The sequence below is a fragment of the Pollachius pollachius genome (assembly GCF_949987615.1).
Source record: "Pollachius pollachius genome assembly, chromosome: 2".
Classification (NCBI taxonomy): domain Eukaryota; kingdom Metazoa; phylum Chordata; class Actinopteri; order Gadiformes; family Gadidae; genus Pollachius; species Pollachius pollachius.
The window spans coordinates 24254032-24307580 of NC_136935.1; the positions used below are offsets into that span (position 1 = coordinate 24254032).

Sequence of the window (53549 nt, forward strand, 5' to 3'; positions counted from 1 at the left end):
TTTGCTTATTGGAAAAATAAGCACTTGTGGCACACTAATCTGTATGTTGCACAGTTGGTTTGACATCTTGAAGTCAAAAGGTCAAGGAGCATAATAACTTTGTTTATTTATTTCATTTTAATTGTGAAAAATTGCAGAAAATATATATTTGAAAAACAAGCCTTGTGGCACATGTTTTTTTTTATTGTCCTTATTACACAGTTGGTTTGACATCTTGCGGTCAAAAGGTCAATGAGCATAATAAGTTTAAAATAAATTATGTAAAAAAAAAAAAAACGATGAAAAGATATATTTGAAAAATAAGCCGTGTGGCACATGAGGGACATTAATCTGTTTGTTGCACAGTTAGTTTGACATCATTCACTCAAATGGTTGAAGTGCATAATAGGTTTGTATTTTGAATGTTAAATGAATGTTGAATATTAAACTAACTTAATGCCCGTCTGTTTCTGGGGGCTTGGATCAGACCCACACGATGCGGCGTCGACCAATGGGGATTGACCTCGAGGCCTGTCCGGAAACAAAGAGCAGTGTCTTATCCAATCAGGGAAGACTTGGTTTAAACAGTATCGACCGGTTGCGAGTCCGTCTATTAGCCTGAGCTAGCAAAGCCCCATCTGACTCAGGTGCTTGTAGGAACTGAACCTGGTCCATGTAGGAACTAAACCGGATTCTAAGCTGTGGTCTCTTGCTGCTCTTTGATGGGAACTCAAGAAGGAGAAGAAGGTACTGACTTCAATACACGTTTAGCTTCATTGCTAGCTCATCTGCTTTGTTACTCTTGTAATCCACCGACCAGCTGAGGTTCAAGTGGCGTATCACTGAAGTACCGTACCACTGAAGTACCGTATAACTAAAGAAACGTATGACTGAAGTGACGTATTACCGAAGTACCGTGTTACCGAAGCAATGTATTAGAGTACCATGTTGAATGTTGTACCTATGGTTAGCCTCACTGGACCGTCGTACTGGTTTACTACTGTACGTAGTGGTAGTATTTATAACTGTACGTACTGGTATTGTTTACTACTTTACGTAATTGTAGTGTTTAGCTAGTGTACTGTTAGTGTTTACTACTGTACTGGTAGTGTTTACTTTTATAGCCTCCATTAAAGAAGCACTCTTCAGCCTTGCTGTAAAACACCGTGAAGGCAGATGGTATTCCACGGTGTTAACAGATGGTATTCCACGGTGTTAATGGCATCCTGGACCACGGGGTCCAGGATGCCATTCCTCTCACCCTGGATTTTACCAGAGAGGGAAGTTAATATCACTTTAGGATGTAGCTATTGCTGTGTTAGCCTATTGTTTCGTCTTCTAGTACTCATATCAATCCCTAATATTAAAGGAGAATTTAGATACAAATAGACCTTACAAAATCCTAAAACGACCATGATATTTTAATATATATTTTGAAATACTGGCGACAACAGCACTACAGCTTTTCTGTTATCTTTAAATATCCCTTCCAGAGGGGTATTCGATCGGTGCAAGAGTTTACTTCCGCTCACTCGAGTGTGTGGGTCTTTACTTCCGGCGAGATTCTTTTTCAATTACAATTACGATATTTGGCAGACGCTGTTATCCAAAGCGACTTACATCGGTTAATACACACATTGACACACCGACAATGTGTCCGAGCTCGTCAGGAGCAGTTAGGGTTAAGTGTCTTGCTCAGGGACACATGTGTCCCTGAGCAAGACACTTAAAGACACTTAAAATCAATGTTTCATTCAGTCTGTTCTGTTTCAATCAGTTCTCAATGTTCAATGTTCTTGTTCTGGTGTTATTGTTCATCTTTACAAATCTATACAAATCCTGAACTAATAGCAGGCTTTCAGGGCTCTCAAGTGTGTGTGTGTGTGTGGGGGGGGGGGGGGGGGGGGGGGGGGGTATATTAACATGTGGCTGCATACAAATGTGTCCACAGACATGGTGAATAATGTATGATAGCAAGCATTATTGGCCCTTAACACTAATATTCAGAAACAACACTCCCTCAAAAGGCCATTGGCTTAAGCAACACCAGTAGAGGCATATACTTTCCCCTGAACTTTTAAACGTTGCAAACGTGCAAAAACATAATTGTATATTTATGTGGCATTCAGTCCAATGCTTAAAATATATCTGTGACATTCAGTAGGCCAATGCTGTGGTAAAGTGTGTAAAGCATGACCAAGTGTTTATTTCTGTTCAACAGATGGAACTTTATCAATCCCCTGTAGGAGAAATGTGTTAATGTTTGTCCCTATAAAAAAATAATGGTTAAAAAATAAATACAAAACATGACGGTAACTAAGTAAGTCAAACTGTCCAATCTGAAGGCTCTACTTAACCACTCCCCCTACTCACTTCCACCAATGCAAAGCGAACAGAACTGAGTAGGGGAGGGCGTAGCCTAGCTAGTTTGTGAACGACCCAGAGAAACGCAAAACAAATTCAATATGAACATGTATGAGGCTTTAATAAAATCCCGGATGATTTTGAAGTGTCTCAAAAAGAGTGCATGTCCGGGCAAAAGAGGACGTCTGGTTACCCTACGTACGGGAAACCCATTCCCGTACGTAGGGAGAAATACGAAGTGTGGCGTGTTAGCGTGTGCATGGGTTGAATTGCGTGTGTCTCACGCCGAATGTGTGAGACTTGAGAGCCCTGGGTTTTATTGTTCATCTTTAAAAATCTATACAAATCCTGAACTAATATCAGGTTTTATTGTACATCTTTACAAATCTATACAAATCCTGGACTAATGTTAGTCTCAATTAGTAAGCCTGCATGTTGTGTTTTTACTGTTCAGATTTGCACAGCTAAGGAAGCACATTCTGATTTGGTCGTGTGGTCATCTTGACAAATCTATACAGAAACCCAAGTCATAATTGTTCAGTTTTACAAATCTCTACAAAACCTGAGCTAATGTCACCATGCTGTCCAACTCATGCACACACGCAGACAATAGATATAACAGTAGGGGTGCAACGGATCACAAAGCTCACGGTTCGGATCGGGTCACGGTTTTTGAGTCACGGATCGGATCATTTTCGCATCAACAACGAAAAAGATAACAAGACAAATGTGACTTAGCTTTCAATTGCTTTTTGTTTTATTTTCAACATTCAACAGTGAACAACAGGCTTGAAAATACTCTCTCGCTTGGAACTCAACATTCAACAGTGAATAACAGGCTGTACAAAATAAAGTGCATGAACAAACTAAAGTGCACAGAGAAGCACAGCGGACCTGGATTTATAACTTTAAATTATTTTTCAAAAAGATGAGGATGTCTGCATTGCCTGGGGAGAGTGTAGACCTTTTTGCAGTCACTATGTCCCCTGCAGTGGAAAATACTCTCTCGCTGGGAACTGAAGTGCCAGGCACAGCAAGGTAATGTCTAGCCATCATGGCAACATGAGGGTATTTGCCCTCGTTGGTCTTCCACCAATTCAGTGGATCACCATCAACCGGAATGCCACTTGCTGCTCGGTAGTATGCCACTTCCTCTTCAATGGCATCAAGAAAAGGCTTCTTGCCTGTGTCCTCCTTGCCTGCAAAGGTCTCCCCGAAAAGCGCCTCCATGGCTGACTTCTTTTGTGGAGGAGATGTCCCTGCGCCTCCTCCTGTCGGCTCAGTGGCTTGACCCTGGAAGAAACAATTATTTGATGTTAAAATCTTTTTTTTCAGTTTTCACAGAACTATTATTGCAGCAATAACATTATTATTATTAATTTCAATTAAAAGACGTACAATTCTTATAGCAAAATAACTAAGACTGAACTGCAGTATATTTAAGTGGCCTAAGTCACTCGTATTTTAAATTGTTTTTACCTCTTCATGTTCTTCAGTGTCCAACTTGCCCACAATCTTAGTGGTGAGATCGTTGTATGTTCTCTGGCGCAGGGCAGGATCTAGGTGAGACAGGTACTTGAACCTTGGGTCCAGTGCAGTCGATCTATGTAGATAGTTCTGTAGATCGGGGGGATCAGTGTATCTGCGGTTCAGGTCTGCTTTAATAGCAGCTTTGACATCCCGGCTGATGGTGCTGTCTCCCTCACATGGGTCCATGGATTGTATAATCTTTGTTTTTAGGGGTAGGACCATGGATACAGATGGAGCAGATTCAGTGCTTAATAGGGTTGTAACCATTTTGAGTGGTTTGAGCACCTGGAGGACCTCCTCTGCCACTTTCACATCATCATCAGACAAGGTGACAATGTCTCTGATATTTTTTTTCAGAGCCTTGTCAGTCAGTGCAGAGTATATAGCTGCCTGCTGCTCAAGATAGCGCTCCAACATGTCATACGTGGAGTTCCACCTTGTTGGGACATCCTGTATCAGCTTGTGAGTAGGCAGCTGTAGCATTTCCTGCTTTGTTTTAAGCACATGAGCTGCTGTTGTGCTGCGGTGGAAAAATGAAACCACCTTTCTGATCCTCCCAAGCAGTCTGTCCATCTTGTGTGATGCTATTCCCCTTTGGGATGCTAAATTAATCACGTGGGCAAAGCACCCGATCTGTGGCCCCAGTCCAGCTTCCTTCACTGCACTTACTTGGTTTTTGGCATTATCTGTGGTGACTGGGATGTTGTTTTTTGGCCTCTCTATTTTCCACTCTGCTACTGCTTCTGTCAGTACCTGCGCCAGATTTGTGCCGGTGTGGCTCTCGTAGAGTGGGCGTGTCTGCAGCACTGGGCTCTTTATCTCCCACTCCGGTGTTATGTAGTGCGCAGTCACCGTCACGTAACTTTCCGTGGCTCTAGAGGTCCACCCGTCTGTAGTGAGGGCAACGGAGGATGCCTTGGATAATTCATCCACAATAATCTTTTTTTGTTCCTCATAAAGTTCGGGAACGATCTTGGTTGTAAAGTGGGTGCGCGAGGGTATTTCGTACCGTGGCTCAAGCACCTTAATCATGTTTTTAAAGCCTTTATTCTCCACAACGGAGTATGGCCTCATGTCTGCCGCTATAAACACCCCAATTGATTTGGTGATGGCTTTTGCCCGGTCGGAGCTCGCAGGAAAGCACTGCTTAAATGCATCGGGGAGAAGCAGTTGCAGTGCATTTTTTCTTTTTCCTCCAGTTACTCCCGACACATCGGGATGATGTCTCCTCACGTGGCTGGCCATGCCCGAGGTGTTGTAACATTTAAACACGACTGCTAAGTCTGTGTGAATCTCAAAACCGAGAAACGAGCAAATGATTCACTGGGGTTTGCATTAAATTAAAAAAATATTTAAACACTAAACATTGGTCACTTGTCAGCCTCATCAGCTTATTCCCTTTAAAAAATATATAACTTATCAACATTAATTTTTTGTGTGCAACGTTAGCAACAGTATTTATCATATAACATTTGCATATACTTTCCCTGAACATAACACAAGACAATAAAAAAGGCTTGAACCCTGAAACATTCGAAACTGGCAGCTGCATCAGTTTGAGCATTTATTGTATAACACAATTAACCTTCACAATTATTTCAAACTTAGTTCCTTATTTGTCTGTTTTATATGAACACATTCAACTTATAATATACAATATACACAATAATACAATAGGTTGTTTTCAGATGATGTCACACCATCCGTGCGATTTTCAAGTGGAGGGCAGGAAGTGCTGAGCCAATGTAAGAGAGCGGCAACAATGCCTATGTTTTGCTCGGTGTATGTTTGTTCTAACCGATCCAACAGAGAGAGAGAAAAAAGCTATTTTCGCATCCCCAAAGTTGTAAACCATGAAGGGGATAATTTAAGAAATCTCACGAAGAAGCGCCACCAGGCATGGATTAAAAACCTTTGCCTGAAGTCCACTGAAGTGGAGTCTGGTAGTGCTCGTGTTTGCAGTGATCACTTTGTGAAAGGTAAGTTACATAGCTTGCAAACCTTAGCTTAAACCGTAAAAAATACAGAATGGGGTGATATCACCATATGGATATCACAGAATAAAGCCATCTAGCGACATCTGTGAAATATTATGTTATTATGTTAGTTTATAACTACAGGCTACAGAGTAGCTGCAACAGATAATAGCTGTGTTCGAAATCGTTCCCTATTCACTCACTCACTATTCCCTATATAGTGCACTATATAGGGATATAGTGCACTATATAGGGCACTATATAGTGCACTATATAGGGCACTATATAGTGCACTATATAGGGCACTATATAGTGCACTATATAGGGCACTATATAGTGCCCTATATAGTGCACTATATAGGGAACTAACAAACGAGAATTTGGACACTACGCTGAACATTTCTAAACGTCATTTGTGTCAGTAAATGTGCCGGGTATTTGTGTGACGCAGACAGATAGGCCCACATCATGTAAACAAACCGGTCACTCACGAGGAAAGCTGGAGGTTGTAATGATGTTGAATGTTACATTTCCATGTTCAAGGTTTTTTTAATTAATTTAGAATTTTGTTAAATTTTCTATTTTAAATCCCAAATAAATTGTTGACATTTCTAAACGAAAGCCGGAGACTCCATCATTAAATGTATTTGTTTTCGCGGTTATTCAGCTTCTCCTCCGGAAAAACACGACCGCATTGCATTGTGGTATACGGGAGTAACATGTAGGGAACATCATATGTACACTCACATTTTGGGTATTTTAAGTCCACTATATAGTGCATGAAATTAACCACTGCGAATTCGAACCCCACTACAAAATGGCGAGCACCCTATATAGTGCACTATATCCGTGATGGGGAACGATTTCGAACACAGCTAATGTCTCCGGTGTACCTTTTGCTAGCTAATGTTAGCTTCATGTGATATCGTCATCGCCCACCCTGTTCTGTATGGTTTGTCTTCTTTTTATGCCGGTGCTAGCTAGTTAACTACCAGGAGTTTTTTTAGCTATTGCTTTACACTTAATACAATAACGTTAGTACAAGCAGGCTAGGCTAATGTTTCTGGTCAGCTCTGCGCTTTCACTGGGTGTTTGTTCTGTAAAAGTCTTACAGTATGGATTTACATGCCACTATTTTGATAATTGTTTTATTCAGGCTGCCCAAGTGCTCTCAAGGATGTAGAGTCCACAGACTGGGCTCCTACAGTCAATCTTGGCTATGAAACAGGTAAACCAGTGACTGAGGCATCTCATACACACGTGGACAAAATTGTTGGTACCCCTCTGTTAATGAAAGAAAAACCACAATGGTCACTGAAATAACTTGAAACTGACAAAAGTAATAATAAATAAAAAATTACTGAAAATTAACCAATGAAAATCAGACATTGCTTTTGAATTGTGGTTCAACAGAATCATTTTAAAAAAAAAACTAATGAAACAGGCCTGGACAAAAATGATGATACCCCTAGAAAAGATTGAAAATAATTTGACCATAGGGAAATGTTAAACTAAGGTGTGTGCTCTAATTAGCATCACAGGTGTCTTCAAACTTGTAATCAGTCAGTCTGCCTATTTAAAGGGTGAAAAGTAGTCACTGTGCTGTTTGGTGACATGGTGTGTACCACACTGAACATGGACCACAGGAAGCGAAGGAGAGAGTTGTCTCAGGAGATTAGAAAGAAAATTATAGACAAGCGTGTAAAAGGTAAAGGCTATAAGACCATCTCCAAGCAGCTTGATGTTACTGTGACTACAGTTGCACATATTATTCAAAAGTTTAAGGTCCATGGGACTGTAGCCAACCTCCCTGGACGTGGCCGCAGGAGGAAAATTGATGACAAAATGAAGAGACGGATAATAAGAATGGTAACCAAGGAGCCCAGAACAACCTCCAAAGAAATTAAAGGTGAACTCCAAGGTCAAGGTACATCAGTGTCAGATCGCACCATCCGTCGTTGTTTGAGCCAAAGTGGACTTCATGGGAGACGACCAAGGAGGACACCGCTGTTGAAAGCAAATCATAAAAAAGCGAGACTGGAATATGCCAAAATGCATATTGACAAGCCACAAAGCTTCTGGGAGAATGTCCTATGGACAGATGAGACAAAACTGGAGCTTTTTGGCAAGGCACATCAGCTCTATGTTCACAGACGCAAAAATGAAGCATACCAAGAAAAGAACACTGTCCCTACTGTGAAACATGGAGGAGGCTCAGTTATGTTCTGGGGCTGCTTTGCTGCATCTGTCACAGGGTGTCTTGAATCTGTGCAGGGTTCAATGAAATCTCAAGACTATCAAGGCATTCTGGAGAGAAATGTGCTGCCTAGTGTCAGAAAGCTTGGTCTCAGTCGCAGGTCATGGGTCCTCCAACAAGATAATGACCCAAAACACACAGCTAAAAACACCCAAGAATGGCTAAGAGCAAGACATTGGACTATTCTGAAGTGGCCTTCTATGAGCCCTGATCTAAATCCTATTGAACATCTGTGGAAGGAGTTGAAACATGCCATCTGGAGAAGGCACCCTTCAAACCTGAGAGAACTGGAGCAGTTTGCTAATGAAGAGTGGGCCAAAATACCTGTTGACAGGTGCAAAAGTCTCATTGACAGTTACAAAAATCGTTTGATTGCAGTGATTGCCTCAAAAGGTTGTGCAACAAAATATTAAGTTAAGGGTACCATCATTTTTGTCCAGGTCTGTTTAATTAGTTTGTTTTTTAAAATGATTCTGTTGAACCACAATTCAAAAGCAATGTCTGATTTTCATTGGTTAATTTTCAGTGAATTTTTATTTATTATTACTTTTGTCAGTTTCAAGTTATTTCAGTGACCATTGTGGGTTTTTCTTTCATCAACAGAGGGGTACCAACAATTTTGTCCACGTGTGTAAAAGAGAGGAAAGAAGGCAGTCCAGAGAAGCTCAAGCTACCTGCACCAACATAGATGAGCTACCAGAACCAGAGTGCTTGAAAGGTGAACAATTTTAATACCTACGTTGCCAATGCTAGATTAATTATTTTGACACTTTTTTTTCTTTTTTACTTCAGAAGTGGCATTAAACTTGTTTAGAACTAACCTATTTCTCTCAACCTTTGCCAAGTATACTATGTAGATGCAGCTGCCTGCACCAACACAGCTGCATTGCTGGACCTTGGTGTGACGGAGAACCAAGAACCAGAACACATGAAAGGTAAATTAAATGTAAATGCCCAGGTTGGTGATGCTAGATTCATTATTTCAACGCATATTTACTTCAGTGGTATTTAACTTGTTTCGAACTAACCTAGTATTTATTCTATACATTAATGATATTTGTAAAGTGCCCAAGGTGGTAAATTATGTGCTGTTTGTAGATGGCACAAATGTGGTTTGTTCAGGTAATGATTTGAACAACTTCTGGATACAGTGGAAGTAGAACTGCAAACTCTAAAAAAATATTTATATTTAGTTGTGTGTATAGAGCATACAGTGGGGCAAAAAAGTATTTAGTCAGCCTCCAATTGTGCAAGTTCTCCCACTTAAAAAGATGAGAGAGGCCTGTAATTTTCATCATAGGTATACCTCAGCTATGAGAGACAAAATGAAAAAAAAAATCTAGAAAATCACATTGTCTGATTTTTAAAGAATTAATTTGCAAATTATGGTGGAAAATAAGTATTTGGTCAATAACCAAAGGTCATCTCAATACTTTGTTGCATGCCCTTTGTTGGCAATGACAGAGGTCAAACGTTTTCTGTAAGTCTTTACAAGGTTTTCACACACTGCTGCTGGTATTTTGGCCCATTCCTCCATGCAGATCTCCTCTAGAGCAGTGATGTTTTTGGGCCACACGGACTTTCAACTCCCTCCAAAGATTTTCTATTATTGGGAAAATGAAATTGAATGGGGTTGAGATCTGGAGACTGGCTAGGCCACTCCAGGACCTTGAAATGCTTCTTACGAAGCCACTCCTTCGTTGCCCGGGCGGTGTGTTTGGGGTCATTGTCATGCTGAAAGACCCAGCCACGTTTCATCTTCAGTGCCCTTGCTGATGGAAGGAGGTTTTCACTCAAAATCTCACGATACATGGCCCCATTCATTCTTTCCGTCATACAGATCAGACGTCCTGGTCCCTTGGCAGAAAAACAGCCCCAAAGCATGATGTTTCCACCCCCATGCTTCACTGTAGGTATGGTGTTCTTTGGATGCAACTCAGCATTCTTTCTCCTCCAAACACGACGAGTTGAGTTTTTACCAAAATGTTCTATTTTGGTTATCTGACCATATGACATTCTCCCAATCCTCTTCTGGATCATCCAAATGCTCTCTAGCAAACTTCAAACGGGCCCGGACATACACTGGCTTTAACAGGGGGACACGTCTGGCACTGCAGGATTTGAGTCCCTGGCGGCGTAGTGTGTTAGTGATGGTAGCCTTTGTTACTTTGGTCCCAGCTCTCTGGAGGTCATTCACTAGGTCCCCCCGTGTGGTTCTGGGATTTTTGTTCACCGTTCTTGTGATCATTTTCACCCCACAGGGTGAGATCTTGCGTGGAGCCCCAGATCGAGGGAGATTATCAGTGGTCTAGTATGTATTCCATTTCCTAATAATTGCTCCCACAGTTGATTTCTTCACACCAAGCTGCTTACCTATTGCAGATTCAGACTTCCCAGCCTGGTGCAGGTCTACAATTGTGTTTCTGGTGTCCTTTGACAGCTCTTTGGTCTTGGTCATAGTGGAGTTTGGAGTGTGACTGTTTGAGGTTGTGGACAGGTGTCTTTTATACTGATAAGGAGTTCAAACAGGTGCCATTAATACAGGTAGCAAGTGGAGGACAGAGGAGCCTCTTAAAGAAGAAGTTACAGGTCTGTGACAGCCAGAAATCTTGCTGGTTTGTAGGTGACCAAATACTTATTTTCCACCATAATTTGCAAATAAATTCTGAAAAAATCAGACAATGTGATTTTCTGGATTTTTTTTTTTCATTTTGTCTCTCATAGCTGAGGTTTACCAATGATGAAAATTACAGGCCTCTCTCGTCTTTTTAAGTGGAAGAACTTGCACAATTGGTGGCTGACTAAATACTTTTTTGCCCCACTGTATATATACAATTATTTTTTTATATTGCATTCTTACATCATATAACTGTAATGAATTGTAAATGTTAAACTGACCGAAATAAAGTAAACTATCTCTTTTAACCTTATCCCCTTTGGCAATTATTTTATGTAGATGCAGAATGTCAGACAGACCTGAGCATGAATGATCTTGACAAGATGGAAGATTCTATGAACCAAGCATCAGCGGAGCTGAGCGACCTCAGAATTAAGGCACTGGACAATTTACCCAAGAGGCCTTTCAGAAAAACCAAGACAAGACTAAGTTATACACAGGACTGCCACATTTCTTAGTTTTGATGCAAGTGTTTCAACTATGTGAGCCATACATCACCTGTAGCCCTTTGTCTGCACTCTCCACATTGGAATAGCTAATTTTGGCTTTACTTAGATTGAGATTCAATCTTTCATTCACAAGATTTGGCTTTCAGGTTCATGGTTTCCTGTTCCACCGCTTATAGAATTTGGCACAAGTTAATCAGCATCCTTCATGAAAGGCTGGAGTTCCTAATAGAATGGCCAGAGCGAGAGGTACTGCAAGCGACTATGCCAATTAGGGAGGGGTCAGAATATTCAATTTTTTTTATTTTTATTTATTATTTGATTATTCGTTCCCGAGGGTCAAAGTCGATTTTTAACATTTGGACCGTTAACATTTTTTCCCATTCAAATAAACAAGAATTAACGGACGGAACTAATGTTGGACAGGTGTCCAAGGGCATTATCCCGCTTATACCATGGTCACTTGCCATAGAAGTAAATGAAGACCATTCATTCATAGGGGGATTATTTGTTTATCAACACGGCGGATGCGCACGCAGAATGATCGCAAAAAGATTTGTTTAACCGGTTGCCATGGTTATCTCCATGTGGTTAATTTGCAATTGCGGTGTTAATTAGCGATGTTGTCAGCTTACTGTTACATTAAACTGTAATCAGAAAACGTGGTTATATTCTATAGACCAGGGGTCTCAAACTCAACTTACCTGGGTGCCGCTGGAGGTAGAGTCTGGGTCAGGTTGGGCCGCATTAAGTATTCCACAGAAAAAAGGAGCACAACTGACCCAATCTAAGTTAATGATCGGGCTATAATTAGATCACGTTGGCTATGTAATCGCTGACAACACGGGACATTTCATAGTGGTTGGTGGAAACCGGGACATTCTAGCGTCCATTGGCTTTTGTCAGGACTCGGGACACGCAACTCAAAATTGGGACTGTCCCGGCAAAAACAGGACATCCGGTCACCCTATCACAAGTGTTAAAAAAGCGTGGCAAGCTACTCAGCAAAAATGTGCGTTTGACAACAACGCGCGGGCCGCATGTCATGGGTAGATGTGTTGGAGCGACTTGATCGAGATGGAAAAACACTCAGGAGCAGACGAGGAGTGATGGATAGGATGTGATCTTTTATTCATCCCAATTTAAGGCCCTTAAGGCGATAAAAAATAGAACAAAAATTAACAAAAAAACAAAAAAATCTATATACAACATAAGGTTGACTCAGCGTACCAAATAGGCTTGAGAGTCACCAAAAATAACATAAGTCAAAACTTCAAGAAACCGGACCTTTAAACAAGTCAAGTACAGGAGAGCAATATTCAGGCATAAGTCCTTTCTCCATCAGCTCCCCCGAACCACTGTTGAACGTCGGCTTAAGTAGGCCTAACCCCCACTGCTAATTGGTGCATAATTTTCCCGTTGCGTCAGGGGTGTTTACAAGAGCAGTTACACAACAGCTTTAAAACAGCTTCCGTTCTACCCTCAATTAGCGAGAAACAATTAACATTGTAAACTGTGCACCATTGCTATATTTTGGCATAGCCAAAATGTACAAAGACAGCAATAAAAATAAATATAATAACTCGGGGTCACTTCCGGTTTACCCGGAAGATTTGACGTCGATATAAACCCTGGTGACGCGCGACCAACCCTCATATAAACATAAGACGAGACACTGTTAAGGCGGACATTTGCGCTGCGTTAACATGTAACTTATGAACTAAATAAACAGACCTGGAATTTGACTACGACAAACTTGTTTGAGTGGTTATTGCGACAAAACAGGTGACGTTAATGGTAAATGGAATCAAACAGAAAGTTGTAATGATGGTACTTGCAAGATTGTATTAAACTGTCGTAGTGCGTATGATAAATGACATGGTAGATGAATGGTTTTAAAACGGTATGAAGATAACGGAATACATAAACAACCAAGACAAACACACAGGCAATATTCGCACTCAGTCTCTTGTGTGTAGCGTATCACTACCGTGACGGTAGCTATTAGGGGTGTAACGAAACATCGATCTACATCGGCGAACGATCCAAATGCATCGATGCAACGCTCAAACATCGATGCATATCCCTGTATTATACGCTTTTATTTTGACAATCTCCTTGCGCGGGTGTTTGTGACACTATTTCCGGCCAAGCGCGCCAAGCCGTTCATGTGCGTTACTGGTTCACCTGTTAAACGAGGCAATCATGAGCGCAAAGAGCACATGTTTGAATGGGAGGGTGTCTAGTTTGGCTTCTAGCAGCAGCACGGCTAATCCTACTAACGGCCAAGATGATGCCGAGGCTATTGTATCCCCTATCGGATACAAGTCAGCGGTGTGGAAATATTTCGGATTTCTGAAAAAAGACGGGTCAACGAACAAAACGCATGCTATATGCAAAAAGTGCATCCAACATTAAATATTCGGGAAATACAACTAACCTGTCCGGGCACCTCAAAAAGAAACTCGGCATTGACCCCCATGAAGCACGCGGCAACGTCGTCGATGTGTCCGACGGCAGCTCGCCAGCCCTGAGCAGTTTTTTCCCACAAAAACTGAACCCCAACTCCAAAAGAGCAATGAGTATCACAGCTGCAATTTCACATTTCATTTGCAAAGACATGAGGCCGTACTGTGTTGTCGAGAACGCCGGCTTTCGTGAGCTACTTCATACTCTGGAGCCCAAATATACAATCCAATCCCGACAGTATTTCAGTGAAACTTGCATACCGAAGCTATACAATCAAGTTAAAGACAACGATAAACGTGAGTTGATGGAAGCAAAACGAGTCGCTCTGACTACAGATGGCTGGACGTCCTGTACAACAGAAGCGTACGTAACCGTGACCAGCCACCATATTGACGCTGACTGGCAGATAAAGAATTTTGTTCTTCAGACTCGTGTTTTGAAAGACTCTCAGACGGGTGCAAATCTTGCGGCAGTTTTGAGAGAGGCATGTGAAGAGTGGAATATTCGCGACAAAAATCCCGCACTTGTCACAGATAACGCCAGCAATATGACGGTAGCCGGAGCAGAGGCGAAAATGTCACCTCACATCAAGTGCTTCGGGCATACAATTAATTTGGCCACACAGAGAGGCCTGAAATGTGCGGGTGCAACTCGTCTTTTGGGCAGAGTGAGACGAATCGTCACGTTTTTTCACCGGAGCACGGTAGCAACAGCAGTTTTAAAAGAAAAGCAAAAGTTGCTTGGATCCCCATACACAAGCTTAAACAAGACGTGAGCACATACTGGAATAGCTCATTTCATATGCTCGAGCGATTTTTGGAGCAGCAGGAGGCTGTGTGTGCTTCACTCCTGGACAGAAAAATAAGGAAAGGTGTGAATGACATTCACACACTCAGTGAAAGTGACATCACTGCTGCAGAAGACATGGTAAAGCTCCTCAGACCAGTCAGAACCGCCACCACAATAATGTGTGAAGAGAAACAACCCACTTTGTCGGTCATCGCTCCACTCAGAGTAAAGTTGCTGGTGCATTACCTTATCACAGAAGAAGACTCTGCTTTACTAGGAGAGATGAAGGAAACTATGTCCAGGGAGCTATCACAGCGCTACCAGGATGTGCAGCAGGTCCTCCACATGGCATCTGCTTTGGATGCAAGATTCAAGACTCTGCCCTTTCTAAGTGAGGAGGAGAAAGAAGCGGCCTTCCAGAGCATCACATATGAGGCTTCAGAGCTGTGGGACCAGAAAGTAAGCTAATATTTTCTAATATAGTCTATTATAGTTATGTTTTGATGATACACATAAAAATATAAATATATTTAAAATATATTCATAAATCTTGCCTTTTCTTATTGTTAAAATGCTTTCCATTTAATTGTGTGTGTGTGATCATGACCATCTACAGGATGACACTCTGACAAATGTCGAGGAGAACATACCTCCTCCCTCATCTGCTGACCAAACTGATGATGAGCCTGACTTGGAGCCAACCCCTGAGACATCCCAGGCTCAAGAACAAGGTGTGTGTGTTTTTCCTGCATGTGGAAAGTGTTATTGACTAAGTGTATGAATGAGTTTATAGGGTTAAGTGTTTGAAGTGCAATAAAAATAGATTTCTTCTGAATTAATTTAGTCTTTTGTTCTGTGTCATTTTAGAATATTTTCCAGCTCCCAAAAAGTCGAAGGCATTTCAGGACCTCTTTGGCGATACGTTCGGCAATGCTGACCCAAGGCAAAAGACCTCCAGAGACCTGGTCCATGCAGAAGTTGCCAAGTATAAAGACACTGACCCTTTGACCCTGGAAGGTAATGTGTTGGAGTGGTGGAAAACACATCAGACTGAGTTTCCCCTCCTGGCAAACCTTGCCAAAACCTACCTGTGCATTCCTGGTACAAGTGTACCTTCAGAACGTGTTTTCAGCAATGCTGGAGACGTTGTCCGCTCTGAACGCAGTGTTTTGTCCGCAGAGCATGTTGACCAGTTGGTTTTTTTAAAGAAAAACCTCCCAAAGGACACTGGAGGACATATTTGATTATTATATTATTGATTGTTTTGGTGAAATTGTTACTAATACATTTGTTCTGAAAGAAATAAATTTGTTCTGAAAGCTATTACAGGCTCTTAAGTTAAGCTTGTTTTTTTTTTGAAGAAAAACCTCCCAAAGGACAGTGGGAGACCTATTTGATTGTATTATTTATTGTTATGGTGAAATGGTTACAAATACATTTGTTCTGAACGCGATTACAGGCTCTTAAGTTAAGCTCTTAAATGTATGGTTTTTGTTTAACATCTGGAAGAGCAAAGCAATAAAATGTTTAAATTATAATTGCGTTTTTTTTGTGAGTTGATGTGAATGTAACAGGTTGTGTTAAATGGGCATATGATATCGTCTCATCGATCGCACGCCACTGAATCGAAATCGTATCGCGGCAGACTTTTGATATCGGCAAATATTGTATCGTTGTCCAATGAATCGAATTGAATTTAATATTGTATCGTGATGAAACCAGAGATTTACACCCCTAGTAGCTATGCGCCCCGTCACACCGCACTAACATTAAACTTTGTCAAGTAAGGGGCCACTCAATTAGCCCCCGGGCCGCGAGTTTGAGACCCCTGCTATAGACCCTATAGTATCTTTGGTATAAAGGCTGGGACGAATTTATAAATAAATAAATATGTACACTTTATGTTGAAAGTATAGACCGTCGCGATTCCCATTGAAACGAATGGCGTGGTGATTATTCTTCAAAGCGAGAGCTGGTAAATTGTGACAAATGAATTAAACTAATCAGACAACGCGGTTATATGCTACAGACCCTAGAGTCTATAGCATATAACCGTGTTTTCGGATTACAGTTTAATGCATTTTTAACAATTTACCAGCTCTCGTTTTGAAGGCTGAACAGACAATTTGACTGGAACTACTTAGCAGGTAGTTGTTTTTTTGCGTTCTAGATACTGTGATTTCTTGCCGACGATCCATGGCTGCCTTTGTGAATGTCGGCACACATCGAATAATCAATTATTCGTTCATACCACCCACCGATTGTTCGACCATGAAAAATGTGAGTTATTCACATCCCTAATGCCAATGTCATTTAGGCATGCAGGCATGTAGGCATTTAGGTTGCCGTGATAGTTTACTGTTTTGAAGTGTTCATTGAACCCGTGAACACTTCAAAAGTGTTCACGGGTTCCGTACGGATCAACCCTCACAGTTCGGGACGCAAGTGATCCGCGGATCAGCTGATTAAAAAAAAAAAAAAAGTTGTGCGTTCGTGTGATCAGCACATGTTTAAAGGACAATTCCGGTATTTAGCACATTGAGTCCCCTTTCTGGTTTGTATAGGATGAAATATAGTGGTTGACACACCAAAATTTTCAGTGTTGTTCACTGTCTCAGGTATTTGGCTCATTTCGATTCGCCTGCTTCAGAATGGCTGGCTTTGGGCATTCACAAAGCTGTCCTTAAACGTTCGTTTTCAGAAATGTGCAACTCACCAAGTGGTTAGTAGTGTTCGTTGATGTTCCTAATCAAGTATCATAGCGAAAAACAGTGTCTGTCGTCTTTTATTTGGCGTTTCGTAATTCCCATTTAAACAGAGACCGGAACCGGAAATGGGCTGTTTATGTTTGGTTGTAGTCTTTTTGCTCTGTTCTCCGTATCAACAGTAGGGCTAGAACCGAGCGAAAAGACTACAACCAGTCCCCCTTTCTGTTTCCAGTCAACAAGCAATGAGTCTTCCAACAGAAATCAATTTACAATTTACGATTTACAAAATGCCAAATAAAACACAGCAGAAACTGTGTTTCGCTACCATACTCGATGGAAAAAAAAAAGAAGATGATGTCTGAATTGCCTTGGGAGAGTGTAGACTCTAAACTCTCCCCAAGCAATGCAGACATCCTGAATTTAAAGTTGTAAATCCAGGTCTGCTGTGCTTCCTTTGGACAGTTTTTAATTTATCGTATTTACTATCCATGAAGAAGGAATAATGCCTCAGATTGCACTTTATTTTGTTTAAATAATTTTTTATATATTTTTATTTTATGTGGACACAAGCAATTTTTTAAAATATTTACTATGCTTAAAGGAAGCAGGATTATTGCCTTATTTTTCACTTTATTTTGTTTTTAAAGTCAAATTTGTTGTTGTTCCGAAAATGATCCGATCCCGTGACTCAAAAACCGTGACACGATCCGAACCGTGTGTTTTGTGATCCGTTGCACCCCTAGGGGATAGTTTAGGATTTTACTGTGCTTCATTGAAGATGCCAGCTTTCATAAAAGGGAAGACGAGCTATCTGCATTCGAGGTAGAGGAAACAAGAAAATCTGCTAATGTTCGTATTCATGTAGAAAAGGTCATTGGATTAGTGCGAAGAAAATATCAAATTCTGCAGAGCAGGGCAATGCCCATTGAAAACATGTCAATAAAAGGAGGTGATCAGCTAGCGTTGATTGATACGATTGCTGTAATTTGCTGTGCATTAACAAATCTTTGTGACTGTTGTCTTTGTAAATATCTCTTGGGGCTGTCTTCCCCCTCATCCCTCAAAAGGGACAACCAGTTCACTGAGCCATTTCTATTGAATCCTGTCAGCCAGCACTTACTCGGCCGTTTATTCTATTGTATTCTGAAGTGTAAATATGCCATAAATATCTAATGTAATCTACCTTTTTGTATATACTTGTCCATTCATCTGTTCATTCTATTGTGTAAAGAATTGTCAAGGAAATTTATTTCCTTGACAATTCTTTACATTTCTTTACATTTTTTGTTTAAACATCCATGCTGTTTGCTGTGAACTTTGTCTCAGAAAACTTAAAACCCAATATTTTGTTCATGTTCACAAGGTCTTGTACCACTTGTGATGCATGTATTGATTCCTTGCTTTGCTGGCAGGAACAAATCGACCATGCTTTGAAATCTGACTCCTAATTCTGTGCTTCATTATTTGAAACGTTTCCTGAACTATCGAATTAGAATATTTCCCTAACAAGAATCCATAAATATTTTATGTAATACCTTTGTGAATATACTTTTATCCCCATAGATACAGTAATGGTGTGTGTTTTTGGAAGTGACAGGGGGAAACAAGTAGGGCTGGGATAAACGATTATTTTTTAAACGATTAATCTAGCGATTTTTTTTTTATTTTTTCGATGCATCGACTAATCTAACGTTTCATTTTTTCAGTCCGATTCGATTTCGATTCGATTATCTCCCCATTAATTGACTAATAGCAATTTATACATGTTGATTTACATATCTGAATGAAAAAAACAATAATTCCTTAACATTGCAATACATGATTGTTGCCTTAAAATTCCAAAATAAAAGTGCAAAGTAATGCATTCTTAGAGGTCAGAGGTAGCATTCAATAAAACCTTAAAGCCTTGAGGCCTTGAAAACACAAAGGCCTTCCGTCCTTCCTGAACCAACAGAATTGAACATTTATGAAAACACAGGCTTAGCTTACTGGAAAAAAAGTGCATATTTTAATTCCTTATTCACATAAAAATAACAAAATATAGTAAAACACTCTGCCACTCACCATTGTCTTAAACTCAAAATTCAAAAATAAAATTCTATTTAGAGTGTACAAGAGCAAAATAATGCATTCTGATGTCTAGCATTCAATATAAAAATAAAAAGGTCACCCAGCCACCCTTTCGTAGAGCTATTGAAAGAATACAGTAACTTTTGTAAACTTGGGGGCTTTAAGCTAATATAAAAAAAGTGCTTTTCCAACAAAAAATAAAAGTAAATATTCAGAATTCAACATTTGTGTTTTTTATGAACTTATGAACACAGGCCTAGCTTACTGAAAAAAGCATCTTCATTCATGCAAATAACTGTGTGTGTGTGTGTGTGTCATTCAAGACAAAATACAGTCATATATTGGAGTGAAGGAATGTAAGCATTTCCACATGCTCAGGAGTCAGGCTTGCCCTTTTTTTAGAAACAATGTTCCCAGCAACTGAGAAAAGCCTTTCAGATGGCGTTGATGTGGCAGGTATAGACAAATAAGATTTGGCTACTGCAGCCAGGGCGGGGAACCTTATGGCGTTATCCTTCCACCATGTAAGGGGGTTATTATCCCTTGGGACAGGAATTTCCCCAAAATACGACACCACCTCTTTCCTGACTGTCTCACTGTCCCCGTCACCATCCTCCTGGTCCATGTTTTTTTCGTCTTCCCCTCAAAATCTGTGCCCAACAAAGTGTCCAACAAAGAGCTGGACCTCTTCTTTGGTGGGGAGATTGCTGAGGCTTCCTGCCTCACAGCTGCCTGTAACAATTTCTGCTTCCTTCTGATATCAAGAGCAACAGTCTGTATTTGTACATGCAGTTTGAGTGCATCATCTGTTGGAAGGAACTTCAATTTCCGAAAACGGGGATCAAGTGCAGCAGCAATGAGAGACACATTTTTCCCACCCTCTTTAAATACAAACACCTGCCACCTTGACAATATCTCCTCTTCTGCTTTGGTCTGGAAAAAGGTCATGGCATTAGAATCAAATGATTTTTTTCGGGTGGATTTCAGGAGACCGTTCAGCAGGGGGGGGAGAACAGAGGCTGTGACATAAGATTGACCACTAAGGAAAACCGTGGCTTGCTCATAGGGCTTGAGCACATCTTCCAGTTCCTCCAGAAGAGTCCATTGATCGTTTTTCAGATCAAGATAGTGCTTTCCGCGCTGTGTGATTTCTGGATCTGGTAGCGTCGCAACCACTGGCCATCGCTGCTCTAAAACACGTTCAATCATGTAGTATGTACTGTTCCAACGGACTGCTACATCCTGTATCAGTTTATGTTCAACTGTGCCCATCTGTTTTTGTTTAAGCTTCAGCTTAGCGGTAGCTGGCTCACTTTTCTTTATGTGTTTTACAAGGCACCGTGTAGCTGAGAGTGCCTTGTCAATCACAGGGTTCTTCATTGCATTGTTGACTACCAGTTGTAGTGTATGCCCAGCACACCGATGGGATACCACCCCAAATCTCTCTTCCAAGATTCTGAGAGCTGCCACAATGTTTCTTGCATTGTCATGGACAATAGAAAGGACATTCTCAAACGAAATGTTAAATTTTTCTGCCACATTCTCCAGCCATAAGGCAATGTTTTCTGCTGTGTGGCGTTCTTCAACTGGCAGTGTCTTAAAATTGAAGGAGAGGAGCTCCCAATTGTCATCAATGAAATGACAAGTTACCCCTAAGTAGGCTTCTGTCACCAGACTGGTCCAGGCATCAGTGCTAAGAGAGGTTTTGGATGTGGCCATTTTAAGTTTGTTTTTAAGTTTCTCTACTGAAGTTTCATACTTCTTCTCGATCAGAGTAGTGAAATGGCGCCTACAAGGCAGAGTGTAACCTGCTTCAAAGGTAGTCAGCATTACTTTAAATCCCTCGCCCTCAACCACAGAAATCGGCCTCATGTCTTTACAAATCATTGATAAGACGATCTCAGTAAGTATGGCCGCCTCTTGGGGGGTGCAAGGGGTTGTATTTTTCTTGCGAAAGTAATTTTCCACACTATTCTTCTTATCCCTGAAAACATGAAGTACACACACACACATTAAAATAAATATAATAATAAACCAACAACAAAGAAACACAATTTACGATTTTTCTATATATCCACCTCAGCCTAGGCTATGCCCTTTGATTAAATATCAATATCAAGTAGGCCAATCAAATCCTATGTGTGTAACATAAAAATCCCTTGCGCAGTCATGGCATGACAGTGAACACAGTTACTATTACGCGCGCCATTATTTTGTTTAAAAAACCGTTTAAAACCAGCACTAGTCCTGGTAACTGTGCTCACTGACATGCCGTGACTTGCTTAAGCGTCATTTCACACGTTGAATACACGACTATATTACATGTTGTAATTAATTACACAAAACATACACTGTAGCCTAAAACTTTAGATTTCGACAACGTATTATAGCCTACTTCAACATCGAGTGCAAAGTAGGGAGTTGAAAAAAACTTACAATGCTCGGTCATCTGCAGCTGCTCCCGGGTGGCGCCTCTTCAGGTGCTGGTGCATTGCCGTGGTGCTAGAATGGAAAGCCATCTCCATTTTGCAAAGACGACATACCACGGAATCGTTTCCTTTTGAATTGAAGAATGCCCATACTTCCGATGAACGAGTGCGTGGCAGCTTGCACTTTTGAAATTCTGAGGAGCCACTCGCGTTACCACTTCGATCCGGCGCCGCCATCTTCGTTTTGGATTTTTCGAATCGACGTAATTTATGCGTCGACGTCATCGATTACGTCGACGCGTTGTCCCAGCCTTAGAAACAAGCCATGAGTATAAGGAAATGCATAATTTAATAAGTAAACTCCCAGTAAACAGGATGCACAGGAGGGAAAAAATGTTTATCATTATAAGTGTGTATGTTGCAGGTCCAAGGTATGCGAACGGGCAAACAGTTATTTCTGATAAAATAAAAGTAAAATAGGCAAACAGGACCACGGTGAGCTGTTGCTGCATTCACTTCTCGTAGCAGACTTTATTCTCTATTTTCATTTCTGAGACAGTCAAATAATTCCTTTTCTTTGTCAACAAAATGAATATCTTTCTTACACATGTGATCCTATCCTATCCGGGGGTCATTAACAGGCGGACCGCGGTCCGGGTCCGGACCCAGACGCCGTCCTATACGGACCCGGATCTATAGTAAAAAATTAAGTATTTTAAATGTTGACGGGGCGCGACCGGTGCAGCGTTTCTAGACTTTATGGTACTGATTTAGCGAATCAGGAAATCCACTGACCAATTGCATTCGAGTTAAGCCATCCCACGTGATGCTACTCAGCCAATCGAATCTGTGCATTCCCGGCGGAGGCTGCCCGTCTCACAGACAGTAAGCGATCATGCGAGAGATGAGAAGTGCGAGAATTACAGGGAAAAAAGTCAGATAAGAGTGAATAATACAGCGGGAGAAGGCAGATAAGACAGCGGGAGAAGAGTTAAAAAGACAGCGGGAGAAGAAAGAGAGACAGCGGGAGAAGAGTGAGAGACAGCTGGAGAAGAGTGAGAAATACAGCGGGAGAAGAGTGAGAAAGTCAGCGGGAGAAGAGTGAGAAAGACAGCGGGAGAAGAGTGAGAAAGACAGCGAGATAGACAGTGTGCCGGAGTAACTACACATGGCGCTCTCTAAGAAGAGAAAAGTGGACAGCGAAAACAGAGTTTTCAACCCAGAATGGACAGACTCATTCATGTTCATTCTTCCCACTGGAAACACAAAACCAGTCTGTCTCATATGCTCAGAGACAGTGGCACTCATAAAAAGTGGCAACGTGAAACGCCACTATTAGACAAAGCACAAAGTTTTTCACCAGACATACCCACTCAAGTCTAAATTGCGGTCACAAAAAATAAGCAGTCTCGGAGCCCAATATGAACAATCCACCCGGATCCTGACCCATTCATTCACTGCCCAACAACGTGCTAATGAATGTTCCCTCAGTCACTTGGATTTTGGGTCAACACAAAAAGCCATTTACTGATGGAGGGGTTGTCAAGGAGTGCATGAGTGCAGTAGCTGAAACCTTACTTGAGGGGAAACAATAAGAAGAGCTTTTTGACAAAATAAAGCAAATACCCATGTCAGCATCATCAGCCACAAAGAAAAGTGAAATGTTAACCCAGGATGTGCTAGCCCAGCTGGATGAAGCCATTCATAAGGTACCATGTGTAGGCTTAGCTGTAGATGAGTCCACTGATGTGTCTGACAATGCTCAGCTGTTAATTTATGTACGGTTCTTCAACCAAGAAAAGAAAGAGTTCTGTGAAGATGTGTTAGGTGTAACTCCCCTTAAGACCAGTACAAGAGGAGAGGACATCTACCTGGCCATTAAGGAGATGTTAACAAAGCGAGGAATAGGGCCAAAACAAGTGGTTTCAATATTTACAGATGGAGCCCCTTCCATGATAGGGAGAGAGAAAGGAGCTGTGGCAAGAATAAAAGAGGACAATCCTGAGCTCATCTCTTACCACTGTATAATACACCAATCTGTCCTGTGCTCCACCCTGTCAGATGAGCATGCTGAAGTGATGAACACAATGATGAACATGATAAATTTTCTCAGGGCATCCTCTTCCTATCAGCATCGTATGCTCAGGGAATTCCTCAGAGAAGTTGATGCAAGCACTGATGATCTGTTGCTGCACAACAACGTGAGATGGCTTAGCAAAGGCAGGGTGTTAGAGCGCTTTTGGTCCATCAGAAGGGAAGTAGCAGCTTTCTTGGAAGAGCTCAGAGGTCAGAAGGCAACAGAGTTTTCTCTCTTTTTAAAAGATCAGAAAAGGATGGATAATGTGGCCTTTTTGGTTGATATCACTTTCACACTTTAATCACACCTTAATGAACTTAATTTGAAGCTACAGGGCAAGGACAATACAATTTGTGAACTGATGACAGCTGTCCGCTCCTTTCAGAGGAAACTAGAGGTGTTCAAGGAAGACCTGCAGGGAGACTGTGCACACTTCCCAGCAGTGCAGGAGCAGGTTCAGGGACAGAGAGATGTGTCTTCTTTTGGTGACTTTGTCGATAAGCTGATTGTAAACTTCTCCAAACGTTTTGACAGCTTCCATTTTGGACAGCAGCTCACCTTGTTCATTCAGAACCCATTTCTAATAACATATGTCAGTGGGTTCTCAAAGGAAGTCACACAGCACTTAAAATGGGCAAATGCTGGGCCTCTCCAGATGCAACTGATTGATCTCCAAGCAGATGTGGCTGAAAGACCACTGCAGCTTTTTTTCATTGCAGCTTTCTCTGCAATGAACATAATTAAAACTAAATATCGATCCAGGCTCACCAATGAGCACCTGCACATGTGCATGAGAATGGCCCTGACATCATTCCAGCCTAGATTTAAACTCCTGGCAGGACAAGCAAGAGCTCAGTTCTCTCACTGAACAACAGAAAGTGGGGGGCGGGGGGTGCATAAAAGAGGGAAAGAAAGAGAAGCTAAAACTGTTCAATTGTGAGATGAGATATCTGTTTTTGAAATTGGTTGAGACTGTTAAAACTTTCAAAAAGAAAAAGGGGAAACTCAAGCTGCTGCTATACTTTATTTAATTTAAAAAAAAAAAAGTATATATTTTATCTTTATTTTAAGATAATTATTATATTTATGTTCACCATTTTGATTTTAAATGCAGCCCTTTTACTTGAAGAGATTAGTTTCAGTTGAGTCAGTTGAACCTCCTTAAATAATACATATCTTCAGTATTATCTGTATAATTGTATAAAAGTGACAAATATTGTCGAAATGTTTTTGAATTGTTCTTCCTATATTGATCTGTCAGTTGTTGATTACATGCAGACGTTGATACAACTACTAGGCTACTTCAATATATATCACACTGAATCATAACGCAAGTTAGACATAATGATCCGGACCTTTGCTTGAGGACATTTTCTCTAACTGGACCTATTTGAATTTTAGTTGAATACCCCTGCTATATAATATTAACTTGTGTATAAGCTTAAAACAGATGCAAATACATGGAAAATAACATACCCATTAACAGTAAATACAGTATAATGGCTAACGTTTACATCTAAACTAAGTACAAAGCACGTTTCACAATATAAACACAATGGCTAGACGGCCATACACTTATGTCTCTACACTTACAATTAATGGGTATAACACACAGAAATACAAGTCCATAGAGACTGAAAAAAAGTTGCTTCAAACTTGAAATAAATCAGCAAGTGCTGGAATACGTGTGATTATGATCACTGATAAAATTAATACATAAACACAAAATGTGTTGTGGGTTGATTAGCCGTTACAAGCCGTTTTGTAAATCTGTCCCTTATGACATCACAGGTGGCCGTGTCCACCTAGATGTGTGACGGATAGATGAGCAACGTTTGCTACAGTCCACTGGGTAGGCTGGTAGACTGATCTATCCAGCACACATCTAGGTGGACACGCCCACCTGTGATGTCATATGGGACAGATTTCCAAAACGGCTTGTAACAGCTAATCGGCCCACACCTTGTGGCATGTCATGGGACCTTTAAATTGAATATTGAACATGGTTTTGTAATCAGGGAAATAGTCTCGAGGTAACGTGTCAGACTTGCTTCCGGTCGTCCGGGGTTCAATCCACACGCAATTAGTTATTTATGAAGAATTTCTGGAGAAATTAAAGAACTTTTCATGCCTTTTATTTTCCATTTCTTTGAATATTCTAAATTGACTAACCATAGTATTTATCTCAACAGAGGTGAGTTTCTCTGAATGAAATGAATGAAATTCATGTGGCTGACAATTTCCCATGCAGCAGTGTCTTTGTCAAAGGCTTCACTGTCAATAACATTAATATTAACATCAACTGTACCATTGGTTTTTGAAGTTATATTTTAGTTCTAGGGAAATTGTAAAATATATTTATTTTGATAGAAGACATAGATTTGAATAAAAAGGAGTTTATTTGCATAATTTAATCTTAGACCCTTAGAACTTACTTAGAAAATATACGCTGTTCAGTGTTTCCCACAGACCAGGTAGCAATGTGTAGCTGGGGGGAGGGCAGATTAGACTTGGAGTCCTGACGGGGGGGTGGAGGGGCATTTCGCAATTGCTCATTTGCGTAATCGAGCAATCGAGCACAAAATACATTTCAAAGTGGACCGGCCCACCGGGAGACCTGCCGATCTTCCCGATCTCTAGCCTCTGCTGCAGAGCGAATTAAAATCCGGCAGAACGGCCTGGGGGTCTAACACCGTAATGTATATAAACTATCACCGCATTTCACATTAATCGCAATTATTACATGGGTCTTCTCAATGCCATGGAACGTTCCGTTCACTTGCATGGGCCCTTCACAACTTCCGGTGGTGAATTATATTTGATAATTCACTGTTGCTAAGTATAATCATGAGTATAATTGACCGCTGTCAAGGAAAACAAAGGATGTTTTGCCTCTGATGATGTCTTTGGTATCACTCCGCAAGTACCGGTAACTTGTCAACCCCAGCGTCTTCGGTTGCTAAGCGACGTCAACGTCTTTGGCGGACCATTTCTCTGCTGATCAACACTACGAATCCTGGTAACAAATGAATTGTAAAAAGACACAACATGTGAAGTTATTTTTTTCGCTTTGGCAATTAGCCGTGTAATAATGTAAAGAACATCACCGGTCATTATCAAAAACAAGCCCCTTCAGGGCGAAGCAAGACACCTCCACTGCGCGTTGGTGTCCTGTTCGGCCTGCCGGGGCTTATTTTCCCGATAATGACCGGCGTTCTATACATTATCCCTTTCATATCCTGCTGCTTTGGTTTTGCCTTTGTAGGCGTGTTGAGAGGAGGAGCGGGCGAATCCGCTGTCAGTGCGTGTGCATGTATGATACGCGGGTTTATCCAATAAGTGGTAGTGTACCCGCGCACCATTAGCATGTATGCGCGCTTGTATCTGTGCGTGTGTGAACGAGAATGAGAGGGAGAGTGCCATGCGTAGATGAATGAACGGAACGATTTAAAAATCGCTTAAAAAAAAAAGAAAAGCAGAATCAATTTGTGTATGGGAAACAGTGCTGTTTGTACTTCATATGTAAATTCATGACAAAATTGTGAGGCTATGCAGAACCTTCTGATGGTACACTTGTTGCAGAGAGATGGGACTTCTTTGAAACACCGATCAAGATTAGTTAGCTGATTATGCCGTGGACCTATTAAAGAAAGGAAAGCGGACTAAAACATGGCCGCCCATTCATTCCTAAGAAAACTGCTCAATGGCGCAGTGCAATATCAAAGAGAGATTTGCCTCCGCATCATGGGAACCTATCCACGCCCTGGTGCATGATATTCCAGATGCAGAAATATTCTTGTTCTCTAGCATTGTTAGCATTGTAGCATCATAAGTGAGAGGTCTAAGCAAGCACAGTAGCATTGTTTACTGACCATGGAAGTATAAGTTACTAACCCCCCCGATGATTCTCTATATGTGATCTTTAAAGGTCCCATGGCATGAAAATCTCACTTTGTCTTCTAACATTAAAATCAGTTCCCCTAGCCTGCCTATCGTCCCCCAGTGGAGAAAACTTGTGTTTGGTGTAAAACGAGCACTAGCTAGCCTTTGAAAAAATTTAAGCTCAGGCGCACTGATTTGGAATGTGGCCCCATGTGTCGTCATAAGGGGCCAAGTAACCCCCCTTTTCTCTGCTTTGCCCGCCCAGAGAATTTGGCCCGCCAATGAGACGATGAGCTACGACCGTGTGTGTGTGTGTGTGTGTGTGTGTGTGTGTGTGTGTGTGATTACATACACCGTAACGCAAGTGTTGTATACTTCTTAGTTATTTGGAAAACCGTTCTGCTGTTGTTATGCATAACAAGTCGGTTCTCTGACGTCTCTGGTATTTCCACAACGGAACTGTTGTTGGGGTTATCTCAGCCATGGTTGAGAAGGAATTGGGGGAAAGGACTTTGGCTTTGGCTCCCTGAAGTACATGAACTACGGCATGCTGCTGGACGCCCGCTGCCGCGAGGCACAACCTCAACCAAGCACCACCGCCCGGCAGCGGGCAGCGGGAAGCAGGCAGCTGGCAGCGCGCGGTTCAGTCTTCTTCAGATTGATGTGGAAGTGAAAGAACCAGAAACGTTGGAGAACCTGACGCAGTCGTTTTCGATTCATAATATCGTCTGGAGGCGCACACAGCTTCTGGCCCTGGAGAAAAAGTGGTTCCCAACCTTTTTTATCCAGGGCCCCCCTAATTCACTTCTGATGGAATACGCGATGGAATTTCTATTTTTTGTGCCTTCTATTTAATAAATGTGTTATTTTCGTAGCTTAAAGTGCATGGTATTAATAGGCCTACATTCATTAATGTGAACCTTGGGCTTGCATACCCACAGCCAGGGCTGGAATGTCAGGTGTAATATGAATGACAGCCAGTCTAAAGTCGCACCTCTAGTCTGTTGCGCGCTTTTGTTTTGATGGCGACAAGTGCGCTGAATGGCAATAATGCATTTGCGAATTGATGGGACTGACTGGCGCTAAGCTCCGCCCTTAAGCCCATTTCAGACCAAAGATTTGCCTCGCAACGACTTGCAACTTGCAACTCCTTGTGACGAGAAGGGCTGCGATGTTCTAAAAACTGGCAAGTTCACACTGCTGCACCGGGCGGTGACGTCAGGTGGTTTCCCTAGCAACTATTAACGCTCTGGCACAGCTGAAAGCCGCAACAGCATCACGCAAAAAAGTAGCCTAACTTAGGTTTGCGATTAGGTTGCTTGAGCTAGCACCCCAATTTACCCCCCCGGACCCTACACACATTGGCGGTTTATTGGGTTTCATTCTGATGTAAATGCGACGGCTGCGCGGTTCCGGGGAGGGGGGGGTTTGGGTAGAGGTGTTGATGCTGCGTTGTCTCCACAGAGACAACGCAGCAATATCTTCATGAGCAGTTCTAACTGGAGAGAAAGTGAAACCGCGAGCTGCTGATCATGTGAGAGAAGATGATGCAGTCGCATTAAACCAAGACGTTGAAAGATGGTGCGATCTACGAGAGAGACGCAGAGGAACTGTCCTTAGGAGGCTTTTGTCGGGATATAAAAAAACAAGTGGTCAGCAAAATAAAGAATATGTTGGCGTTTTTGCACATGTAAATAGTTAATAGCGTTTGTTTAAAAGTTTTGAATATACCCCTCCATAGTGTAATGTAGTCCCTTTCGATTGATCCTTGATCCGCCCAAAACCTCCATATGTTTTTGTTATCGAGCCTGGTTTGTTTGTCCGAGTTCATCATGGTAACGACGGGGGGCATGACGTAGAGTCAGGTCTATTTTCAATCGCGGGGCCTGTGACATCTAAAATTGTTCTTTCAAGCTCGGATGAGCTGTTGTAAAGTCAGGCACGGGCGCACTGCTGCTGCATTTGCTAGATTCTGAAATTGCGGCACTGCTCAGACGTCAATTTGCCTGTAGCCGTCTGAGGCGGCGCACCACCCCAGGGGGGGCGCGCCCCCCAGGTTGGGAACCACTCTATTATATGATATAGATATCTATGTATTATATGATATTATTTAGATATAGAGCTCCAGGACTCCCGCCGGAGCACCCGGAGTGTTCTAGAATATTTACAGAACACGGCCAAAGGCTGTGTGCGCCTCGCCATTGCGATACATCCACTGTAAACAGAGCGCATGGTACCGTTTCCGCAAGCTGCTCAGGGCCACACCCCCACCCTCCTCCTTGACCCGCCTCTCTCCTCCTCATTTGCATTAAAGCTACAGACACCAAACTGCGCGTTTGGGGAAAGCTCAATGTGCGACTAGCTCGTATTTGCTGTAATTCTGCACCACGGCTGAATTTCGGGAACGTCTTCAAATACTGTGTTAGGGGCCCACTAATATCTATATTAAAGCATCCATAAAGTAGCATGCCATGGGACCTTTACACTCCTCTTGCCATCTAGGCAACAATTATGTAACAATTGTTATTATCTATATTATTATTTTAGATTAGTTTGTCCCTTTTTGACCTGATAACATTTTTGGATTTTTAAACAAAAATCATTACCACTCGTTTTTTAATATATTTTTCTGTTTCTGAAATGGGAATCAAATGACCAAATATATACATGTAAATGGTGAATCGCAATGATCACAAGCGAGTTATTGAGGGCACGCGACAACATCTGAACCAGTCTACAAATCCCTCGGCGACTTTAAGTGATAAAAAGTCACCACAGTGCCTAAAAACCATCAACGTCATTCATGTTAAGTAAATGGAAAATCCTCGGACACAAGAAGTTAACGGAGCTGTGCATTGAGGCCTCTCGGATGCCGGGCCGAAACAAATACTGTTTCACTACGACTCCTTTCAGCTGATAACCCCTCCTTCTCCTGCAAAAAAATAAAAATAAAACGACTAAAAAAACAATTGAGGTGGCGTTTTAAAAAAAGGAGAAAACTTTCCAGACATTTTTTGCGGGGACACATTCCTGTTCCCCCCTTGTATTGGAGTGAACGGAGATATCTACTTCTGGGCCCCATGAATCGAGCAAGCCCTTAGGAGCAAGGTTCAGTAAACAATGCTACTGTGCTCGCTCAGACCTCTCGCTTATGATGCTAACAATGCTAGAGATCGAGAATGTTTCTGTATCCGGAACATCATGCACTAGGGCGTGGCTAGGCTCCCATGATGCGGAAGCAAATCTCTCCTTGATGTTGCCCTGTGCCATTGAGCAGTTTTCATAGGAATGAATGGGTGCCATTTTTTAATCCGCTGTCCTTTATTTAATAGGTCCATGACCGCTAAAACAACTGCAATACCAGGCTTAGCCGCTGAGCGCTGGTGGTTTGCGAAAGTATGCACTGCTCCTGGGGGCCTGGATTATGGTTCCACATTCGAGCAACCCAAGGGGGTTACGGAACTCTTGCATCCTTACGAACCCTCCTTGCGTCCACTGCAATGGCCTGACGTGCGCCTCCCAAAAATCATAATCTTCCGTAGAGGTGATGCAGCAGCAAGGGCTGTGATTGGTCCGCTTACTAAAACCCGACCAGAACCATAAACGTTCACAACTGCGTCTAAGCGTCTGCGTGGTCATTGCGTTGCGGGAACAACAGACCATAAAAAGGCCTGACCTTCCGTCGAGGCGACGCAGCAGAAAGATGTGTGATCGGTCTGCTCACTAAAATCCGACGCAGAACCAAAACAGGTTAAGGACTGCGTCAAAGCGTCTGCGTGGTCCTTGCGTTGGGTGACGTAGGACCATTATCAGCCCTTAAGGCCTTTTTATGGTCCCACGTTCCCACGTGGGACCATAAACGTGGGACCATACACGTGGGACCAAGCAGACACTTCGACGCAGTCGTGAACGTTTATGGTTCTGCGTGAGATTTTAGTAAGCCGACCAATCACAGCCCTTGCTGCTGCGTCGTCTCGATTGGAAGGTTACAATTTTTGGGAGGCGCACGTTGCAGTGGACACAAGGAGTGGACGCAAGGAGTGTCCGCAAGGACGTAAGGGGTCCGTAACCCCCTTGCGTTGCGGGAACGTGGAACCATAAAGAGCCCTTTAGCCTTACAGTAATGGTGTATTCCATTTGTATGGTACGCCGGTAAGACCTGCTCTAACGTGACATAATTTCCTATCGTACAGCATTTATATCCTGTTTCTCATTGGCTAGTCAGTGTTTTTGTTAGCTACATTTGCCAGATAAACACATTTGCACAAAAACACAGCGTGTTGCAGCCATGGAAGCAAGCTAACTGAAAGTTATCAAAAAATCCATTAGCTATTCTATAATTTACAAAGAATGAATACTTTGCAAACGCATACATTGGCTAACAACTTACTGTGTCGATTTAGTCTAAATGTAATGTTTTGCTTGTGTTCGGTCAGTGGCCCCAACCTTGCAACCTGCAAGGGCTTTCGAGTCTTGGGAGGAGGGGCGGGCGGACACAACTTTGAAGTTGGACGGCAATATCCATTTTACACGCTAATGCTCAATGTTATAGATAATATCTTCAATATTCAAATAAATGTCCGTCCCCTCCCCCCCCCCCCCCTGATTCAGCAGCCCTTTTCCATCTTCTAATCTTTGTGAACCAAATACTTTTGCACATTAAATATAGTAAACATCTATGGCATATTTGAGATCAACTGGATAAGGACAAGATTCACGTCTCTTTCTTTTTTAGATTGGGTAGATGTGGCCAACGATCTGCTCAGGAAGTGTGGTATAAACTTCAGGCTGACAAAGTTAGCAGACTGCGATGGCAATGTATTCATTGCCTTCTATGAGAACATCTTGGGGGTGAAAGTTCCAGGTAGGTTTAAGTTGTTTCACCTCTTATACGAGCCTCAACATATCCACCAGAAGAAGCACATCTTAGAAAGAAAAGATGCACATGTTGTCGATATGTCTTGCATGTTATGAACGTACTGAATGAACAACGTGGCCAAAGACAAGTCATCCTGCCTGTTTACATCCCTGTACTCTATGTACTTAATCCATGGTGGAAAAGTGGTTGCAGATGACAATTTCTAATATGTGCATGCATTTTTGTTAAGACGTTATCGCTGACCCAAAAACTCAAGAGGATGACACCCACAATGTTCAGTCTGTGATCGACTCTCTGGCTCTGGACTACCTACAGATCAGCCTCTCACACATCACAGGTAAACAATGTTCAGTGTATGATCAACTCACTGGCTTTAGATCAGCCTCTCGCACATCACAGGTAGACAATGTTCAGTCTGTGATCACCTCACTGGCTTCAGATAAGCCTCTCAGGGCGCACTCACACTAGGCCATCTGTACCGTGCCCGTCACAGGTCACACATCAGAGGTTAACAATGTTCCACAGTTTAAAGCTGAGAAAGAGGGCACCGGGTATTTAAGAGAGGATGTCAACGTAATTGAATACTGGTCTGTGATCTGTAAACAACAGAAATGCCTCTCACTTAAGAAGAATGTGATCCTGTTATGGTTTATACTATTTCTCCTTGTCAGAGCCCTCTCTGTCCCTGTAGGGTTCCATACGAGTGAACACTAGAACTCCAACGTTAGACCTTAACTGTAGGGTTCCATACTAGTGAACACTAGAACTCCAACGTTAGACCTCCAAGTTGCAGTCTTTGGATTTAATGTCTTGCAAGGATGTGAACCAGCAATAAAGTTATGCAATGCACTATGTTTCACAATACAGGCCTCACATATTAATAAATCATGGTACAACATTGTGATCTATGGCAGGAGTATATTGTATGTATGTTTCATGTCAAAGTAAAATGTCTTTAGTAGAGAACAAGTCGATTGGTTTAGGATGAACTTGCAGCAGAAAAAAAATGAAGACAGGGGAACTTAATATGCAAAAAACATGTATCATAGGGCTGCTGTTTTACCACCACTATTGATATGATCTATTATTAGTGTTGGGGTAATAAAACCTGCATCAAGACTCACTTATTTTGGTTTACTTATAGAACGCACTTTGACAAATTGTATTTCTTTACAAATCAAATTGATTAAGCCTTTTATTGACCTGCTTCTATGTTGGCCATCAGAGAGCCTTTTACACTAAATGGTTCAAAGAAGGGTGTCATTGTTATTGTTAATTGGATTTTATTTACATGTGAATGCTTCAGGGGAAAACCTTGTCAGAGGGGACAAGGAGTCCATCAAGAACCTGTTGGAAATCTTTGAAGGCCTGCTGGAGTATCTCAATGAAGAGATCAGTGAAGAGCTACACAATGGAGGTAGGGAAAGGTCTTGACCTGATGTGTTGTTCTACCTCTTGACAGTGAACCATAGCTAGGAGCTGCTCAGTGGCACCAGCCAGTTCTGTCTGCATTAACAGTCCCACCTTGAATTGTCTCCTGATCAGGGCTTAATGAGGACCTAACAGAGGTCTTCTTGCCGGCTGTGGGAAGGGACGGACTAAGAAGCACTGAGCAGGTGGTAGCTGACATGTTGGAGAGGACATCCCTGTCATCCAGTGAGTGGTAAGGGTTCCTTCTTGCTTGTCCCGTCAGATTAGTTTATTCACAAATAGTGAGACCACCCTCAGGTTTACGTCGGTGCACTGCTGAGGGAAAGAGCCTGACAGGGAGGATTCTATCGGTTCTAGGGGTTTTGCTTCTTCAACCATAAACCTTGTAATGAGTAAAGTACATTTTACATCAGACACGTGCAGAATAAAGAATGTGAAAAAGTAGTAAAAACCGAAATTGTTGCATCAGCTGCGATTCAAATATTCAGCCTTTTCCAATAATAATCACGTGGGTGAAAAAGACAGATGGATTCAACTCTAATGCCTTGTAGGCCAGTGAGGACGAGGCTTCATCCCTTCAGCAAGATATCCATTATGATGAGGATACATTTATGATGGCGTCACCGTAAGTGTAAAATGAGGAGCGAATGCAGTGACCATGGGGACAATGTAAAAAGAAAAGTGAAAGTGATGATGCTTTTTTTGCAAAACAGAAATCACTTTGCATGTTTCGAGTCCCACTCACCTCCGTGATCTGTAATTATTTTATTTATGTAGGAAAAAATCTCAATGAACAATCATTTAATGTCTGAAGGAGCTTAATGTTAATGTATTGACGTCTCTGTTCCTTGTAACAGAATATCTTGAGAGATGGAAGTAGAGACAGTGTTTCTCCTAGGATGGAGTTGCAGCAGTGGAGGTGAAAGGTTTTTTTTTGTGCTCGCAATTTTTTTTTTGTGCTCGCAAAGCGCACCCTGCCGGGAGGTTTCTATGTGTCGGCCGGCACCAGAAGGATGTACATACAGTACATTTGTGCACAGTAAGGAGCAGGGGAAATAAAGGAAAGGTTGAACATATTACAGGTATAATCTTTCAAACAATTATTTACATTTATTTAACAAAAAATATATTATATCAACAACCACCCTACACAGTAAAATCACATAACACAACTACTACAACAATTGAAAAGGTCTGTGCCTCCAACCAATGCATCTTCCCACTCCCTCCCCTCTCCCCATCACAAAGGTTGTAGTAGGACCATAAAGAGGCCATGCCTCTATTGAACAAGTTTTAGGGCATTAGAGTCAATAATGGCAATGCTACTGAAATTGTTGCAAAAAAAAAAAGTGTGTTGACAATTTTGCTAAAAAGAAATTCCTTAAAAATAAGTAGATATATTTTTCCAAACTAAACGTTGCAGTAAGACGATAAAGAACCCATGCCTATATAGAAAACGTTTTGGGGCTCTATAGTCAATAATGGCGATGCTATTGAAATTTTACCATTGTGGTTGTTTTCAGTTTTGCACTTTGCAGACGGTCCCTAAGCTCGCGGCTGAAAGCCGACAGCTCATAGAAGCCAATTGCAATTCACCGTTCGCTAAAGACGGCTCGTTGGGATGAAAACAATGTTGTAGCTGGTTCTCTAGGTTACTACACTCAATTGTGTCGCAACAATGTTTCACTGATGATCTATTGAACCGCAAACTCTGAATCTGCCAATTTATTTCCAACTTTACGGAAGTTTCTCATCGTTAATATGCTTTACTCACAGGTGTGTGAATTGACCTGGATATGAAGCGTCCGTAGCGCAAAATAATATAACATTAGTTTTTTATTAAGAAGGCGCTCTCCTCTCCTCTCCGTTTATATGCTTTACTCAAAAGTGTGTGAATTGACCTGGATTCATTTCCTCTATATGCATATAGGGGAAACACTGAGAGAATAACTATTTATAAGTTATTTTAACCAAAATAGGAAAATATGAGGGAGGAAACTTCTGTAAAACACAACAATATATTTAAAAAGCGTGTGTGTGTGTGTGTGCTGAACAGAACAGAAGACCTAGTGGTGGATTTTTCTTAACTTTGTCTTATTTTCTATACAACACAATTATTTCCCCAAACATGCAGGCCGCGTTCTATCACAGTGAATCAGTGTAGCGGATAAAGGGTTAAAACATTCATTCATTCATTCATTCAGCTGCTGGAAGGCAGAAGAGACGGGATCCATCATTGAGCCAATAAAGCTGGGACACTCTGCATGCACCTTCACGGCCAAACCAGATGGTAACAGACATTTTTGTATTCCTTAATTTAGTATTCAGATACTTCATACCTCAACGCTACTATTGTATTCATTTATGTTGATCTTTTTCTGTTTGACCGTTTCTCTTCTTTCTCTTCTCTGCTTTGCCGTAGCTCCGCCCCCCCTGGAGCCCCTCCCCTCGGCCGTCCCCATACGGCCTCCCTACCAGGCCACCACCACGCCCCTCCCCCACACGTCTCCTGCGGCCTGCCCCCCCCCAGCAGAGGAGTCCAGCAGCCAGCTGGCCCAGGAGCACCAAGCAGGCTCTGACCCTCCAGAGGTAGGGGAACACTGGCCATGCTAAAAGCACACTGGGCCGGTATAAAGAGGCTGATATCCAAAGGTAGGAGAACACTGGCCATGCTAACAGCACGCTGGGCCGGTCTAAAGAGTCAGGCTGATGTCCAGAGTTACTTTAGGGAGATCAGAGTAGAAAATATATGTGTGTTATGCAAGTATAAGAGTTTAACAAAAAAGAGGAGAGGCTTTCCTCTTTTTCGTTTTTTGAATTGAATCAAGTTTATTTTATTCATAACCCCTTCATTAATCACTCAATTGTTTTTTCCAATATCGAAAAACTGGGTAATTGTAGGTGTAAGATCTGACTACTGAATGGATGTGTTCTAGTGTGTCTGGTGCAGGAGGAGATGTGTTCTATGCCTCATAATAAGTTCTCTTCCTCTCTTTAAATGGTCAGCCAGCTGCTGAGGCCGTCGTATTAACCAACGGGCGTCCATTGTCTTCCCAGGTCTCCTCTCCTGGTGAGTTCTTCCTCTCAATGTTTAAATTGGTTAAGATTTTTATGTGAGGATTGGGGGTCGACCCTATGTCTGGGTTGGGAATCTTTATTAAGAACCATGCTTCTCTTTAAGCTCTGAGTGCAATGTCCGAGAACAGTCATCACCAGATCAGCCAGGTGAAGCAGTTGGAAATACTAGAGGTATGAGACCAAATCCATCTCCATCGTCAGTGTACTGGCAAAACATTGGGACTCTCTCCCTATTCTTTAAACAGGACTCTCCCCCCCCCCCCCCCCCCCTTATCCTTAAAACAGGACTCTCTCCCCTTCCATCATTTAAACCATTTCAAACAGGACTCTCTCTCCCTCCTATCTTTTAAACAGGACTCTTTCCCCCCTATCCTTTAAATAGTTTTAAATAAGACTCTCTCCCCCTCCCATCTTTTAAACAGGACTCCCTCCCTCTCCTGTCCTTTAAACAGTTTAAACAGGACTCTCTTCCCACAGCCGGATGTCCTCTTCCTCTCCCTGCCAAAGGAGATGGACCTCCCCGCCAACAGCCCCCTGGACTCAGAAGAGGACGCAGGGGAGGGTGGGAGCTCATCCCTGGGACCCGGGAGGATGGCAGCAGGGTAAGAACAACGTTTGGGCGTTGGAGCGGACTTAAGGGGCTGTGTGGAGGTGTGTGGGGGGTGTCTGGTGTCTGTGGGTCTGTGTTGGCTCTCTGCCAGCTGTCCATTAGTCAGTGCGTTTACATGGGACAGCTAGATCGGATTAAGCCTCAAACCGAACTTTGCTACTCGAACGGACCGTGTCAAATATCCGAACGTACATGGCCTTTAAGAGATCGGATAATGGCCGGAGCATGGCTGAATCCCTTACCCTAGGTGGCGCTGTGGCGCTGTAGCCCTTTCAACAAGTGGTTATAGAGCCACTTCCGGTTGACCTCTACGTCCCAGCAACAACAAACACAGGCGGCATTCGAGAAAGATGTTTTCAGTAGACAGCTGTCACTTCACTTCGGGTCCATGTCATTTCTCCGACGCTACATTGTTACTTCCTTTCGGTCGTCTGCGGACTCCTCCGGCGGCGGAGCAGCGGGAGGAGTCCGCATACGACCGAGAGGTCGGAACAATGGAGCGTCGGAGAAATGACATGGACCCGAAGTGAACTGACAGCTCTCCCGCATACGGCAACAATCATATTTCTCCTCCATGTAGCGTTTCAATCTTTACTTCAGAGTCAAAGCCAAAATTCCTTTCCCCAAATTCCTTCTCCACCATGGCCGAGATAACCCCCACTACGAGTCTTTGTTGTGTAAGTACCAGAGTCGGAGAACCCGACGCGGTCTTTAAGATTAAAATATCAGAGAATATCCCCGTCAGTTCGGTCGCGGCGCAATAAATGAATAAAGATAAAGACACGTCAGAAGAAAAAAACTTTTATTTTGACATGTGCCCGAAGTTACTACTTTACAACCTCGTTGATGACCAACGTTTAGGAAAACTTGTACTTTTAATTCAGCCTTGGGTCAAATATTTATAAGGAAATAAGAATTGTTTATATGTCTATGGCGACAACAACACGACTACCGTCTCCTACTTCCATTTCACGTCCCCCGGCCGCAAGATCTCGAGCATGCGCAGAACGCGAAATCCAAAGCGGGTTTACATGCAGGTAGAAACCGGACTATGATCGAGTTATCTAGGTGTTCTTATCCGATCTCGCTTGTCTGTTTGTGTACCGATTTCGGTCTGAAGTAGATTGGGTAAAGGTGTTTACATGCATTTTAAAAGTCTGGTTGAGGTCTTCTTCATTTCTTTATCCAATAATGACTGCATGTAAACGCACTGAGTGACTCACTTTCAAAACAACAACAAATGGAAACAGGATGGCGATTAGGATTATGTGGATCAAGCCCATCTTTCCGCCTCTCTTCCATCTCTGGCGCTGAGTCCTGATGGTCAGATGGCTGTATGAGGAACACGGCTTAAGGAGGTCAACGCTCGAGTCAATGTGGTCTGTGTCTGACCAGCCCCGTGTTTCTGGAGGAGGAGGAGGACAACGACGAACTGTCGACACACAGGAGGAAGAATAAGGCAGCGGAGAAGGAGCTCCACTATATGTCAGAAAAACTTTCCCGACGCCTTCAGGACCTTGACCAGGTGGGTGTGGGTGTGGGTGTGGGTGTGGGTGTGGGTGTGGGCCATGGTCTGAGTAAATGAGAATTGGATCCTGCAGATGCTGCACCGTGTGCTGGGGGAGAGCGGAGACTTACTGACTGAAGAGGGCAAGCATCACCAAGAGGGCTACAGACACATCGGTGTGTCAGCGCAAACACACACACAAAGTACGTTAAAGGAGTCGCCCTCCGTTAAGACTGAAACTCTCGCTAATGTCAACTTGTTGTTGTATTCCAGTAACGCCCCGCCCTCAAGCCATGCAAGCCCTGCCCCCCCGCTCCCCGCCCCCTACCCAGGCACCGCCGCTGCCGGAGGGCCCCACCATCGGAGCCAGGAGACCTGGGCGATGGCTGCAGACCAACCTGAAGTCTGCCCCTCCCTCCAAGAGGATCCTCGGCCAGGAGGGAGGAAGAGGAGCCTCTCAGGTACCCTTCATCATCCTCAGGGGTCCCTGTTGGCAGCAGACCCCAAGATGAACCAACACAACCCCTCCTCACACCAGGAGGGGTTGACCCCATGGTCACAGAGGTGTGTGTGTGTGTCTGTGTGTGCGTGTGCGTGTGTGTGTAGGCCTATGAGGAGCAGCTGAGGCGCTGTGAGGCCAGAGAGGAAGCCAGGCTGGCTCAGGAGCGGTTCCGTGCTCAGGAGGCAGTAAGTTGCCCCACCGTTGCAGGAGACCCCTCTCACTACTGAGGATTTCATTCTGCTAATGTTGTGATCCGATATTCCAACCTCTATGTGTGATCTCTTCTTCTGAGTGGTTTAGCATTGGGCTTCTACAGTTCTGTCCTTTCAACAGAGGGGGTGTGAAGACACTCTCGCGCAATATACTGGTCACCGTCACAAGAATTTACCTTGATGTGTCAGGCATTTATAAAAAACTAAAATCATAATCTCTCGCCACTTAACCAATTGTTGTGTGGTTGTAGGAGCGGGCGTACAGGGAGGCCATTTTAAGGGACCTCCCACAGAGAGCGTACTCATCTCCAGGACAATGGGAGAAGAGGGAGGCCCAGCTGCGCCCCCTCCCCTCCAGACCTGGCGCCGCCCGGCGACAGCACGACCAGCCCAGGAGAGCCCCCCAAAGTAAGAGCAGGACGGGGTTAATCCTGGACCTGGGAACAGGATCCAACCTCAATATATTGTCTGTTTGTCTGTCTGTCTGTCGGTCTGTCTTGTCTGTCTTTCTCTCTGTGTCTCTGTCTTTCTCTCTGTCTTTCTCTGTCCCTTTCTCTCTGTCCGTCTTTCACTCTCCCCTTCCAGTGAAGGTGAAGCAGAACGACCTGCTCCGTGTGCTCCTGAAAGAACTCCCTCTCCTCCAGCACTCTCCTCACGGTTTGGCTCGCATGTGGGAGCAGCAGATGGGCCAGGTGGAGCAGCTCCACCACCTGCCTGCCTGCATCGCCCACAGCCAGTCACGCAAACTGGGCAGCCAGGTGGGACCCCTCCACCACCTCCAGTGCTGCTGGCCAGTGAGCTCAGTCACCTCCTCACTGACTCTGAACCGTAAAGCCAGGGGGCCGTGAAGCTAGGGGGACCGTTAAGCTAGGGGGGCCATGAGGGGCTACCAACCTCTTGACTTTTGGGGTGTCCTGAACTTAGATCTGTTGGTCAGGCTAGACTATAGAGGCTATGAACGCAGAGGCATTGAAATCGATTAACTGTTGTGATATTTTTTTTTTTCCACGTCAATAAAATCATTATACATCCTTGGGCTGAATGGTCGATTTTATATATTATATAAATATTGATCCCTCCTCTCGATAGCGGTTGGCATTTTAAACTTATATTTGATCAGAGATGTCTATCATCTCTGCCCCTAACGTCTTTTTTAGAGACCCCCACAAAGCTCAAATTGTAACCCTGGTACGATGTTTCGAAGACCAGTTCATGTTCAAGGTGACTAACTGGTGAGTCTGCAGGTGGAGGAGGCCAAGCGCAGACAGGACCTCCTGGTGGAGATCATCCGCAAAGAGAGAGAGCACAACAAGAGACTGGTGAGGCGCACTCAATCACGCACACACACACCATCTGCGTGCACCAATGGCAGCAATAGCAGGTGTTAGAAGTAGAAGTCCTGAGCCCTGCCGGGTCCTGAGCCCTGGTGCCCTGCTGAACGTAACATTCAGTAAAAGCGTTGATGCTTCTTGAACACAGCGATACTTTCTTGCCACAAACACAGCCACCCTGGGCTAAATAGCAAAATGTTTTAATCAGAATGGAACTCATAGTAAAAGGTATAATTTGTTGATTTACAATACAAATTGTACACAAGTTGAATGCTTTAACTGGTTTGATTTGGCATGTAATTGCTTATATTTAGTATCTAATCCAGTTCAAGGGGTCATCAGTAGTGTGATGTAAAGTGTTTTCCCTCCAGCGGGACTTCAAGGAGAGGATCCAGCAGCAGAAGGCCGCCCAGAACCGGCTCAGGGAGCAGAGGCAGCAGGTGGCCCGCGCCAGGAATTACCACAGCAGCTTCCACGTGCAGCTCCGCGCATGGCTGACCCGCGCACGCTCCAAGGAAGAGAAGGTGAGCTGAAGGCCCTGTTTCCAGCAGGTGTCCATAGAGGTCCCCTGTGGTCTAAAGGTCCCCTTGTTCCCAGCAGGTGGTCTAGAGGTCCACTTGTTCCCAGCAGGTGGTCTAGAGGTCCCCTTGTTCCCAGCAGGTAGTTTAAAGATCCCCTGTTCCCAGCAGGTGGTCTAAAGGTCCCCTGTGGTCTAGAGGTCACCTGTGGTCGAGAGGTCAAAGTCCCCAGCTCCAGATTCAAAGTGGATGTCACTTTGAATCTTCTTTCATGTAAGGCTCTTTAGTTTTGAAGAGTAATTTAAAGCTCCAGTGTATAGAATGGAGTAGCTTCTAGTGGTTTCGGGCAGAATGAAACCCCTCTCTTTTTTCGGTGGCAGTTGTCTTCATAATCAAATCAAACTTATAAATACAAAATTGCAATACAAGGTGCTTAACAATACAATGAATTGATGACCTCATTTACAAGGTTATCGTTGGTGATGAGTGATGACGTTCCTTCACAGATTGGTGAATTCCATTTAGTTTTTTAGGTTCATAACTTACAGGTTATTTAACAAAAACATAAAGAACTAGAAAATGCATTTCCTGCAGAAAATGCGGTGAGTGCTGGAGTAAGGTGAGGTTGAAAATATTTTTTAATAAACCCACATAGATTAAGACATAAAGAAACGCTAAATGGCTTAAATCAAGCGAAGGGATTTGAACAAAAGTTCAAAAGTCTAAATGGAGTAAACAATGTAAACATGCACACCATTTAAGAAAAAGTAAATGGTTGGAAACAACTAAAGTGACAGCTGAATGAAAAGCGCAAAGCATTGCTAAAAATGCAGAAATGTAAAAGGTCAAATGTATGCCCTTGCATTGCTGGTGTGTGTGTGTGTGTGTGTGTGTGTGTGTGTGTGTGTGTGTGTGTGTGTGTGTGTGTGTGTCTTTAAGAGAATAGCGAGCCGGTGTGTTTTTAAAAGTAGCCCAATAGAAGGGGAAAAACCGCACAATCGGGCAACACTGCCTGAACGTCCTCCAAAAGTAGCTCAATCCTGCGGGAAATACCGCCCAATCTGGCAACACTGCTGAAGTCAACGTAAATCAATGAGACCAACTGAAAATGAGGCCGGTATGAAACTAAAACTGTTATTCTGAATAAAGTTTAAGTGACATCGAAATTCCGTTTGGATATTATTGAAGATACAAGTGTTTAGATTTGTTTAATGGTTTGAACGATGGTAAACGGTTGAAACTTGACCGAGTTACGATGTCTTAAGTAATTTAAGTGTCAGAATGGGCAGACAGCTTCAATGGGACCAACTGTAGAATATGCCAGTTCGAAACTAAAACTGTGATTCTGAAGAAAGTTTAAATGATATTGAATATCCGTGTAGATGTTATTGAAGATACAAGTGTGTAGCTTTGTTAAATGGTTTGAACGAAGATAAACGGTTGAAAATTGCTTTAGTTACGTCTTAAATAGTTGAAGTACCAGAGGACCTCCCATTGACTCCCATGTTAAAAAAAAAAGATAGTATTTTAAAAGTACCGTATTTCCCGCACTATAACGCACACCGGATTATAAAGCGCACCTTCAATGAATGACCTATTTTAGAACTTTTTTCATAAATAGGGCGCACCGGATTATAATGCGCATAGCATAGAAGATACTGCAGTCAAACGTTTGACTGGGGATGCGTTATGCATCCACTAGATGGAGCTGTGCTAATTGTATAGCTCGTCACGCGCAACGCAACTGTGAGGACGAGTTGCTGCATTTAGCAGATATAAAACTGGAACCTTTATGAAAAAAAAGTAAAACACAATTACGCAGTTCCAAACCTTAGATTTTTTAAATATCTTGCAAACGTGAATGATACAAAGTAGAGCATCGCACCCTCGAATCTTGTAGTGTGGCCAGTCTTCCGCCCGATTTCCTGGCTCTGTGATCGTATAGTGTGACCTTCCTAATAGTGGAGGAATATCTGTCGTGTGGTCTGAACCAGCCATAAAGGGAATGTCAACAAAACAGTCAGACAAAGTCACTTTATTAAGCGTTCTGACAACTTTGTTCATTTGTAAACACGAATTGATCCATATATAAGGCGCTCCGGATTATAAGGCGCACTGTCGTTTTTTGAGAAAATTACCGGCTTTTAAGTGTGCCTTATAGTGCGGAAAATACGGTATAATATCTTAAAAAGTATCAAATATTAAAAATTGAAAAGAAGCGTGTGATTCCAACCTATTCTGAACATTTTAAAATATCTAGGTGAAAAATTGAGGAAGGACATAGGTCCCAAAGTTTGTAGAGAATAATAAAGAAAGAAAAAGAATAAAACTTATGAAGAACAATAGGTGAGCGCTGCATGCAGCACTCACATAATAATAATAAAACTGTTCAATGCCCATCTCAATTAAATGATTACAAGTCTGAAAGAAGAGTCTGACAGTATAACTTATAACTCAAGTTATATCAGTCCGGTATTGGTCATAGTCACATGGGCCTGAACACTTCATATAAAGCATTTATAACCCGCTTACTCAACCACTGCACTAGAAAGCATCATGAATGGCCTCTGAGCACAAAACTCCTTCTCTAGAGCGGTTTGTTCACTCTGGGCTTCTGTAGAAACAGGATGTGCTCCGTGTAGACAATTCTTTTTTTTTTTTTATGAATATTATATTCCATTTCTGCTAAGTCCATTGCCACTCAATTCTGCCCACTTCACCTTTTAATAGTCTTTCCCACTTCCTGTTTTATGGGTCAGGAAGTGGAAATGAACCTAAAACAGGAAGGCATTTCCACTGCCTCGTCCATCCCAGGGTCAAAGTAAGGTGTGTCTGTGTTGTAGATGCTGCGGGAGGTGTTCTCAGAGGGGCTTGCACTGCAAAAGGCCAGTTTGAACGAGGAGAGGTCCTACGCCAGAGAACACAGACTGGAGCAGAGCAGACGCCACCTGGAACACATCTCCTCCATGGAGAACTACTACAGAGACCAGGTCCGCCCCCCTCACCGTCTAGTGCTGCCTTGTCCTTACCCAGGCACCAATAACGGGACTCTGAACCCGTCTATTATCTGGGCCACCTTCTGTTTGGTTCCTCCCTTTCCCATTTTTGTTTATATCCAAAGAACAATGTTTGTTTATATCATAACTGTACATTTATATCGGATATAATGGGTTAAAGCATTGCATCAGTTCTGTAGCAATATATTGTTTCTCAAAGGATATCAAGCAGTTCAGGTATTAAAGGTTGGCCTCCCGGCTCTTTTTCAGTTTTCTTTGCTGGCTGAGACGCTTTCCGAAGAGAGGCAGGAGATCCAAGTTCGCAAGAAAGCCCAGGAGAAGGTAAGCTAATGGCCCTCGAAGGGTTGAGCTAGTGGCCCTCTAAGTTTTCCTCTCAGGGTGGAGCCAGTGGCCCCTCTAAGGGTTCCTCTCAGGGTGGAGCCAGTGGCCCCTCTAAGGGTTCCTCTCAGGGTGGAGCCAGTGGCCCCTCTAAGGGTTGAGCTAGTGGCCCTCTAAGGGTGGAGCAAGTGTTCCATCTAAGGGTGGAGCCAGTAGCCCTCTAAGGGTTCCCCCTTAGGGTGGAGCCAGTGGCCCTCTAAGGACCAGGACCCGAACTGAAGCCAATGTGTCCAGGCCTTGATGAAGATGAAGAGAGAGCTGCGCTCCCGAATGGAGCGGGAGGTGAGGGAGCTGCAGGGCGTCATCGTCCACAACAACCAGGACCACTTCTTCCAGGACCTGGAGGTCCAAAGGCTGCGGAGGCGGGTCCAGACAGCCTCTTTCCAGTACGAGCGCAGCGGCCTGCGATAGGAACCTGGACGGCCACACACTCAATATCTTTATTTCAAAACTTTTTACTGGATAGACTGTTTTGTTAACGAGACATTTTTAGAGAACCTTTTTCACCTCTGCTGCTAACAGGAAGTAGAGGACAAGTTATAATGATTACCACTCTAGAAATGTTATCGACTCACTGCTTACACTGTGAGTTACTGTTCACTGCTGTCACACATCAATCACCTGTGAGGTGATTGATGTGTGACAGCGGTCTTTCTTTGACTCCCTGGTTTCTCCGACCCCCAGGGGCCGCTGACATCCCCTTGTAACTTTCGGTGGATGAGGGACCAATTCTATAATCCTAACCATATTTCTAGAAAATCTCTGTAATCAACACATAAATAATATTCTGATTTTAAGTGTGGATTCTCTGTCTCCATTATTCATTTTAGAAAGAGGTTGATTTTATCTGTCCATCTTTAGCAGCCTTTGTGATTTGTGGTTGATGGCGTTGCCATGGGAACACAGATGTCCCTCATAACACGAATGATGCTCCTGTACCAGGGCACAGGAACTAGGCTAAAGCAGAGAAGGTATAACACCTTGACCACAGACTCTTTCACAGATCACCAACATGGACCTTGGTGTTTTATTTAATCTACCCGTGGTTCATGGGAGAAGCAAAGTGACCTGAGCCTCTAAAGGAAGCCTGACAGAATGAGTCCTAGAATTGATTATCAGATGCCATATCTCCATATCTCAGCCCAGCCTAATGGCTGGGTTGAGATATGGCGCGTTTCCACCGAGCGATGCGGTTAGGTGTGGTAAGGTGCGGCTCAGTTACAGCTCACATGTCCACCGCTGACAGTGCCCTTAGGGTAGGGCATGGTTTAAGCCAGATGGTGATAGCCGCGTAAGCATCGTTAAACAAATCAAACAACACATTAAACAAAGAGCAACCATGGAGGACGTCCAAGAAGGACAGCGAACTTTTGCGCGACATTTTCTTCATTTAACAAAGCTTTCGCCGTTGTCCTGAAATACCTTGCGGGTAATGTGTTTGTTTGTTATTATCCGCCTGTCGCACGTAAGTGACTATTCTGTTGACAAATCAACGGACGGCATATGTATCTCCTACTTGTTGGCACCCTTTCAGACCATTTGGTACCCCAACGGAGGAGCACTGAGCAATAGGTACAGCTAATCGTCGCAAGTCCCGACCCCGGCCCCTTTTGGCGGTGGAAACGCAAACCGTACCGCACCTAATCATACCTAATTGCACCTAACCTACCGCACCGCTTGCAGGAAAGGCGCCACTAGTGGCCTTCTAATGGTGCGTTTCCACCGGCGGGTTCGGTTCGGTGTGAGTAGGTGCGGCACGGTTTGCGTTTCAACCGCCAAAAGGGTCCGGGGTCCAGACTTAGACGTGATTAGCCGTACTTATCTCTCAGTACGGAAAACCCTAACCCTAAGAAAATAGATTTATTTTCTTTGTATTTGTACCACGTTGGTCATTTTAATTTCGATTGTTACATTGCTACTTTATTACGGTCACCAATTTATGCATTGCATGGTCTTGCGGTGCATGCAATACAATGTAAAGTGTGTTTGTTTTTAAGCTGGTTTGCTAAAGATGCTTATGTAGCTTACAATAACAATGACTAGACAATGACATGACACAATCACAAAGATGAACGGGAATGACGTCACACGTACAACTAGTAAGGCTGGTGTACATTCCCGTTTGTCTTTGGGTCATTAGCTAATCATTGTTATTGTTAGTACATTAGCCTCTTTAGCAAACCAGCTTGAAAAAAAAAGGCTTTTTTTTGTCGTTTGCTTTTATTGAGTTTTCTTTTACAGAAGATAAACAAAGGTGGAACTGCAGGACAGCAAAACAAAAACATAAATACAAAGTAAACATCCAATTCTATTCCAAGGCACAAGCCAGAAAGTCAATTTTTACACTTGTATACACACACAAGTATTAGGCCACTCTTGTACATGCTTATTGATGTATACTGTATATTTACCTAAACCATACATACATATCATCCACAGATTTGTATCTTGCATGTAACAATAAAACAAACCTGCTCTTTGACAGAAAAATTATATTGAACTGAGGGACACGTCGAAAATGAGTGCTATATAAAGTTGGACCGTAAAGTTGACATGTAAGAAAGCCATTTTGACCCATTTTCCTCAAATATTTGATACTCAAGTTCTCAATTTAAATGTGATCCTTTCCATTGTAAATATAGTATAGACCAAGTCAATCCACTCTTTAATGGTTGGTGTATCTTTCTTAAGCCATTTCCTGGTGATAGCCTTTTTACATGCCACCAACAAAACCCTCAGTAGGTATTTATCACACTTTGCTAGACAAAGCTCTTCCATATCTCCCAGATACATTTTTTTGAAATTGAAATTGATTTCCCTCTTAAAGACTGTCTCCATTACGCCCTGGACACTTCTCCAAAATGCAGACACAGATGGAGAATTCCCAAAAATGTGAAAGTGATTGGCCAATGCGTGTCCACAGCATGTGATCTGATTAGAATATTTACTCTTTTGTGAGTACCAAACAAACGAGTCATATTTTCCATCTTAATTCTCTCCAGGAGGGTGAGCTTGTCATTACGGATTGCTGTCTACAGATCCTTTCCCAATCTTCCAGTGTAATTGTGAAACCTCCCTCTGGTTCCCACCTTGTTTAAATATGCAAATTATGTTATTTTTTCAGATCTTGAGCAAAATGAAATTTGGAGATCACTTTTTGATAGGGAGCATCCTTACAGTCCCTACTGACAATTTGAATAATCTGTTTGTTTTGCAAAATCTTTTGCAAAACGTTTTGCAAAATCTTTTGCAAAGTGTTTTGCAGATTGAAATGTAATGTGAATTTCTCAACACACGGAGTATGGCGAAGTGCATTGCAATCACGGGGACGCTATTGCTTTTCAATTTGAATAAAGGAACTCGAACAATTTGACAAAATGTTATTCTATTTTTATTGTTATAACTTTTGCAAATTTTATTGAGGATTTCATTGTCACTTTGCATAATAAAATACACTTTGAATAATGTATTTACAAATTACATTATTAAATTGCATAATGTATGGTCAATTGCATAATGTAATGACTTCTTGAATAGCAAATTGCAAATTGCATTGCCATTTGAATTTTGCTACATATATGCTTCCATACTGTAAGCTCAAGACTGGACCTTGGTCTAAAAGTGTGCAATATGCCTAAAGGCCACTTAAATTCCAGTTTCTAACCTTGAGTCATGTTTACAGGGCTTTAAATCCTGATGGTAGGGTTTCGGTGACGTCACCACACCGAATGGCAGCCTAAACTAACTTCTTCCCTACAAACCGTTAATTTCGAAGGAGAAACCCCGAACAGCTCTCCTGCACAGGCATGGGTGTCAGTTTGGTTTGAAATGTGCTGGGGACAGACGCATTCGGAAGTGCATTTTCAGAAGTGCTGGGTATAATGAGGATGCACTCTTTTTTTCTCTCTTTAGTACCGGTAATGAAAGGTTCTGAAAGACGGCATACCCATGTAGCTAATTACTAAGGAATAAAACGTATACAAAATCTGTCTGGCACGTTTTATTAAGAAAACGTTTCCAAAAAGCATCGCACATATGACCCACTATGTTCTGCTCCATGTAGCCAATGTTGACAACGTGACATGATATGGCTAAGCTAACAACATAAACAAGAGGAGCTAGGAAAGGAAATTAACTGCGTGTTTTAGTTCAGAAGGGCCAAACGTGTGGCTACACACAGCACTACAAAAGTCGTCAAGATTGAAAAAGAAAAAAATATTTGTTGCACAGCTGAACGCTGTATCACATCATGAGCTGGCTGTTCTCAATTCACAACACGCATTCCATCAAAACTAGCCTACATCAGGCATTCTGACCAAAACTCATGCACTCCCCCCCACAATTATTCCAGAATTCAAGCAAAGCAAGAATGACCAAAAGTCACTTTGTGTCAACAAGAGACTGACTCCACCGACTATCAATTGCAAGTTAAAACAGCCGACCACTTGAGTGCAAAAAAAACACAAAAGACCTCGCCACAGCACCAGCAAATCTTAAGCAATAAATATCGCGTCTTACCTTTATTTAAGTGGCAGTGGTCTGCAGATGCATCCCGTGGTGTAGCCTACCACATCTATTTAGTTCAACAGGTTATCGTTCTGATACCTTCAATGGTACTAGCAACCTGCTCTGGTTCTTTTTACCTATGTATTCAGGCTATAATGACTTGATTGTCTGATGCCTCATCATCCCAGCCAAAGAGTATTATTAGTAATGGCTACTTGCCAAATCGAAAAAATAACTTCACACAGTGTCTTTTTCCAATGTATTTGTTATCATTCGTAGCGTTGATCAGCAGAGAAATAGTTCGCCAAAGTCGTTGACGTCGCTTAGCAACCGAATACGCTGGGGTTGATAAATTACCGGACTGCAGAGTGATACAGATGACGTGAATCAGAGGCAAACAAAAACACTTTCCTTGACAGCGGTCAAATGTGGTGGACGTGAGCATTCCACTGCATTGAGAACAGCCGTGTAACAAACAAAAATTATTGACAGCTGAACGTTAGGAAGGTCCATGCAAGTGAATGGAGCAGTCTACAGCATTGAGAAGAGCCGTGTAATAAGTAAGGGATAATGTATAGACTACGTTGCTAAGCAACCGAAGACGCTGGGGTTGAAAAGTTACCGGACTACTTGAGGAGTGATACCAAAGACGTCATTATAGGCAAAAAGTCCTTTGTGTTCCTTGACAGCGGTCAACGGTGAATTATCAAATATAATTTGCCGCCGGAAGTTGTGAAGAGCCCATGCAAGTGAACGGAGCGTTCCACGGCATTGAGAAGACAGACCCGTGTAATAATCCATAATAATTCAACTTGATTTTTATTTTATTTTTTACAAGTGGTGGGTACAAAATGAATCTTGACGAAATCTGGTGGGGACGCGTCCCCAACGTAATCGACGCCTATGTGCACAGGTACACGATGAGGAAGCTAACGCCGAGCCACACGTGGCTAGCTTAGCAAAGGTCTTAGAGGAGACACGGGACTCTCGTAAAGACACGAAACAACAGCTAAACGATATCAGCTGAGCTCACCAATGTCAATGCTAAGCTAGCGGAGGCAGAGATGCAAATTGATCATGTGGAGGACCGTGTTCAAAATGTTGAACAGGTGCTAAGCAAGATGATAAAAGGTGGTATTTAGAGGTCCCCCCCCCTCCACGGAGCTTGGCATTGAAAGAGCGCACCGGGCGCTCGCCCAGAGACGGAGGTTTTGCGCAAGGCATCGGGGAAAAAGGTGTTTTTGAACAGGAGACTGATTTATTTCGATCAAGATTACCCCCCAGCTTTTCTACAAAAGCGTAAACATTACTCTGAGGCAAAGCGTGTGTTAAAGCAGAGGAATATCCACTTCCAGACCCCGTTCCAAGCTAAACTACGAGTGTTCTACGAAGAAGAGACGAGGCTATACTAGACAGCGATGGAGGCAACCAAGGACATGAAAGACAGAGGACTGCCCATCACCGCCATCACACCTAGGGAGAGCCTGGCTGAACAGCTGTCACGCTCCGCCTGGGACGCGATGAGACTGAGGCAGAGGGGGACGGGAGAAGAGCGAAAGCGGAACATCTGGGAGAAACTGGCACGCTTCAGGAGACAAGGCTCGTCCCCCACAGGAGAAGAGCTATAAGTTATGAGTAAGGTGGTGAGCTGAACAATCTCTTGAGTTAAACAGTGCCAGGTTTAATGTGACTTTCCCTTTTATTTATTTTTTGTATTATTACTTTCGCATCCATTCTTTCCTCCCTATTTGAATGAGAATATATACATGGGAGTGACACATACTTTTTTTTTTCTTTTTGGGTAATGGACAGATGCTGCAGTGAGGGCCCTCAGCCTACAGGTAGAAGAGGCCTTCCCCCACAGCTAGGCTTTATTTTCCGCTTAGCTTAGGGTCACTTACAAGAGACCCCAACCTTGGTACCACACTTGTTTAATTGTTTTGTTCATATGTGTTTTTATGTTCTGGTTGTTCAGGGAGTAGATCTGCCAAGTTTTGTTTTGTAGATATTAATGTTACATAGACAGATAAATATGTATGTCTAGTTGTAAAGTGATATTCATCTCATAATATTAATTGGCTTTTGAATCCAATTAAGCGTGGTAAAATTGTATCTACAATGAAGAAAGAACAGGCCCACATAGTATGCCTTCAGGAAACTCATTTAAAAGATAATGAACATGGAAAGCTCAAGAGAATGGGCTTCACCAATTTGTTTTTCTCATCATAAACATCTGGGCATAGAAGAGGTGTTGCTATCCATATTTCTAACAGGCTGAATTTTGAAAAGGTATTTGAAATGGGAGATAAAGAGGGTCAATTTATTTTAGTAAGAGGGAATATAGATGGTCGGCCAATAACTTTAATAAATATATATGCGCCCCCTGGAAGTGATGTTGGCTTCTTTAAAAAAATCACTAATATTATGGCAACAGAAACAGGACTTCTGAACTTTACTCTGAAAGTGTAGCATGTTTTGAAACGCATGCATGATGCATGCACACAGTACACCAGGACTGGCTCCCGCTCCGGACGTTGCAGGATCACAGAGCAAGGTGTAGCAGAGAAGTTTTTGGACTTTGGCTGTAGCACGTACGACATTCCACAGGTAAGTTATTACAGTTCTGTTTTAAATTTGTGATAATATATAAGTCTGCATGTATTTTGATCGTTTGACGCAAGATATGTTACTGTTCATAAAGTTAGCATTGAGCCACATTGGTCCGTGCTGGCCTGTAAGTGGGCGGAGGGCTGCAGTTTTTTCCTGATAAAAATAACTAAAGTTAGGATATTAAAAAAGCACCAATGTAACTGTATAACATTAATCAACTGACGGCAGCATAGAAGAACATGGTTTTGTTCTCTGTAAAACTTTGTGAAAGACGATTAACACCTAAAATGCAAGAACTGAAAGAATAAGAGTTAATTCAAAAGGAGAAGAAATTTAAAGCAACATATGAGAATTGGAGAAATAATGTAAGAGACATTCGTACAAGGTTGAAGCAAGACTGCTCTGAAAGCGACATGTATGACATGATGGATGAAGCTGAGAAGCTTGACTCAGAGCTAAAGGAGCTGTATGATGGCATCCGACTCCAAGTCGCAGCAAGTCAAGAAATTCGGAGAAAAGTTGATGCATGCACAGCTGTGACAGCAGACTTACTGCAATTGATGAGAGTGCGCCTCACTGAAGGAGGAGGTGAGTTTGATGCTGAGGTAGAGAGATCAAGGTTACACATGCTACTTGATAATGAATATGCTAGGTCCATATATGGATCCGAAGCCTCCAGAGTTACTGCACGCAGCTGCCACCATTCAGAGCATCTCTCAGAATCACCTAGCATTTCGGCTAAAAGGGCTGAAACAGCAGCTCAGCTGGCTGCAAAGAGAGCTGAAATTGACATGGAAGCTACTATTGAAGCCCAACGTCGGCAGTTGAAAAAACTTGAAAATCATAGAGATATTGATGTTATTCAAGCAAAACTAAATGTTTACACTGAAGAAGAAACTAAAGGAAAGGATGGATCATGCAGTCCTGTATGCAGCAAAGTTGATGATGCAAACTCATTCACTCACTGCATCTCAAGTCAAGAACGGCAAGCTGTAAAAAATAAGACATCCTTAGTCCAGGCATTACAGAAATCATTAGCTCTCACTCGCCTTCCAACTCCAGAACCTACCGTATTCTCAGGTGATCCTCTGAAGTTCATAGAATGGAGCACAAGCTTTGAAGCTCTTATAGAGAGACGATGCTCCAACCCTGCAGACAGGCTGTTCTACCTGCAAAGGTAGAACAGCCATAGAACAGCCATAGCAGGGGAGGCTAAATCCTTTCTAGAATGCAGCTTCTACAGGAAAGACGAGGAAGCCTATCAACAAGCATGGGATAGGTTGAACGCAAGATATGGCCATTCCTTTGTAGTGCAAC

General features: G+C 42.7%; 2 protein-coding genes across 5 annotated transcripts; both read left to right on the top strand.

Moving 5' to 3' along the window:
* Positions 1–581: 581 nt before the first annotated feature.
* LOC307071012 (centrosomal protein of 95 kDa-like) lies at positions 582–48435 on the top strand. Of its 2 annotated transcripts, XM_079729852.1 has the most exons (21): positions 582–726; positions 32389–32517; positions 32762–32869; positions 33839–33949; positions 34078–34195; positions 36168–36253; positions 36386–36552; positions 36970–37033; positions 37145–37212; positions 37519–37643; positions 39047–39176; positions 39253–39334; positions 39432–39619; positions 39765–39845; positions 40124–40280; positions 40458–40630; positions 41117–41191; positions 41575–41727; positions 44565–44711; positions 44988–45059; positions 45351–48435. In XM_079729852.1, exons 1-21 carry the CDS (start codon positions 702–704, stop codon positions 45525–45527), a joined length of 2436 nt encoding a protein of 811 aa, XP_079585978.1. In that variant the 5' UTR covers positions 582–701; the 3' UTR covers positions 45528–48435. The 2 variants fall into 2 exon arrangements, with proteins under 2 accessions (XP_079585978.1, XP_079585977.1); XM_079729851.1 differs by having other exon boundaries at positions 40124–40630.
* Positions 5771–15848, top strand: LOC307071013 (E3 SUMO-protein ligase ZBED1-like). Of its 3 annotated transcripts, XM_079729853.1 has the most exons (7): positions 5771–5852; positions 7006–7077; positions 8710–8824; positions 8952–9041; positions 11063–14946; positions 15104–15218; positions 15355–15848. In XM_079729853.1, exons 5-7 carry the CDS (start codon positions 14335–14337, stop codon positions 15729–15731), a joined length of 1104 nt encoding a protein of 367 aa, XP_079585979.1. In that variant the 5' UTR covers positions 5771–5852; positions 7006–7077; positions 8710–8824; positions 8952–9041; positions 11063–14334; the 3' UTR covers positions 15732–15848. The 3 variants fall into 3 exon arrangements, with proteins under 3 accessions (XP_079585979.1, XP_079585981.1, XP_079585980.1); XM_079729855.1 differs by lacking the exon at positions 5771–5852 and having other exon boundaries at positions 6566–7077; XM_079729854.1 differs by lacking the exons at positions 5771–5852; positions 7006–7077; positions 8710–8824 and having other exon boundaries at positions 8910–9041.
* Positions 48436–53549: the final 5114 nt, after the last annotated feature.

What these genes read in the sequence shown, in the direction of transcription:
- LOC307071012 (XM_079729851.1), top strand. Translation starts at nt 702, where the DNA reads ATGGGAACTCAAGAAGGAGAAGAAG. An exon ending in TCCCTGTCATCCAGTGAGTG is followed by an intron (nt 34,196 to 36,167) that starts GTAAGGGTTCCT and finishes TCATTCATTCAG; the next exon opens with CTGCTGGAAGGCAGAAGAGA. An exon ending in CACGCTCCAAGGAAGAGAAG is followed by an intron (nt 41,728 to 44,564) that starts GTGAGCTGAAGG and finishes TCTGTGTTGTAG; the next exon opens with ATGCTGCGGGAGGTGTTCTC.
- LOC307071013 (XM_079729853.1), top strand. Translation starts at nt 14,335, where the DNA reads ATGTGCGGGTGCAACTCGTCTTTTGGGCAGAGTGAGACGAATCGTCAC. An exon ending in CAGAGCTGTGGGACCAGAAA is followed by an intron (nt 14,947 to 15,103) that starts GTAAGCTAATAT and finishes GACCATCTACAG; the next exon opens with GATGACACTCTGACAAATGT. An exon ending in ATCCCAGGCTCAAGAACAAG is followed by an intron (nt 15,219 to 15,354) that starts GTGTGTGTGTTT and finishes GTGTCATTTTAG; the next exon opens with AATATTTTCCAGCTCCCAAA.